The sequence below is a fragment of the Budorcas taxicolor genome, chromosome 6 (assembly GCF_023091745.1).
Source record: "Budorcas taxicolor isolate Tak-1 chromosome 6, Takin1.1, whole genome shotgun sequence".
Lineage (NCBI taxonomy): Eukaryota > Metazoa > Chordata > Mammalia > Artiodactyla > Bovidae > Budorcas > Budorcas taxicolor.
In genome coordinates, this window is record NC_068915.1 from 97,879,314 (window position 1) to 97,951,402 (window position 72,089).

General features: G+C 42.9%; 1 protein-coding gene across 1 annotated transcript; it reads right to left on the reverse strand.

The window, feature by feature from the left end:
* Positions 1 to 23,631: 23,631 nt before the first annotated feature.
* Positions 23,632 to 57,185, reverse strand: LOC128049952 (placenta-specific gene 8 protein-like). The gene is made up of 5 exons (XM_052642266.1): positions 57,148 to 57,185; positions 35,925 to 36,053; positions 33,318 to 33,442; positions 25,899 to 26,013; positions 23,632 to 23,743 (listed from the first exon to the last, which is right to left on the reverse strand). Exons 2-4 carry the CDS (start codon positions 36,022 to 36,024, stop codon positions 25,909 to 25,911), a joined length of 330 nt encoding a protein of 109 aa, XP_052498226.1. The 5' UTR covers positions 36,025 to 36,053; positions 57,148 to 57,185; the 3' UTR covers positions 23,632 to 23,743; positions 25,899 to 25,908.
* Between the last annotated feature and the right edge of the window lie 14,904 nt (positions 57,186 to 72,089).

Consider the following 72,089-nt stretch of genomic DNA (forward strand, 5'->3'; position numbering starts at 1 on the left):
CCAGCCCCAAGCATCCTGTATCCTGTATCAAACATAGACTGGTGATTCGTTTCTTACGTGATAGTATACATGTTTCAATGCCATTCTCCCAAATCATCCCACCCTCTATATATTTCACACAGACATTCTTTACTTCTGATCAGTGTGCCCTTTTCTATACTAATTAAAACAGATGTAAGTTGGTGTATCCTTGATAGGCCACAAACAGGATATCTTAGCATAAAATTCAAGTTAACTCATGCATAGCCAGAATGACTTCCTTCTATCTCAACAGGTGAAAATGTCTTTTATCACAGGCTTGCCTGGCACTTGGCAGAAGCACACTGAAGAGGAGGTGCAACTGCCCCAGTGTGTCCTTGGTCCCTGTGATGGCTCAGTAGGAACCCAGGAACTGAGCCGTGTCCTTGGTTTCACTGGCGTCCCTTTGCGCTCAGATATGCAAAGACCCAGCTTTGTTACTGAGTCCAAGGACCCTTGCAAGATCTTGAACCTCCTTCCCAGTATCAAGGAAACCTTGATTCTTTGATTCGTCTTAACTTCCTCCCCATCTCAAACAAGAAAGAAAACTGATGTGTATAAGAGAAATGACAGCTGTGTTGGAAGTTTCTAGAGGGTTTAGAAAGCTTTAATTTTTGTGCAAATCTGCCAGCTCTTGAACAAGAGACCAAAGGAATAAATAATTAAAATGGAGAGACTGCAGCTTGAGAACTCACTGGGAAAGCTAGTAATTTGTACCCCTTCAAACTTATCAATATTTGTTCGACATCAAAACCTCCTTCCAGCATCAGAGAGAAATTTAATCTTCAAGGAGTCATAAAAAAAAGCAAAAAACAACCAAAAAAAAAAAAAAAAAGCCTCCCAAAACTGGAACTGTATTGAAAACAAAGAAGAAAGACTATCTTCTGGGTTATAACCCTCAGGTTGGCTTGAATAAAATTCTCTATCTTTTTTGCTTTTGATCTTTTTATTTTGTATTGGGATATAGCCAATTAACAATGTGATAGTGTCACGTGAATAGTAAAAGGACTCAGCCATACATATACATATACATCTTTCCAAAGGAAAAAAAGAAGGAATTTGAGAACAGTTTCAGATGCTAATGATAGCAAATTATAGTAACCACTTAAGAACCTGACAACTGCAAAATTGTTACAAGAAAAATTATAAATATATATTTTCAAAAACATTTTCATTTTTTTTCAAAGTGAACTTTTTTTGTTCAGTGGCTAAGTAGTGTCCAAATCTTTTGTGACTCCATGAACTGTAGCCTGCCAGGTTCCTCTGTCCATGGAATTTTCCACGCAGGAATATTGGAGTGGGGTGCCATTTCCTTCTCCAGGGCATCTTCCTGACCCAGGGATTAAGCCTGCATCTCCTGCATTGGCAGGTGGATTCTTTACCACTGAGCCACTAGTGAAGATCATACAAATAACTGAACTTTTCCAAATGATACAGAAGGTTTTTATAACCAGAGAAGTAGCAGCTTTCGGTTCCACCCTTCAGTTGATGCAATCTTGTTCCATAGAGCAAAATCATGTTAACTCAATCATTTTTGTTTCTGTTTTTAGTTTTTTGGGGTTTATCTTCATATCTCTCATAAATATACTACTCTTTCTTGGTTAATAATTTTAGACATTATCTCTGGCTTGCTGCATAATGGAGGATTACACATTCCCAGTTTCCTTCTTCTCTCCACTCTCAATATAGCATCAGGACTATTTTAAATTTCTGCATTCATTCCTTCATAACTTTATTTAAAAATTTTTTATTAATGGCTGTGGTTGAACTGTGGTGTTGGAGAAGACTCTTGAGAGTCCTTTGGACTGCAAGGAGATCCAACCAATCCATCCTAAAGGAGATCACCGGTCCTGATTATTCACTGGAAGGACTGATGTTGAAGCTGAAACTCCAATACTTTGGCCACCTGATGCAGCGAACTGACTCATTTGAAAAGACCCTGATGCTCGGAAAGATTGAGGGCGGGAGGAGAAGAGGGTGACAGAGGATGAGATGGTTGGATGGCAACACCAACTCAATGGACATGAGTTTGGGTAAGCTCCGGGAGTTGGTGATGGACAGGGAGGCCTGGCATGCTGCGGTTCATGGGGTCACAAAGAGTCAGACACGACTGAGTGACTGAACTGATGATGAGGAGGAGGATGCGGTGGGTCTTCTTTGCTGAAAGTGGGTTTTTCCTAGTTACAGCACGTGGGGGCCATTCTCCTGTGGTGCGTGGGCGTTGTGGTGGCTTCTCTGTGGAGCACGGGCTCTAGGGCGCATGGACTTCAGCAGCTGTGGCACACGGGCTCAGTAGTTGTGGCACACAGGCTTAGCTGCCCCTTGGCATGTGAAATCTTCCTGGACCAGGGATTGAACCTCTGACCCCTGCACCGGCAGGCAGATTCTCAACCTCTGGGCCACCAGGGAAGTCCTTCCTTCGTGAATTTAAATGCTGTATGTAGACCTTTGTTTTTGGTTTTCTCTACTTGTGACTGTATTTCCCAATTTTGCCTTTTGTGAGAAGAGTCTTGTCATGACCATACCCTCCTGCCTTCCTTCCCATTTCTGCTTCCCAGCTTCTGTCCTTTCTGCTTTTACTTTTCCATTTTTGAAACTGATACAACTTACATCCTGTTATGTGCCCATAATTGAGAAATGTGTATATTGCCCAATTGTTGTATCTAAATAGTTTTTTAAAGCAATATTAACATTATTATGACTATATGACTTTTTAAGGGCAGAGCCAAACTTCATTTTTCTTTATGCATTTAATGCACCCTTATTAACTGCTGGGCTCTTTTGTAGTTACTGTGCAGTTACTAACTTAGTTCTCATGACAGCTCTATAAAGACGGACTATAATTAACCTCGTATTATGAGTTTTGAAACTGCCAGGTAGAAAAGTTAAGCAACTAGCAAAAAGTCACAGAGTTAGTTAACTGAAGAGTCAGGATTTTTTTCCTCTGAAGTTTCTATTCCTGTATTTCTTATGCACTTTAATCACCTTCTCAATGCCAGTTTCAAATCTTAGGAATTCTGTTGTACCTGGAGGGCTCCTTCCTAAAACCTTCCATCTTCTTGTTCCAATTTGGACCAGTTGTTCTTGTTTGATCTTGTAGTTTAATTTCTAAGTCAGGCTGACTCTTTGCGACCTCGTGGACTACAGCTTGCCAGGCATCCCTGTCTTTCACCATCTCCCAGAGTTTGTTCAAACTCATGTCCATTGAGTCAGTGATGCCATCAAACCATCTCATCCTCTGTTGCCCCCTTCTCCTCCTGCTTTCAATCTTTCCCAGCATCAGGGTCTTTTCTAGTGAGTCGGCTTTTTGGGTAAAGTGGCCGAAGTATTGGAGCTTCAGCTTCAGCATCAGTCCCCTCAATGAACAGTCCGGGTTGATCTCCTTTAGAATTGATTAGTTCAATCTCCTTGCAGTCCAAGGGACTCTCAAGAGCCTTCTCCAGCCCCACAGTTCGAAAGCATCAGTTCTCTGGAGCTCAGCCAACCCAGTTGTTTTCTAGACCTGCTGTGTTTCTATTCACTTGAATCTTTCCTTTAGTTCTTCTCAGGAGGTTTCAGAGTCTAAGTCATCCTTTTTCGTGGTTCACGCTCTCATTTAGCTCGATCACACTGAATGGGACTTCCTAAGACAAGAAGTCTGGCAAGTTCATTTTTTGAGTCTTTCTACATCTGAAAAAAAATTTTTTTCCTTCCTTCATACCTCATAGTTCAGTTAGACTTATAACTACATTTAAAATAAATTCCCCTTAGAAATTGAAGCTGCAGGAACTCTGAGGATAAAAGATGAAGAAAAGTCCCCTTGAAGGTGCAAGTCAATGAGTAGGTGAGCCAGGAGAGGACACCCTCCTATAACCTCAGCCCACTAATACACAGCTCCATCTCTCCCCCCACCCCACCAACCCCCAGCGCACGGAGATGACAACATCTGCTCCAGCACTTCATTAGTGTGTCTTCTGGGCTGTTTTCCATTTGCTCTATGCGTCTTACTCTTCTCTTCCTAAGCTAAATAATAAGCCCCTCAAGGGGAGGGACCAGATCCTCTATTTCTTTATATTTCTCTCCTTACTTAAAACAATATGGATACATCTGAGCTATATGTGCCTTGTCATGGTGAGTTGAGGAAGGAGCCAGGGATGGAGCAAAAGAGAAAACACCTCCTCTAATGGGAACAAGTCACAAATGAAAAATAGAAACTGCAGCTTTGCCCTGTATGGTACGAGCTGCCCCAGATGGAACTGTTAAATACACGAAGAATGTAATTGAGCTATTTATGGGAAAAAGTGAGGTGAAAGTGAAAGTCGCTCAGTCATGTCCGACTCGTTTTGACCCCATGGACTATACAGTCCGTGGAATTCTCTAGGCCAGAATACTGGAAAAGACATGTAATAAATTATCACGTTATAAATTAAAAGAAAAGTCCTAAATGGGAAGGAGGAATGAGATGCAAGGAGAGACAGAAGCCAAAAGAAGACAAGAAGGAAGGAAAAGAAAGAGAGAGAAATAGAAAGCAGAAAATAAGATGGCAGATTCCCCCCTCCCTCAGACGTATTACTCACTTTAAATACCTCAATTATAACACAAAAAAGATCAGATCAGACATTTAAAATAAATCAATAAATCTAACCACATGTTCTCATCAAGATTTGCAGGAACATAATACACAGAGACTTTAAAAGTCAAGGGATAGATAAAAATCTACCAGGCAACGAGCCAAAAGCAAGATAGTATCATTTAAGTACTATGAGACAAATATATTATAATGCAGTGAAGGTAGGTAAACCTCAGAGGTCAACACCCACACGGGTGAGCTCAAAAACACATGGAAAAAGCACGTCAAAAGAGTACACATGATAAGAAGATATTTATAGAAATTTCACATAATGAATGTATGTTTTATAGTAATATTTCCAAACCAAAATTTATATCGGTCAGCAAAATACACATCAGTTCAATTCAGTCGCTCAGTTGTGTCCGACTCTTTGTGATCCCACGGGCTGCAGCACACCAGGCTTCCCTGTCCATCACCAACTCCTGGAGCTTGCTCAAACTCATGTCCACTGAGTTGATGATGCCAACCAACCATCTCATCCTCTGTTGTCCCCTTCTCCTCCTGCCTTCAACCTTTCCCAGCATCAAGGTCTTTTCCAATGAGTCAGTTCTTCTCATCAGATGGCTCATCTTCACATCAGCACCAAAGTATTGGAGCTTCTTCAGCTTCAACATCAGTCCTTCCGTGCTTACAAGGACTGATTTCTAAGGGGCTCTCACGTCTTTTCCAGCATCACAGTTCAAAAGCATCAGTTCTTCGGTGCAGTTTTCTTAATGGTCCAACTCACATATGTGGTGAAATTATAATAGAAATAAAGAAAATGATTAGTGCAAAACTCAGATTACCTCTGGTGGGGAAAGAAAGAGCAGGACCGTGGTGGGGCTGGCAGGTGTGTCACAGGGCCTGGTTTATAGTGTCTTCAGTGAAGTGGAAGATTCATGAGTGTTCATTTACTATTATTTTAAAGCCAAGTTTGTATGTTATATGCACTCTTGTTTACAAATATCCTTTGGAATTTTGAAGGCATTGCTCCATGGTCTTCTACTATTTGATGTGACTGAGATGTCAACCTAGTACTTATGCCTTGGAAGCAATGTGTCTTTGGAAGCTTTTAGAATTTTCTTTTTTATGCTTACGTTTCTGAAGTTTTGTAACCTCAGGTGTCTAGCCGTAGCTATTCCCCCCTTCGTTGTGCTGGGTCCTGCGTGGTTCCTTTCACTCTAAAAACTCATTCCTTCAGCACTAGGAAAATCTCATGTTATTTCATTCAGCTATTGCTTCTGATGACAGTGCATGTCTTAATCCCATCTCCCATTGTTTTCAATATTTCTGAAACAGTCTTCAGGATTCTACAGGAAAGAGCATCTCCCACCACTCTTTAGCTTCGTAGAAGACAAGCATTCTAGAATATAGCCTCCCCTAGTTTTTCTTCAACTACCGCTTTCTCATCTACTCTACATCTAGAAATTCATTGAACTCTCTTCTTTTTTATGATGACCCTTTTCCCAGTTTCTTGATTTTAACTATAAGTCTCCAGGAATATTTTTTAAATTAATTAATTTATTTTAATTGGAGGCTAATTACTTTACAATATTGTAGTGGTTTCTGCCATACATTGATATGAATCAGCCAAGGGCGTACATGTGTTCCCCATCCTGAACCCCCTTCCCACTTCCCTCCCCATCCCATCCCTCAAGGTCATCCCAGTGCACCAGCCCTGAGCACTCTGTCTCATGCATCAGGCCTCCAGGGATATCTTTTAAATGCTTGTTTGTTGACTCTTCAGCACAAAACTCTGTCAGTTTTTCTGAGATACAGAGAGAAAACCGAACCAATGGGAGAGGATTGACTAGAGCTAAAGGAATTGAAGTCTGTGCCTGGATGAAATCATACCTGTACACCTGAATGAGTGCCCCCAAATACCCTTTACTCACTAACTGCATAATCTAGGACAGAGAAGTTGATTCTCTTATCTGTGCTTTAGTTTCAAATGGAGGTAATAATACTAGATATGTTGTTGTTCAGTCACTAAGTCGTCTCCAACTCTTTGCAACCCCATGGACTGCAGCACGCCAGGCTTCCCTGTCTCTCAATATCTCCCAGAGTTCACCCAAGTTCATGTCCATTGAATCGGTGATGCTATCAAACCGTCTCATCCTCTGCCACCCTCTTCTCCTTCTCTCTCCTATGCTAGATATACCAGTGAGCAAATAGAGAAAATCATAGGCGTCATGCAATGTGGAAGATCCAGGTTCAGTCCCTGGGTCAGGAAGATCCCCTGGAGAAGGAAATGGCAACCCACTCCAGTATTCTTGCCTGGAGAATCCCATGGACAGAGGAGCCTGGCAGGCTGCTGTCCATGGGGTCACAAACAGCTGGACGTGGCTGAGTGACTATCACTCACACAATTTATATCAGATGTCCTCCCCTGATACATAATTGGTGCCAGCTCCCCACCACAGTTTAGCTCTGTGGAGGAGGGTTTCTCTTGGGCAGAGGGAGGAGGTGAACATTCTGATTGCTAAATCTGAATTCCCTGGTGGCAGCGGGTGTGTGGGCTCTGAGTGTGAACTGCGTCTGTGCTCTCTGCACATGTTGCCTTTGCACATGCTCTTTTACTCACTGTCTGCACTGCCCTTCCCATCCCTCTTGGCTGGTTGATTCTTAATCATCTTCTAGATTTCAGTTCAATTGTCAGCTTCCTTGAGAAGCTTTTCCGGACCTGCTACCTTCAGCGCTCCGTGCTGTGTATTTCTTTCTGTTAATACGACATACGCCCGCCACCCCCGCCCCGCAACCTCGGGGCTGGACCGTCTCCCTTACATGGTTTCGTTCTATGACTTCTGCACAGTGAAGTGAAGTTGCTCAGTCATGTCTGACTCCTTGCGACCCCATGGACTGTAGCCCACCAGGCTCCTCAGTCCATGGGATTTTCCAGGCATGAATACTGGAGTGGGTTGCCATTTCTCTGCACAGCTTCCTCCTAAATCCTCCCCCAACCCCGGCCTTCCGTCTTGCCGCTCATCTCAAGAATGTCAAATTGTCCAGTATTTCCTCTGTGTCTTGTTGACCCAGGCACTATTTTCTTGCTGACAAGCCTTGTTTGGTTGGTTCTGCTGATTAAGTGAATTCTGTTTCTCTTCAGTTACTGTCCCTTTCGGTTATTTTTCTTTCTAAATATTGTGTCATTTACTTGGAAAGATAATATACAAAATTCAAAAGCAATAGAAGAGTGCATTGTGAAAAGTAAGTCTCCTTTCCCTCTCTGGACCCCCAGTTATACTGTCTCCCTGTATAAAGACACAATGGCTTATATACGATGGCTGTATGCTCCTCCTGGCTTTGTTTTTTGTTTGCATTTTTGTCAATCTATCTTGAAGATTTTTGTTTCTGACAAAATCTAAAGTACAAAATAAATCCCAGTAGGTACAACCTCTACTTTTTTAAAAAAGTATTTTATGTGTCTTGGTTTATAAATTTATACACGTTTTAATTATTTCTTTTTTCTCCCTGTCCATTAAATTCAATAATTCCTTGCAATAGCTGCCAGTGTTTTAGAAAAGCATAATCCAGCCAGAAGGCCTTGTGCGTGTGATGGTAGGAGGGATTAAAGGAATGGAGCAGTGATGAGAATGCCATCCCCTCCACAGCATCTCACCTGTAGGGATGGATGGGGGGGGAAGTAACCACACCATAGTGAAGAAAAGGAGCTGCAGATGGAATCTTGCAAGGTCTTGAGCCCTGAAAAGATCATGGTTTCTCTGTCTTACCAAATCTAGTTCAAAATAAATGTTTACTTTTCGAAATGACCCAGCATTTATATGTGCAGAAATTCAAATGCATTTTTAATTTGCCAAATCTTAGACAAATGATGAGAAATACCTTGTTCCCTTTCTTTTCTCTGTGTGTGTCCCTGATTTGCTTGGTCCCTGGGTATGTGCTTGGGCTGGTGACTCAGAGGATAAAGAATCTGACTGTAATTCAGGAGACTTGAGACTTTGATCCCTGGGTCTGGAAGATCCCTCGGAGAAGGGAATGGCTACCCACTCCAGTATTCTTGCCTGGAGAATTCCGTGGACAGAGGAGCCTGGGGGGCTACTGTTCATGGGGTCAGAAAGAGTCGGACACAACTGAGCAACTAACACTTTCACTTCTTTTTTCACTTGGGACGTGCTTGGTCAGCTTTTTGGGTCAGCCAGCACTGGTGGGATGATCAACGCCAGGCATGTAGCTGGCATCACAGAGCTCTGAGAATGCAGAAGTGAGCAAGACAGAATTCCTGAGTCTAGGTCATTTTCTCAGGGAAGACTGACAGAAGGGCAATTCTAGTTTCATGTGGTACGTGCAAGCAGGATGCTCTAGTATCACACTGGAAGAGTTTTAACCTCTGTGGGGTCTAACCTCAGAAGAGGGGGACGACAGAGGATGAGATGGTTGGATGGCATCACCGACTTAATGGACATGAGTTTGAACAAGCTCCGGGAGATGGTGAAGGACAGGGAATCCTGGTGTGCTGCAGTCCATGGGGTCGCAAAGAGCCGGACATGACTGAGTGACTGAATACCAACAAACCTTGTTAATTATGCGTCAGTGCTCAAGGATAAGTTTATTGACACAAGGTGAAAGGATCTTATCACAAGTTCCTGTTACCAAGTACATGCACATAGCAGATCACATTTCCCAAAGATAAAAATCCACAGGCTTGTCATAATCTTCTCACACTATGTGACTGATAATCTCATCTCACATGTAGGGGTCTATGTCCCTCTCTTTGAATCTGGATAGAGGCTTGTGGCTGCTCAACCTGTGGAGCAGCAGTGGAAGCGATGCCACGTGTCTTCCAAGCTCAGTCAAATAAACGATTGTCTCACCCTCCGTGCTTATCCCTGCAAAAGTGAAATTATTGGTCACTCAGGCATGTCTGACTCTTTGCTATCCCATGGCTTGTAGCCCGCCAGGCTCCTTGGTCCATGGGATTCTCCCAGAAAGAATACTGCAGTGGGTAGCCATTCCCTTCTCCAGGGAATCTTCCCAACCCAGGGATCAAACCCAGGTCTCCTGCATTGAAGGAGGATTCTTTATCATCTGAGCCATCAGTAAAGCCCCACCATATTTTGATGAAGACCAAGCTATATGGACAGGCTGCATGTGGGTGCTCTGGCCAACAGTCACAAAGCCCTCAGTCAACAAGCCAGCATCAACCACCAGACACGTGAATGAATGAACTTCACATTGTCCCAAATCCTGGCCTTAGAGTCTTTCAATTAGATATCAGATATGATGGAGCAAAGATAAGCTGTTCACATTGATGCTGCCTGAATTCCTGACTCGTAGAAACCATGAGGTAGAATACATGATGACTGTTATTTTAAACCAGTAAGTATGGGAAAATTTTGTTGCGCATGAATAAGGAACTAATAGAATGCACAAAGCTATTCATGAGGATTTTTTCATTTTTGTAGAAAGATGTGAGAAGTTGGAATGACGGTGAATACAGTCATCTTTATGATCTGCAAAAAAATGAAATCTTAATACTTTTCTTTGGATGTTGATGAATGAAGTGACATTTTAAAATTATCATCTGGTAAGGTGCTTTGAAAAACCAAAAGCAGGGTAGCTGTCATAAACAAAACTAACATTCACGAACAGCAAGGAGATCCAACCAATCCATCCTAAAGGAAATTGGTCCTAAATATTCATTGGAAGGACTGATGTTGATGTTGAAACTCCAATACTTTGGCCAGCTGATGCAAAGAATTGACTCATTTGAAAAGACCCTGATGCTGGGAAAGATTGAGGGAGGGAGGAGAAGAGGACGACAGAGGATGCGATGGTTAGATGGCATCACCGATGCAATGGACATGGGTTTGAGTAAGCTCTGGGAGTTGGTGATGGACAGGGAAGCCTGGCTTGATGCAGTCCATGGGGTCGCAAAGAGGTGGACATGACTGAGCGACTGAACTGAACTGAACTGAACTGAACACTCATGTAATTCACCCAAGACTTGAGAGCTCAGAAATTGAAGTAACCTGGGATTAAGCATACAGAATGGCTTCACAGGTAACGCTAGTGGTAAAGAACTTGCCTGCCAATGCAGGAGGTGTAAAAGACTTGGGTTCAATTCCTGGGTCGTGAAGATCCCCTGAGGGGGGCATGGCACCCACTCCAATATTCTTGCCTGGAGAATCTCATGAACAGAGGAGGCTGGCGAGCTAGAGTCCATGGGGTCACAAAGAGTCAGACATGGCTAAAGGGACTTAGCATGCAAAGCCTACAGTTAATGAGACTAACCACAGAGCAGAGTCAAACTTCCACTAACCCAATAAGCAGCAATACTGACACTTCGGCGTGTCTCCGAATCACCAGTAACTGCGCTGAAAGTGCAGCTTCCCTCTCCCCTCCCCACCCACCCTGCTTACGCCTCTGAGTATTTTCTTGCAAGGCGGGGTTTGGGAAATCAGGATTTCAGCAGTCTTCATGCAGGTTGACTACAGACGGCGCAAGTTCATCCTATATTGGAAAACCTGTTTGAATTCTGGCAGGGCAGACAGCTTAGGCCGAGGCAGTGGTGACCAGGCTGGGCTCCTGTCTGAGCCTTTGAGAGCAGATGCCATGTCCCCTGTCCACAGAATACACTCAGGGCACATTGGCTGAGCGGAGGGGAGCCCATCACTGTGGGTGCTCCTAGAGTGGGGCATTCCCTCCAGTTTCATACAGTGACTGGCCCCTTGCCATGCCGCCAAAACAAATCCCTCCGTTCCAGAGAAATCACACATTTGAGAGTCTCACAGGAAATTTCTGCTTTGTTTTCTTCTGTTTTTTAATGAGTAGAGATGGGAGAACTTGTACGGAGTGAGCAGTGTGCGTGTGTTAGTTGCTCGGTCATGTCTGACTTTTTGTGACCCCGTGGACTGTAGCTTGCCAGGCTCCTTCGTCCGTGGGATTTTCCAGGCAGAAATACTGGAGTAGACTGCAATTTCTGTCTTCAGAGGGTCTTCCCTACCCAGGGATTGAACCTGAGTCTCCAGCATTGCAGGCAGACTCTTTACTATCTGAACCACAGGGAACTTGGAGGGAGTGAGCAGGGATCTAGAGAAAGTACAAAGGGAAGCATTCCTGTACAGAAATTGTTGTAAAGGTTATTTGCTCATTCTACAACAGCAGATTTGAGTTTAAGCTCCATGATAATAGAGCCTTTTCTTTTTTTTAACCTACTGTGTCCCCAGAGCTTCAAATAATGCTTGGCAAATGACAAGAATGATAACAAAGGCAACTAACTTTTCTTGGGCATCAGGAAATCAACCCTGAATATTCACTGGAAGGACTGATGCTGGAAAAGGTCAGTTTTCATTCCAATTCCAAAGAAAGGCAATGCCAAAGAATGCTCAAACTACCGCACAGTTGCACTCATCTCACACGCTAGCAAAGTAATGCTCAAAATTCTCCAAGCCAGGCTTCAGCAATATGTGAACGGTGAACTCCCTGATGTTCAAGCTGGTTTTAGAAGAGGCAGAGGAACCAGAGATCAAATTGCCAACATCCGCTGGATCATCGAAAAAGCAAGAGAGTTCCAGAAAAACATCTATTTCTGCTTTATTGACGATGCCAAAGCCTTTGACTGTGTGGATCACAATAAACTGTGGAAAATTCTGAAAGAGATGGGAATACCAGACCACCTGACCTGCCTCTTGAGAAATCTGTATGCAGGTCAGGAAGCAACAGTTAGAACTGGACATGGAACAACAGACTGGTTCCAAATAGGAAAAGGAGTACGTCAAGGCTGTATATTGTCACCCTGCTTATTTAACTTGTATGCAGAGTACATCATGAGAAACGCTGGACTGGAAGAAACACAAGCTAGAATCAAGATTGCCGGGAGAAATATCAATAGCCTCAGATATGCAGATGACACCACCCTTATGGCAGAAAGTGAAGAGGAACTAAAAAGCCTCTTGATGAAAGTGAAAGAGAAGAGTGAAAAAGTTGGCTTAAAGCTCAACATTCAGAAAACGAAGATCATGGCATGTGGTCCCATCACTTCATGGGAAATAGATGGGGAAAGAGTGGAAATGGTGTCAGAAATCACTGCAGATGGTGACTGCAGCCATGAAATTAAAAGATGCTTACTCCTTGGAAGAAAAGTTATGACCAACCTAGATAGTATATTTAAAAGCAGAGACATTACTTTGCCAACTAAGATCCGTCTAGTCATGGCTATGGTTTTTCCTGTGGTCGTGTATGGATGTGAGAGTTGGACTGTGAAGAAGGCTGAGTGCCGAAGAATTGATGCTTTTGAACTGTGGTGCTGGAGAAGACTCTTGAGAGTCCCTTGGACTGCAAGGAGATCCAACCAGTCCATTCTGAAAGAGATCAACCCTGGGATTTCTTTGGAAGGAATGATGCTAAAGCTGAAACTCCAGTACTTTGGCCACCTCATGCGAAGAGTTGACTCATTGGAAAAGACTGTGATGCTGGGAGGGATTGGGGGCAGGAGGAGAAGGGGATGATTGAGGATGAGATGGGTGGATGGCATCATGGACTCGATGGACGTGAATCTGAGTGAACTCAGGGAGATGGTGATGGTGATGGAGGGCTGACGTGCTGCGATTCATGAGGTCACAAAGAGTCGGACATGACTGAGTGACTGAACCGAATTGGACTGATGCTGAAGCTGAAGCTCCAGTACTTTTGCCACTTGATGCCAAGAGCTGACTCATTGTAAAACACCCTGATGCTGGGAAAGATTGAAGGCAGGAGGAGAAGGGGGCAACAGAAGATGAGATGGTTGGATGGCATTACCACTGAACATGAATTGGAGCAAGCTCCAGGAGATAATAAAGGACAGGGTAGCCTGGTGTGCTGCGGTCCACGGGATTGCAGTCGGACATGACTTAGGAACTGAAGAGCCATGTGTTCGATTCTCTTCTAAGCACTTTATATATATATTTTCATTATATCTTTACATCAGCCCTGTGAAGTAGGTACTAATATTATCCTCATTTTGTGAGCTCAAAAACTGAGGCACAGAGAGGCACATCATAGGCACTCTGTAAATACTTGCTGAATGAATTATTTGTGGAGTGCTTCCTGCATGTCAAGCTATCTGTGAAGCTCCAAAGAGGGTAAAGAAATGAAGAAGACAGGATCCTTTCTGTGAGATTCCCGATCACACTGCCGGGAAGGTGGACAGAGCCTGCCTTCGTCCATCCCCCGCCTCCCATCCTGCCATGGATGATATTCTTGGCTGAAGCTCTGAGAAAGCAATGCAGGTCAGCATGTCTTTAAAAAATGACCCAAGGTTGAGACGACAGCCATATCCTGTAAAATGCCAGAATGATGATAGTTTATTTCTAAAGCAATGCAGATAACTGAGCAATCAGTCTTTTGCAAGTGATTATTCGGTAGAGTGGGCCCTTGGGGCTTGACAGTGAGCCACGCCAACAAAGCTGAATTCATTTGAGGGACCCAAGGGACGTTTTCTTCAGTTTAGTCCTCTCATAGTCTGCCTCCTACCTCCTCCCCTTGCCCCATTCATTGTTCTGGGCTTTATCACCCTCAACATGTACAAAGGAAAGATCCAGCACGTTCACTCCCCCAAGATGTTTACCCTTCCATAGCCAGCTCCAGGGAAAATCATTTTCTGTTCTTTCCCAGGCTCCTGCAAAATGAGAGAAGCTCTCCAAAAGGTCTCTGTGTGAGTGCTATGTTGCTTCAGTGGTGTCCGACTCTTCGCAACCCTAGGATTGTAGCCCTCCAGGCTCCTCTGCCCAACGGATTTTCCAGGCAAGAATACCTGAGTAGGTTGCCATTTCCTTTGCCAGGGGATCTTCCTGACCCAGGGATTGAACCCGTGTCTCTTTATGTCTTCTGTGTTGGCAGGAGTGTTCTTTACCACTGGCACCACCTGCTCAAACTGAGTGTCTGCATATTATTTGGTTTCTCACTTTTGAAACACTCTCCTTTTTTATCTTCCTTGGTTTTACTCTCTCTTTACACAAGCTGTTCCTTCTGAGTTTTGCTAACCTTTCCTTTTGTTTTTAGATTTTTTTTTTTGATGTGGACCATTTTAAAAGTCTTTATTGAATTTATTACATATTGCTTCTGTTTTATATTTTGGCTTTGTGGCCTCAAGGTATATGGGATCCTAGCTCCCTGATAGGGATCAAGCCCACACCCCCTACATTGGAAGGTGAAGTCTTAACCAAGGACTGCCAGGGAGTCCCTATCCTTTCCTTTTCCAGCTGATTTCCCAATCTTGGAGTTCTTCAGTGCTGGCCCTCAACCCTCCTCTTCTCTTTTTCCCTCTTTCTTGCTGATCTCATTCATTCCCATGGATTCAAGTGTCATGGAATCCTAAATTTGTGTTTCTCCCCTGAGTCTCTCCTTTGACTGACAAACTCTTGACATCTGCTCTCTTGACTCCCCTTGGATGCTTCACCTCAAACTTAACAAGTCCCAAAGAGCTTGCAGTGTTCCTGTTCTTGAAACTCTTTTCTCACCCTACTCCAATCTCTGTTTTGCTTAGTGGCTCTCCCTTCCAGCTGGCTGCTTATGCTGGAAAACAAATTATCCTGAATTTCTTCCCTTTTTTCACATCCCTCAGTTAAATCCATTAGTGTTTAGCTTTTCTTGGTTGTGCCTTTCAGAGTATGGACCTACATGCTTTTGAAAGCTGGAAACCTTGAAAAATGGCTGATTTTAGTCACCAGAAATTTCTATTTTTGTTGTCAGTAAAAATTGCAAATTCATAGGGAAGAGTCCTCTTTTGTCCTGGAAGAAATACTTCTGTTTTCAGATTTAGGGGAAAGAAAGTCATTTCTTGGTTTGAACAAATCATCAGAGGTTTTAAAAGTATTACTGTATCTTCATCAGACACATCTAGAGGAATGAGAAGAAGATAAGTGGTGTGGTTTTAAATGTAAGTAACCAAACAGTTGATCAAACAAGTCAATCTTTAGAGAAATCAACCCTGAATACTCATTGGAAGGACTGATGCTGAAGCTCCAGTTCTTCGACCACCTGATGAGAAGAGCCAACTCGTTGGAAGAGACCCTGATGCTGGGAAAGATTGAGGGCAGAAGGAGAAGAGGGTGTCAGAGGATGAGATGGCTGGATGGTGTCACCGATGCGATGGACCTGAACTTGGGCAAACTTTAGGTGATGGTGAGGGACAGGGACGCCTGGCATGCTGCAGTCCATGGGGCCCCAAAGCATCTCACATGACTGGGCGACTGAACAACAACAACCAAACAGTATTATCTGAAATTGAACATGCCAAATAGGAAGTGGCTGCTGCTGCTGCTAAGTCGCTTCAGTCGTGTCTGACTCTGTGCGACCCCAGAGACAGCAGCCCACCAGGCACCCCTGTCCCTGGGATTCTCCAGGCAAGAACACTGGAGTGGGTTGCCATTTCCTTCTCCAATGCATGAAAATGAAAAGTGAAAGTGAAGTCGCTCAGTCGTGTCCGACTCTTAGCGACCCCATGGACTGCAGCCCACCAGGCTCCTCCATCCATGGGATTCTCTAGGCAAGAGTACTGGAGTGGGGTGCCATTGCCTTCTCCGAATAGGAAGTGGCCCACCCACCAAATAGGGAGTGCTACCACACCCGTCATTCCTGGGTTGTTCTAGGCCAGACTGAAAGATTCCGAACTCATTGTATCTGGAAGGAAAAAAACAACTCAGTTAAACAAATGGGCAGAGAACTTGAACAGACTTTTTTTTTCAAAGCAGGCACACAGATGGCCAACGCGAGAAGGTGCTCCACAACACTAATCATCAGGGACATCCCGATCAAAGCCACAACGAGACATCGCCTCACACCCCTCAGAACAGTCAGAAAGAGAGGAAACAATAAGCTTCGGTGAGGATGGGGAGAAAAGAAGACCCTCGGTCACAGTCGGCGGGAATGTAACTTGGGTACAGAGTTTCAGTTTTACAGGATGGAGAGAGTTCTGGAGGTGGGCGATGTGATGGCTGTACCACAGTGTGAATGCACTTAATACTGCTGAACAGTGCACTTTAAAGTGGTGAATTTTATGTTGTGTATTTTACCTCAATAAGAAATATTGGAAAAAATTAGTGGTAACAGTTTTAGAACCTGCTGCCACATGGAAATTTGTGGCGGAATGGAACTTAACTTCTAGATCTGAAGCAGAGGTTCTGTGAAAGCTTGAGACAGAAGAAAGTGAGTAAGAACAAAGCTTGGGGGTTGCCTTCATCAGGTGGTAAGATGATCTGGACCGGGCTCCAGCTCAGAAGTCTTTAGGGACATTCTTTACTAGAGTACTGCAAAAATACCTCCCCCAGGAGAAGCCCCCCAGCAATTCGGAGCAGAAAGCAGCCGCTCTAGAATGAAAACCTCGACATTCTGTAGAGGGTGGAGAAAATTAGACTGATTAATGGGAGGATGAGATTGTGGGAAATGCAAAAAATGACTTGTTATAGAGGGACAGGGAAGCCTGACGTGCTGCAGTCCATGGGACTGCAAGTGGCTAACACGACTCAGCCACTGAGCAACGACAATACTGTGTTCTGCCCTGTTCCCAAGATAGGATAGGATAGGATAGAATAGGAGTAGAATAGAATAGAATAGAGGTTTTGTCCCTACAGAGAGAACCAGATTGCCAGGACATAGGACTCAGAGCAGAAATGGAAAAGAAAACTAAAGTGGAGAGGACTGAGAAAGGAAGCGGAGGGTAAAACAGGGTACCCCAGCTCAGAACTTCAACCCCAGTGCTGTAAGCATGGTCTGTACCGGAGTTACCACATCTGGGCTCCTTCAGTGACTGTCGACTGGGAAGGGTACTGGTCTCACAGCAGAGGGACAATCTGCATAAGGAAAACCTGTGGTCATTTTTCCTAGAGACCGTCATACAGAGTGAGGTAAGTCAGAAAGAGAAAAACCAATATTGCATGTTAACACATATATCTGGAATCTAGAAAAAGGGTACAGATGAGCCTCTTGGCAAAGGATAGAGACACAGATGTAGAAAACAAATGTATGGACACCAAGGGGAAAGGGGGTGGGTGGGAGAAATTGGGAGATTGGGTTTGACATATACACTTATCATGCACGAAGCAGATAACTATAAGAACCTATTGTACAGCAGAGGGAACTGTCCTTAATGCTCTGTGGGACCAGAATGGAAAAGAAATCCAAAAGGGAAGGGATATATATATACACACACATGTGGCTGACTCATTTTGGTGTAGTGTAGAAACTAACTGTAAAGCAACTATATTCCAATAAAAATTAAAGAAAGAAAAACTTGCTGTCCTTTAAAAAATGCAGATTCCTGGATCCCACTGTAGATCTGAATGAGAATCTCTGGAAGAATAGGCCATTGTTGTAAGCTTCAACCACATTTATGCTCTGAAGTCTTTTCAATGTCACCAGGAAGACTTAGCTGGTACTCTGGAATTTATGCCATTATAACTGACAACCTGGGCTGGGTGGCGTGCCATTGCTTTGCCTCAGCCCTCCAAGAGGAACTTTACTGAGAACAGATGGCCTGCAGCTCTGACCCAAGACACACGACACGGAGCACTTTGAAGTGTCTGTGGCAGATTGCATTTTCCAAAATGGCTACAACAGTAGCTGTCTCTTACATTCTTCAAGCACTTGGCCACACTCCATTAAGAGTTAGAGGAGGAGTCCCCAACCTCCAGGATCGAATGCCTGATAGTATGAGGTGGAACTGATGTAATAATAGAAATAAAGGGCACACTAACTAATGCACTTGAATCATCCCAAAACCATCCCCCCAACCTCCATCCATAGAAAAATTAATGTTAGTCACTCAGTCGTGTCCAACTCTTTGCCACCCCATGGTCTGTAGACCACCAGGCTCCTCCATCCATGGGATTTTCCAGGCAAGAGTACTAGAGTGGGTAGCCATTCCCTTCTCCAGGGGATCTTCCTGACCCAGGGGTTGAACCCACATTTCTTTATGTCTTCTCCACTGGCAGGCAGGTTCTTGACCAAGTGAGCCACCAGGGAAACCCCTATTGTCTCTCACAAAATCAGTCCCTGGTGCCAAAAAGCTTGGGGACTGCCGAGTTAGAGTCTGGAGTTCTTTAAATAAGAAGCTGTTCTTGTTCTCCCCGGATGCAGTAAACTTTCTTTCTTCCTTTTTTTTTTTGTTTTTAAAAAGTAAGAGTCTGTGTCCACTCTTTCTTGAAACCAGGCAAACCTTTGCCACTTCCTCAATAAAGACAGTTCAGCAGAAGTGAAGCTGTGTGGCTCCTAAAACTAGATCATAAAAATATCACTCACTTCCTTATGGTTTTCTCAAGATGCTTGCCCTGGACACCCAACAACCCCATGGTGAGATAGTCCGAGCAGCTGGTGGCATGGCTAATGTGGAGAGGAACCCAACCCCTTAGGCTCGGGCCTGGGTGAACCACAGCCAAGAGGTAGCACTGTTTCCCAGTCCTGGCTGAGCTTCCCCAGTTCACACGTCATGAACAGAGGCAGAGTATCCTACCCAAAGTATGAAAGTCACTCAGTCGTGGCTGACTCTTTTCGACTCCCTGGACTGTAGCCCACCAGGCGCCTCTGTCTACAGAATTCTCTAGGCAAGAATACCGGAGTGAGTAGCCATTTCCTTCTCCAGGGGATCTTCCCGACCCAGGGATCGAACCCAAGTCTCCTGCATTGGCAGGTGGATTCTTTACAATCTGAGCCACCAGGGAAGTGCCAAAATATAAACTCTTTTTTTTTTTAAGTAATTAATTTATTTTTGGCTGCACTGGGTCCTTGTTGGTGCATATGGGCTTTCTCTAGACGTGGCTAGCAAGGACTACTCTCTAGTTGCTTCTCATTGTGGTGGCTTCTTTCGTTGTGGAGCACGGGCTCAGTAGTTTGGTGCACAGGCTTAGTTGCCTTGCGGCATGTGGGATCCTCCTAGACCAAGGATTGAACCTGTGTCCTCTGCATTGGCAGGTGAATTCCTATCCACTGTACCACCAGGGAAGTCCCACAAATTATTGACTCTTGAGTAGAAGAAATGGCTGTTGTTTAAGCCACTAAGCAGCAACAGCTGACTCTGATAGAGCAACCACGGCAGATAGAATGTGTGGATAATCATTGCTGCTGTTGCTGCTGCTGCTAAGTCACCTCAGTCGTGTCTGACTCTGTGCGACCCCATAGACGGCAGCCCACCAGGCTCCCCTGTCCTTGGGATTCTCCAGGCAAGAACACTGGAGTGGGTTGCCATTTCCTTTTTCAATGCAAGAAAGTGAAAAGTGAAAGTGAAGTCACTTAGTCATGTCCAACTCTTAGTGACCCCATGGACTGCAGCCCACCAGGCTCCTCCGTCCATGGGATTTTCCAGGCAAGAGTACTGGAGTGGGGTGCCATTGCCTGCTCCGTGGATAATCATTACACACCCTGGAAAAGTGAAATGAATTCTCTTCTGCTGTCTTTGGCTTTGTCAATTTGTAAATCTATTGATACTTGTCTTCTCCCCAACCTCAGCCTCCTCTGAAGAGTTGCTCCTTCTTGTCTCTGGCAATTTGCTTCTAGCATGAAGTAGCATGTAAGGAGGTTTTGATTTCAGGAGGTTTCCCTGGGGACTCAGATGGCAATCTGCTTGCAATGCAGAAGACCAGGGTTTGATCCCTGGGTTGGGAAGATTCTTTGGAGAAGTCAATGGCTACCCACTCTAGTATTCTAGTCCCTGGGAAATCCCAGGGACAGAGGAGCTTGGTGGTGCTCACAAAGAGTCAGACATGACTGAGCAACGAACACACAAGGGAACTGGCCTGGTGTGAGGGAAACTTAGCCACTGGGAATATATTGGATACAGCATAATATCAAGAGTGGGAAACTGAGACTACTAAAAACTGTCAACAGCTACAGCAAAGATTAAAAAAAAATTTTTTTAATTTATCATAACTTTAAAGTAATTTTAAAATAAGCTACATAGGAAGCACATGATTTTGCTTAATAGCAGAGTTCCACACCCATTCCAATCAACCCTGAGTATTATTGGAAGGACTAATGCTGAAGCTCCAATACTTTGGCCACCTGATGCAAAGAGTCAGCTCTTTGGAAAATATTCTGATGCTGGGAAAGATTGAAGGCAGGAGGAGAAGGGGGCAACAGAGGATGAGATGGTTGGGTGGCATCACTGACTCAATGGACATGAGTTTGAGAAAGCTCCAGGAAGATAGTGAAGGACAGGGAAGCCTGGTGTGCTGCAGTCCATGGGGTTGCAAAGAATCGGACACAGCTTAGAGACGAACAACAAGGAGACCCATTCAGCATCTCTGGGACTATGGTTTCCGGGACTAGAAAGCTGAGATGGAACTAAATTGCTCTGCATGAGAAAGGTACGTGGGCTTCACCCCCACGCTCACTGCAGCGTTGTTTACAGTAGCCAATACATGGAAACAACCAAGACAGATGAATGGATAAAGAAAACCGTGTGTGTGTGTGTGTGTAAACATATCCACTTAAAGGCATTATGCTTAGTGAAATAAGTCAGACAGAGAAAGACAAATATCATATGATTTCACATACATGTGGAATCTAAAAAACCAAACCAAATCAAAACCGAAAACACCCAGATTCACAGATACGGAGAACAGATTGTTGGTTGCCAGAGGTGGGAGGTGGGCAAATGAGGGTGGTCCAAAGATACAAACTTCTAGTGAACAAGTCATGGGGGTACAAAGTACAACATGCTGACTATAGTCAGTAACATTGTATTGCTTATTTTTGATATTTACTCATATGAGAAATCTTTCATAATTTGTGGTTAAGCCATAAAACAAGACAATTTATAAACTAGCATGCACATCACCCCATATTTTCATAAGGAAAATGACTTGGAAAAAACTCCAAATAGTTTCATTTTGCACAAATGTCTTATCTGATTACAATTCTTGCCACCTTTTATACCTTTGAACCTAATCTAGTGACTTCTTGACACAATATTTTCCGTGTGCTGGGTGAGTAAGAAAGAAATTAGGACAAATATGGTCTGTCTCTGTTTTCATGATGCTTATCAATTACCATCGGTGCAGGTGTTAAACCAAAACACAGAAAGATGAAGACTGCTAGGAAGGCAAAAGACAGGGTATTCTATAAGTTTATAATAGCAATCCTTGGAAGCCTGAGCACTGGGGCCAGTTTTTTAAATTTTATTTATTAATTTTTGGCTGCACTGGGTCCTTGTTTCTGCATGCGGGTTTTCTCTAGCTATGGCGAGCGGGGGCTACTCTCTAGCTGTGATGCGTGGGCTTCTCACTGCAGAGGCTTCTCTTGTTGCAGAATACAGGGTCCGTTTCCCGCAGGCTCAGTAGCTGTGGAGCATGAGCTTAGTTGCCCCGTGGCCTGTGGAATCTTAGTTCCCTGACCAGGTATAGAACCTGTATTTCCTGCATTGCAGGCGGATTCTTAACCACTGGACCACCAGGGAAGTCGTAGGGTTAATTTTTATAAGAAAAAAAAAAAACCTTTAGTGTACTGTCATGAACAACAAAATAGGACTCAAAGCCCTGCTCTCTGGACCCAGCACTGCCATTCTGTATATACTGGTGACCTTGTAAATGCCATTTCACTTTTCTTTATTGCATATTTGAAAGTTGCTGAGAGAGTAGATTTTGAAAGTTCTCATCACAAGAAAAAATCTTGTAACTGTGCCGTGATGGATGTGAACTAAAATGATTGTGGTGACCATTTTGCAATATACACATGTATCAGATTGTTTTGTTGTATACCCGTGGACAGAGGAGCCTGGAGGGCTACACAGTCCATGGGTCACAAGGAGTTGGACATGACTGAGCAACTAAGTGCACACACACACACACACACACCCCTAATGCAATGTTATATGTCAACTATATCTCAATTACAAAATGAAATAAAATGCCAAGTTAACCTGGGGAAAAAAATAAAAGAAAAATAAAGTGGAGTCCCTGTGGCTGGCTTGCTACCAGAGACGACTTGGGAGAGGACAGAGATGTGCAATGGGAATTTTAATTAGGTGGTTTGCTGTGGGGTTTATGGCACAAATCCTCCCTGTGTATATAAAATCTACAGTAAACTCTGCATTGTTAGGCAATTAATTCCTGGAAATGATTTACTGTGAAGACCTGCCAAGGCCGATGAAACTCCCTGGGAGAGGAAACCACACTTTCCTGGGGTGAGGAGCCTTGCAGGGTAACATCTGGTCTCCGGGTGCAAGGAAAATCCAAAATAACAAAAGCATTTTGACAACACTTAAGATACTTTTTGTACTGGACATTTTCAAACTTGTGTAAAGATAGAAAAGTAGAATGAAGCATCTGTACATACTCATCATTCAACTTTGACATTTTGACAAACGGCTCATTTTTTAAAAGAAACCTATTGTATGCTACGTGGCAGCCTGGATGACAGGGCAGTCTGGGGGAGAATAGTTACATGTACATGTGTGGGTAAGTCCTTTCGCTGTTCACTTGGTACCATCACAACATTGTTAATCAGCTATGACACGCTCAGTTGCTCAGTCATGTCTGACCTTGGAGACCCGTGGACTATAGCCCACCAGGCTACACTGTCCATGGGATTATCACAGCAAGAATACTGGAGTGAGTTGCCATTTCCTCCTCCAGAGAATCTTCCCATTCCAGGGATCAAACCTGTGTCTCTTGTATCTCCTAAATTGGCAGGTGGATTCTTTACCATTGAGTCACCTGGGTGCATGCTAAGTCACTTCAGTTGTGTCTGATTCTTTGCAACTCTATGGACTGTAGCCTGCCAGTCTCCTCTGTCCATGGGATTCTCTAGGCAAAAGAACAGGAGTGGGTTGCTGTGCCCTCCTCCAGGGGACCTTCCCAATCCAGGGATCAAACTCATGTCACCTGGGAAGCCTCTAATTGGCTATACCCTAATACAAACAACAACAATAACAACAAAAACAGAAGCATAAGGGAATGTTAATTCCATGATGAAGTACTTAAAGACACAAGAATTGTTGAAGAAATTAATTTTTAATGGCAGTCATCTTAGAGAAGAGCACTAGAAATATATTTCTTTCAAAGCAAATCAAAAATTAAAAATGTTTTGAAGCCATTTGAAGCTATATGATTAGCTGAATTAGTTTCTAAGATTTAAGGTGAGATAGCACTGAATAGATGCAGTATTTCATTGCAGCATTTTCTTTCACTACCATGTGAATTTGACCTGTAGAAATCAGAAAAAGAAAGACCAAATCAATGAAAGAATTCCATTTTACATTATCCTTGTTCCAAGTATCAAAACTTTCATCCCACTGCTATCTTACTGCCAAATTGCTACATATTTATTTATTTTAAATATTTATTTATTTGGCCATATGGCATATGGACTCTTGGTTCTTTCACCAGGGATTGAACCCACACCCTCTGCAATGAAAGTACAGAGTCTTAACCACTGGACTTCCAGGGAAGCCCCCAAATCACTACATATTTAAAATCTATATCAAATCATGACCCCTGGTTCAGTACAATTTACTCAGTTGGTCAAGAAGTTCATTCAGGTTTTTCCATAAAATTTTATGAACATTTTGGTCAACCCAATATTTGAACAAGTCACAACCACTGGCTAAGATTCAATGAGTCATCTAGGAAGCTTACTATGCTTCCTTGCTTGAAAGTTGCATCTATTTATTCATCCACAATAGTTATTAAGTGACTGCTATGTCAGGTACTGTTGCTACGTTGTTAGGTAAACCAACAGAATGCCAGAGATAATTTCTCTTATCAAATGTCAGTGAATCATCATTCACACTAAGGTAAGAGACTCTAAAAGGCAGAGACCCCAGAACAATCTTTTTCATTAATTGGATGACTGGACCAGTAAATTACCACATTCTATGTAGGGGACTACATACATATGCATTGGAAGGACTGATGCTGAAGCTGAAGCTCTAATAATTTGGCCACCTGCTGCGAAGAACTGACTCACTAGAAAAGACCCTGATGCTGGGCAAGATTGAAGGCAGGAGGAGAAGGGGACGACAGAGGATGACACGGTGGGATGGCATCACCGACTTGATGGACATGGGTATGAGCAGGCTCTGGGAGTTGGTGATGGACAGGAAGCCTGGCATGCTGCAGTCCATGGGGTCACAGAGTCAGACACGACTGAGCAACTGAACTGAACTGATGTAGGGGACTAGGGTTACTTTGGCAAAATTCTGAATTGCATTGGTAACAAATGGCTTTAAAGAAACATCACTGCTTGGGAAGAGAAACAACAGTTGTGTCTCAGGAGGCAGGGGTACAAGGGAGAAAAAGAATAAGAAAACTCACCTTCTTGACTCTGCTTGTAAATGGGTTAAGCACATCAGTCATTGAGGAAAGCAGTCAGAAGACAGATACTAAAATGGCACTAAAAGAAATGAGCTAAAACGTTCACAAAGAGGACACAATTTTGTGCTGCATGTGGCAAAAGAGCTGAGAGAGAGACAGATTGTGCCCATGCCAACCGTTCACACAGCTGAATGCAGTATCCTGATCAAATGCTCTCAAAGACCTCTCGGGAGATAGGACTTTTCGAGAATAGTCTTTTCCAGGTGAAAATAAAACTTGGATGATAAATTCCATGGGATTGGCAGTAAGAGATGGAAAGACAGGACTGAGTAAGCCATCGTCCTCTTGCCTAAGAAAAATAGGAAGAACTAAGAAGGTTAAAAATGTGACCAGGAGAGCTTAGGAAACTAGGCATATGAGCAGCTGGCCGGCTTTGATGATATCACCACCAAAAGGCAGTGCTCTTCTTCCTAAACGGGAGCTTTGGGCATATTAGATAACTGGTTGAATTGTCCGCACTTCATTCATAGAGACTAAGGTAGCTTTCTACCACTTTGGAGAAAGAATTACTCTTTTAATATTGTGGTGGTGACAAGAACATGTCACTAGATACATTACACAGTCACGGTTAGTGTGACGTCTCAGTGGGTTACTGTTGACAGCAGTGGGCCTGAGCTGTAGGCTTTGGGAAATGAATGTTCGGTTGTACACATATCTCTGGTACCTTCAGTCATGATGCTGTGAAGATACACATGGAGGATATGTGGCATGTTTATCTGGTACATCATATGGCCACTCCACCTATGGCAGACATCCTAAGAAATCCCAGAATTCTTTCCCATCCAATCAGGGCTAGCCCTCTCTTCCCAGGCTCTCTGGGAAGCTGAGTCCCAACTGATTGGTGCAGGCTAGCCATTGAAAGTCATTTGCCCTCCCTTTGTCAAGGGCCATCTCATGGATCTGTGAGATAGAGAACCAAAGAAATCAAAGATACCTTTGAGACTTTCTTTTGCTACTCACAAATCAAAGAAGTCCCGCCAACTTACCAAGCATCTTTTATAAAGCATTCATTGCTTTTCTCTTTTCAATATCTCGCTTGAGTTGACAAAGGGCACAGTGCGGTAAAAATGCCAGACACAGGAAATCCTTGCAAATGGATCCCTGTTAAAAAACAAACAAATGGATCAACAGGTAGCCTGTGAATAGTCACACAATTCCCTGCACTTGTTTCACTTTTCAAACCTCTTTAAAACATACATTTTATGTCACTTGTTTATCACGTTATCTCTATATTTCTTTTAATAAAAAATCATTTATTTATTCATTCATTTATTTTTGGCTGTGCTGGGCCTTTGTCATTGCCTTTGTCATTTTCTTTAGTTGTGGTGAGCGGCAGCTACTCTAGCTGTGGCGTACAGGCTTTTCATTTCAGTGGCTTCTCTTGTTGCAGAGCCTGGGCTCTAGGTATGTGTGCTCCAGTAGTTTTGGCTCCTGGGCTCTAGAGCACAGGCTGAATAGTTGTGACGCACGGGCTTAGTTGCTCCATGGCCTGTGGGATCTTCCAGGATCAGGGATAGAACCCATGTCTCCTGCGTTGGCGTGTGGATTCTTCACCACTGAGCCATCAGGGAAGCACATCCCTATTTTTTTTATGACCAAGTGAAGTTAACTGACTTGCTAACTAAATCACGTAGACTGGTGACAGCGACTGGTCCTTTTCCTCTCAAGTCAGTACCCTTTTCATAATAACATGTTTCAAATGATCTGCAGGTTACAATCATAGCCACAGTCCTCTGTTATCTGTTCTAGAAGAGTTCTCTATTTTTTTTTCCTTTTAAAAAATCTTTTGATTTACTTACTATTTTTTACTGATGTGGAATGGTTCCCTTTAAAGCCAGTTGTGTAATGCACCAATTTTTCCAATTGATTGTGAGTGGAGTGCTAGATCACATGCCACCCTATATCCCTCTAATCTTTTTCATTGACATCCCTCATGTTCTGCAAGGGAGGCAACCCATAGTTAAAGAGGACATAAACCTTATGGGCAAAAGAAGAAATCAGAGAATGAAGAGTGGCTAGAAAACCTGTAGAATGAGCTGCTTTGCAGAGTTTTGAAGGCCTTCTTCATGGGAGGTCCAGTTGAGTCTTTGATGGCCTATGGGTAGAGATGCCCTAGAAGGGACTCCTGTTCTGTATAGTCAGCACTGGCTGATCTGAGGGGTCTAATCTGATGAGCAGGTTATGTGACTGTGTGTCTTGACCGACTGAAATATTTTGCACTCCATTTTTGGATGTCACTTATTTTTTAAAATTTAAAAATTAAAAATTTTTTTTAAAATTTAGTACAATTCCCAATTTCCAGTGTGAACAGAAAGACCCAGAGAGAGAGCAGGAAAGAGAAAGAGAGTAGATTTAGCCTATAAAGTTTGGGAGTTCCTAAGGGGTGAGAAAAGTGATTTACTTTTCATAACTTTTTTTCCTTGCTGTAGTGATTTTGATTTGAACGGAGAAAGTGTGTGGGACAAAGACTGGACAATGAGATAACCATGTTAGAAATCTAAAGTCTTGACCCTCATCAGACAGAGGAACGGGATACTCAGTTTGAAGACAATTTGGTCCCTTGGCCATTTCTTTTTCCCTGAAAAATAATCCAAATCCTTTAATCCTTCCTCAAAGTGCTTGATTTTTTTCCATGCTTCAATTCATTATTTATATTTATTCATCTTTTAAGCCTCCATTAAGCCAACATTTATTGAATATACATAATACGTTATTAATACAAAGAATAAAATATTCATCAAGGATGTAACTAGTTTTCTGTTCCAGCATGTCTATGCCTGTCTTTATCTCAGGAAGTTTGTAGGAGAAAAAGTCCCACTATTATTTGCTGAGAAACGTAGGGAAACCTTTAGAAAACACACCCTAATTCTAAGTCTGTTTCATAATACAGATATAAAGAATATTGAGAAGAAAAAAATTCCTCTTTCAAATGAGAGGACATGAACTATGGGTTTAAACCATGCTGAAGTTAGCAAGGGACATAAATGCCTTGCCCAGAATAGCTTCTTGGGAAATGGTACCAGAAACAAAGATTTTTGCTTTCATCACTCTGTTTGGCAAAGGGAACTGGTGCTTCGCTCGTTTGGAAGCTGTTTAAAAAAAAAAAAGAAATCTGGTCATGAGGACTGGTTACAGAATCGCTGAGCAAATGAATGAGTTGTGGTACGTGACTCAATACACATGGACTTGAGAAGACAAGATGATCCAGTGGGAAGAACCAGGCCTGACTGTAAGTCAGAATAAACATGAGCCCATGGGGTGGGGTGGATTGAGAGAGTGGCATAGACATATATACACTACCATGTATAAAATAGCTAGTGGGAAACTGCTGTACAGCACTGGGAGGTCAGCTCAGTGCCCTGTGATGACCTAGAGGCGTGGGATGAAGCATGGTGGGTGGGAGGTCCAAGAGGGAGGGATTTTTATATATATACATAGAACTGATTCATGTTGCTATATGGAAATGAACACAACATTGTAAATTTTGTTTACATTTCCATTTAAAAAAATTAAGTAATAATTAAAAAAAAACAAACTTGAGCCCAAATTTCAGCACTTCCATGTTCTATGACCTTAAGGCTTTCTCATTCCTGCTTTTCATGTCCATGAAGTGCAGATACCACTGCCTGTACCGCAGAGCGTTTGAAGCAGTATATGAGCAAATATATGTCCAGGCAGTATTCCAGCACATAGGAGTTCAATTGGTTGTGTCTTCTCTTTTTCCTCTGCTGTGCAGGTTGCGGCCCTGGCCAAGGGGATGCTCTCTTGCCTGTCTGTGTCCATGAAGGGAGGGGGAGGTCAGAGAGGCTGTGCTGGGGCAGCCTTATAAATGTTTGCATAGATGTAAAGGGGGAACAAAGCAGAGAACCTGAACTATGCAAATCAGTCCTGGGGTTTATTAGCCATTTTAGAGTTCTGTTCTAAGAAAGAAGCTAGAGATACACTGTCTATAAATACACTTATATAATAGACACCAAGAAAACTTATTATAGAATCCTAGACCCTAGGAAGACCCTAGAAATCACCTTGCACGAATTTCTCATGAAAGATAAGAAAATTGATGCTAACAAATGACTTGTCAGAGAGCCCCAAAGTGAGCTATTTGCTGAGCTGTTTCCAGAAGCTTGTCTCCAGAATTCAGCTAAGCTCTCCTTCCTCTACTCCCTTAGGGACCACTTTGAGAATCTCACTCCCATACTCACTAATACATCCATGTACACAACTATGTACACAAGTACATACACCTGACACTTAGCGTATGGTTTTGGGAAGTTTATGGAACGGTCACGAAGTTAAGAACCCTCGTGTTAAGTTCTGCTGCCTTTTGAGGGATGTAAATGAGAGCACAGGGAGTGCTGAGGCAGCTGAGCAAGCCCACGGGAGGAATGCAGGCTGCTTGAAGACAGCTGAGCTAAGACAAAAATTATAATAGTTAGTCACTGAGTACTTATTACTTGCCAGACGCTGTGCGAAGTCCTTTCCCTGCATTATCTGCTGTGATTCTTACTGTACCACCTTAGGGGAGGTATCATGGGTACCATTTTATCAGAGAGCCAAGGCTTAGGGAGATGAATTGTTATTGGTTACAGTGAGTAAGAGGCTAAGTTTTCAGGTCACTTCTGTGTTTAAAAGCATTTTAAACGCTTTCCAGATCACTTAAAATGAAAGCTGCTACTGCTAAGTTGCGTCAGTCGTGTCCGACTCTGTGCGACCCCAGAGACGGCAGCCCACCAGGCTTCCCCGTCCCTGGGATTCTCCAGGCAAGAACACTGGAGTGGGTTGCCATTTCCTTCTCCAATGCATGAAAGTGAAAAGGGAAAGTGAAGTCATTAGTTGTGTCCGACTCCTAGCGACCTCATGGACTGCAGCCCACCAGGCTCCTCCATCCATGGGATTTGCCAGGCAAGAGTACTGGAGTGGGGTGCCATTGCCTTCTCCGAAAATGAAAGCTAGATTTCTTAAAATGGTCTGCAAGGTCTTGCTGTGATATCATCTTCTTCTATTACTGCTCCCCATCTCCCACCCCACCTCCAGCCTTTCCATCTCTCTGGCTGCTTGCTATGTCTTGGACCTTCCAGGTAAGCTCTACTTCTGGACTTTGGCTCTAGCTCATTCCTCTGCCTGGACCTTTCACAGATGAGTCATCCTCCCATCCTTTTAGGTCTTTACTTTCTCCCCCATCCAAGCACTAACCAGGCCCGACACTGTTTAGATACTGAGCATATTTAGGGTGGTATAGGCGGAAACAGTGGCTGACTTTATTTTTTGGGGCTCCAAAATTGCTGCAGATGGTGACTGCAGCCATGAAATTAAAAGATGCTTACTCCTTGGAAGGAAAGTTATGACCAACCTAGATAGCATATTCAAAAGCGGAGACATTACTTTCCCAACAAAGGTACGTCTGGTCAAGGCTATGATTTTTCCTGTGGTCATGTATGGATGTGAGAGTTGAACTGGGAAGAAGGCTGAGCGCCGAAGAATTGATGCTTTCGAACTGTGGTGTTGGAGAAGACTCTTGAGAGTCCCTTGGACTGAAAGGAGATCCAACCAGTCCATTCTAAAGGAGATCAGTCCTGGGTGTTCTTTGGAAGGACTGATGCTAAAGCTGAAACTCCAGTACTTTGGCCACCTCATGCGAAGAGTTGACTCATTGGAAAAGACTCTGATTCTGGGAGGGATTGGGGGCAGGAGGAGAAGGGGATGACAGAGGATAAGATGGTTGGATGGCATCACTGACTCGATGGACGTGAATTTGAGTGAACTACGGGAGTTGATGATGGACAGGGAGGCCTGATATGCTGCAATTTATGGGGTCGCAAAGAGTTGGACATGACTGAGCGACTGAACTGAGGCATAGACTAAGTCTTTACCTTCTTACTGAGTCTTTCCTGATAACGCTATTTAAAATCACAACCTTTCAATACTAAATTCCTCTTCCTTGCTTCATTTTTCTCTGTTGTATGTATCACCAACCTATACATTATATTCTTACTTATTCTCAGTTATCAGAGAAGGCAATGGCAACCCACTCCAGTACTCTTGCCTGGAAAATCCCATGGACGGAGGAGCCTGGTAGGCTGCACTCCATGGGGTCGCTAGGAGCCGGACATGACTGAATGACTTCACTTTCCCTTTTCACTTTCATGCATTGGAGAAGGAAATGGCAACCCACTCCAGTGTTCTTGCCTGGAGAATCCCAGGGACGGGGGAGCCTGGTGGGCTGCCGTCTCTGGGGTCGCACAGAGTCGGACACGACTGAAGTGACATAGCAGCAGCAGCAGCAGCATTCTTAGTTATATTGTAACTGTTTTCTTCCATTGGTGTCTAAGCTCTCCCATTGACAACCATCACAGTAATAACTGATGGAGGCAAGAATCTATCACAGATGTTAGAACTAGTGGGTGAAAGTTTGATTTACATCTCTCTACAAGATCCTTATCCATTATAAAGGGGAAAATAGCAACTTTGTGGTGGAGAATCTTGACAGACACTATCTTAATTAAGGAATCAAAGTGAACATTACACACAATGAGATAACTTGATGTCATGTGGTGTAAGATGACCATAGCATCACTTTTGTAGAGTTGATACCAAAAGTATATAACCAAAGTCTTATCATGAGGAAACATTTGACAAACCAAACTGAGTCTACGAAATAACTGATCTGTATTCATTAAAAAAAAAAAGAAAAAGACAAAGACTGAGAAAATCTTCCATATTATAGAAGACAAACAGTTGTCATTCAGTTCCAGTGGCCCCAGTTCATCTTAACCCTCCCAGCCCCTGCGTGATTGCAACTTTCCATTGACAGAATCACTTGCCAGGCTCTGCCTGCTTCCATCATTAGAGCTGCCTTCAGATTATTCCCCACCCACACCCTGTAATACTGTCCACAGGCGCTCTGTGCCTCAAGTGATATGGGGACACACACCCATATTACCCTATCTTCTTCAAGAGAGGGCAATCAGCTGGCTTAACTCCTCAACATCTCCATCTCATCTCTGCAGCTTTGCCACCACTCCCTTGAGGCAGTTCTAGGGACAGACAGATGCCACAGACATCTCCATTCAACCCCCAGGGGCCCTTATTCAGCTCAGCTGAGGGCAGAATTTCACATTTTTGTTGCCCTGGATAGTCAAGAAAGAAAGTAAAGGCCAGGGGCTGGCAGAAGCTGGTCCAGACAACTGATTTTTTTTCTTCATCTAAAGAAAGTTATTGGGATAATTGGTAAAGTTTAATAATACCCACGGATTAGCTAATAGTACTGTATCAATGTTAAATTCCTTTTGATAATCACATTGTGATAAAATAAGAGAATGTCCTTCTTTTTAGGAAATACACACTGAAATAGAGATAATAGGGTATCAAGTATATAATTTACTCTCAAATGATTCAGAAAAAAAAATTAGAATAGATAAATAGAGACAAGAAAGAGAGAAAATCAATCAAATCTGGTACGTTTTTAAATATTGGGGGAATCTGGGTGAAGAGTGTTTAGGAAGTCTTTGTACCATTTCTGTGACTTTAAGTCTGAAATTATGTTAAAACAAAAATCTCAAAAAAATTGAAGTGAGCTCCATGAAGACAGGAATTTTTATTTCCTTTGTTCGCTGGTGTGTCTTTAGCATCTGTAATAGTCCTTGGTATGTTCTGCATATTCAGTAAATCCCCATTGAATGAGTGAACACTAGCTTATGACTTAATAAGGTTCTAGGTGCTCAATAATATCTTTTGAGTGAATGAACACTGTTTTACGAGTTATCAGTGAGGTAACTGGCTCCCAAAATTTTCCAGCTCTGGGGGGATCTATATACACCCATTTTTCACCTAAGACTTTCTAAGCAACAGCCACCCACTCTGCAGAGTTCACTGTCTGACTCTGAGTAAAGCCAGGAGAGACTCTGTGCTGACTTGCTCATCTCCAGCAGCTTTTTCAGAGACACATCTATTGGATCAATAAAAAGTTTTATTGTGAATATATCCTAAGGGATAGATAGATAGTCTCTATAAATCATTTAAAAAGTTTAAGATGCAGGGGTAAGGTATAGTTAGGGAGTTCAAGAAAGTCATGTACACACTGCTAACTGTGCAGCACATGGGATTCTGCTCAATGTTATGTTGCAACCTGGATAGGAGCAGGGTTTGGGAAAGAATGGATACTTTTATATGTATGACTGAGTCCATTCGCTGGACACCTGAAACTGTCACAATATTGTTTATCACCTATACCCCGATACAAAATAAAAAGTTTAAAGTTTAAAGGGAAAATGTTTAGGATGGCAGTGGAGAAAAGGCTAGGGTCAAGTCATGATGGTGAGGAGGGCAATCATGGAGACGCGCTCAGACTGAAGGAAGGCCTTTGGGCTGTCTGGGTGATTACTTCCTGGTGGACATGGGGGACTCACCGGGATGCCGTATCGGGTCCGATACATTGTCCTCATGGCGACACTTGATCCGCACAGGCAGAATTCGTTCATGTCAGAGGCAATCTGACACGAAAGGCACAGGGGAAAGAAAGCCCCACAGAGACCTGAGAGCAGGGTGAAATCACAGAAATCAGTCAAGACTGTAAGGAGGTTGACTTAATCATACCTCTTCCACAGGCTTCCCGGCGGGGTCAGTGGTGAAGAACCCACCTGCCAATGCAGGAGACATAAGAGATATGGGTTCAGTCCCTGGGTTGGGAAGATCCCCTGGAGGAGGTCATGGCAACCCACTCCAGTATTTTTGCTGGAGAATCCCATGGACGGAGGAGCCTGGTGGGCTACAGTCAATGGAGTTGCAGGGTTGAACACAACTGAACCCGCAAACACACACACCGCTTTCAAGAAAATACACACTCAGGAAATGGCCCTAATGGACACTTGGTGAAAACAATGGGGTCACCTGGCTCTTTATGCCTTGCTTCTAGAGCCTACACACACTGGGGAAACTTGCTCGTCATATGCCAGGCCAGGTTTAATGGCAAAAATGCCTGCCTTGCCAGGATGGGAGGGGAGTCTGGGCGAGAATGGATACATGTATACATATGGCTGAGTCCCCTCGCTGTTCATCTGAAAACTATCACAACATTGTTTGTCAATTGGCTATACCCCAATACAAAATAAAAAGTTTAGAAAAAAATTGCTTTAAAAATAATTGCTAACTTCTCCCCTGACAACCTTAACTCATTAAATCATCAAAATAGTCATCCAAAAAATAAAAGTTCCTGCCTTGTTGATCTGAGCCTGTCCAAAGTATCTTTCTTCCTTATCTTTGTTTACATATGGAGCATACTGGCATAGGAAGTTCGTGGCGTCGGAATGTCTGAGCGACCCTCTGGAAACTGTGGGAGAATGCTTAGGATCAGAAAGCACTGAGTAAAGAAATAATTGGAAAAACGAGGAAAGCGGTAGGAAACAGATTCTAGATGCTCATTCTGGCAAAGAGGAAAGTTTTATTATTGTTGTGAGGATCGAAGCAAGTAAAAGTTAAGGGATATTGACATAAAAACTTAAAAAACATACTGAAATTTCACTTTTAAGAGTCTGTGTGAGACAAAAAAGGACCGAAGAAAATAGTGACAAACAGGAAACTGTTCTCAAACGTGCTGAGCTCAAGCTTATTTTGAGAAACTCTAGGGTGGAGTTTTGTCATGGCTCTACCCTAGATGAGATAAGAAAACTCTTATTTTTTGATTGATGGTTTTCAGCAAAAGGCTATCTGCACAGAACTTTGAACTTCCATCATATACACACACACACAAAAGAGGCTCTTTCTCAAGACAGTGGAAAGACTAGCCACACAGAGAATGCCTACATTCCCTTGGGCAATAGACTCTGAAACAGGAAATTCTTACACCAAGGTGTGTTTGGTGCTGTGAAAGAATTTAAGGTTAGGAAAGCTAAAAACCTGAAAGCTTCCTGAGATGGACCGACCACAAGAGTCACAGGAATAGTGAAATCTGGAAGCACAGACTCAGCCCTGTAGGGAGAAGAGGAAGTAAAGAGAAGAGTGGAGAAACACATCAAGAACACGGGGAGCTAATGAGGTGGGGTCGATCTGGATAAGGATAATAAATTCAAGGCAGGCAGGTAAAACAAATGAATAAAACTGGTTGAAAAAAAAACAAACACAAACTAGCCAACAGTGGATGATGGACATGAATATGGCAAAGTGTAGAGTGAAGGTCCCTTTGAATAGGGTTAACTAAGCGGGTTAGAAGACTCCAGAGTCCCCTGGACCGCAAGATCAAACCACTCAGTCCTAAAGGAAATCACTCCTGAATATTCATTGGAAGGACTGATGCTGAAGCTGAAGCTCCAGAACTTTGGCCACCTGATGTGAAGAGCTGACTCCTTGTAAACGACCCTGAGGCTGGGAAAGATTGAAGGCAAAAGAAGGGGGTTGCAGAGACTGAGATGATTGCATAGCATCACAAACTCAACGGACATGAGTTTGAGCAAACTCCGGGAGATAGTGAAGGACAGGGAAGCCTGGTGTGCTGCAGTTCATGGAGTCCCAAAGAGTCGGAAACGACTTTGCGACTGAACAACAAGAAGTCAGCTTGGCAGCAGCTACTTCTGCCAGTAAAGAATGAGGACTCCTCTTTCCAGATTTTCCAAATTTTCAAGAGAAGCTGGAAATCTAGATTAGAAAGCTACAGTTTTGTGTGGAATCTGATCTGAGAGGGGAGGGCACCATGTCCTGTGGCATGCAGGATCTTAGTTCCCTGACCGGGGTCCCCTGTACTGGGAGCGAAGAGCCCTAACCAGTGACTGCCAAGGAGGTGCCCGGAATCTGACTTTCATATGGTTTCTACTGTTTTAAAGTTAATACAGCAAGAGGGGTCTTTACGTACAGGACAAACAAAACACACCCCAGTAGTAAAGTCTGCCCAGGTGTTCCACCTTGTGACTGCTGATCTCTAGAATAACACAAGGATCTCAGTGAGAGGATAAGCAAGCGATTTTTGTTATGGCAGTGACTGCGTGATTGTAGCCCAGGAGAAAGCAACAGCTACGTTTACTTACAGATCCCTATGTCATCAAAGCAGTCAAAGGTGCCGGTTTGCCAGTCACTAGACCCCGAGACCGCCGAGCCATATCCTGGCTGCGAAACAACTGGGTTCATTTTCAAGACTGAGTTCAAAAGGGTACTGCCTGTGAAAACAAAACCAAAAAATTATTTAACACTTAACTGTTTTGGTTGAATATAACATTCAATTCAGAAAGCATTTCCCTCCTCCTTTGGTTGGAGTCAGTCACATTCAACTAACTTAGCATAACATTTCCAGACTATTGCTGATATTTGAGAATTAAAAATATAAAAGATAGAAAAGCAGCATAAAGGAGAAGGGATGAGGATTCCATCCTCAGGTTGTCTGGTTGTGTATGTGTGTGTGTGTGTGTGTGTGTGTGTTTCCCATTCACCAATTCCTCTTTTATCAGCAAGATGATTTTTGTGTGTGTGTGCTATTTCCAAGACAACTATTTTGCATTTGAAGTATTTTCATTTAATGGTCATTATAATCAGTTTTTACAAAGCAAGTTCACAGGCATTCTCTCAGTTGCTCTGTAGGAGAACTCTGTGAGATGAAGTTGTTTACTTCTCCATAAAATTGGTGTTATGAAAGCAGATATTTCTGGCTAATGTCAGCATTAACCAACTAATACTAGTGGTATCCTGACAGCTAAAGTTTACTTGGAAAAAGATGAACTTCTCTTTCTGAATGTTTCTCCAAAAAAAGAGGCTTTAAGTCTCGCAGAAAAACCCAGTGGTTGCAAAACCACTAGGATAGGGTGTCCCCCCATACTTTTCACATTTAATCCAGTGATCAAGTTAAGTCTTATGAGCTGTTACCCAGTAAGAGCTCTCAAGAGAGAAAATGTCCTTGATTTCATTAATGACTAATGCTAAAAAACTTTCTCTTTTCTTGTATTGAATCTAACTATGCCGTGCTCTATAGTTTTAATTTTATTTTTTTAGTATTTATTTATTTATTTGGCTGTGTTGGGTTTAGTTGAGGCACACGGGATCTTTGACCTTTGTTGCAGCATACAGAATTTTTAGATGCACGTGTGGGATCTGGTTCCCTGACCAGGGATCGAACCTGGGACCCCTGCCTTTGGAGGGAGGAGTTTTAGCCACTGGACCGCCAGGGAAGCCTGCGTACTCTGTGGTTTGGTCCCGGGTCACTGTCAATACTTCCCTTGACTAGTTGGAGGGCAGCCTCTACCCGCATTTCCCGCTGCTTTGATCCCTTCAGTCTTCCTCCCCTATGTTGCTAAGGAAGTCTCCAGTCAAAGATTCTACTGCTGTGCTTCCCAGTCCTGACTGTGCACCACGTTCATCCTCATGCTCGGTTACAGATAGATACAGTAGATATGCAATAGGATATTGCTGAACTAATTAGCAGAGCGGTGATGGTTAAAAGTCATGAGAATAATATTCCCTTGTCTAACTTAGTGAATTTAAATTCATGAAGGGTAAGACACAACTTTTCAGTTTTTATGTAGAAGTGTTTTGTATTTCTCATTATAAAGGAGTCTTATTAATTAAAATGGGAGAAGGAAATGGCAACCCACTCCAGTATTCTTGCCTAGAAAGTCTCTTGGACAGAGGAGCCTGGTGGGCTGCTGTCCATAGGGTCGCACAAAGTTGGACACGATATTCTACATAGAAGTTATTTTCCACTGGTTTGTTTACAGATATCCTGTCTTAGAAAATCACTGTCACCTTGTTAGCTAACATTTGTGATATAACTTACTTAAATACAATAGAAAACTTGCTTATAATCGACAAAGTTTTCTTTTACATTTTAAAAATTTAGTGTGGGTAAGAACCAGTTGAGGGGGTTTTAAAATCATACATCCCTAGAAATTTGGATTTAACTTAAAAAGTCTAGAAAGGGATTGAGGAATCTATGTATTCAATAGGTACCAAAGTGCTTCTTAAGGGAGAGGGGCTGATAAAAAAAAATGTAAGAGTGATGAAGGGGACCAGCTGTTTTATTGCCTAATCTGACTGCTTTTAAATCGACATCATATTTGTTAGACTGCTTTCCCAATCACTGATTTTTCTGAGAACCAAATCAAAAGAGTATAAAAAAAGAAAAGAATAATTCATTCAAAATCTTTTTATCCAGCAAGTCTGGCCTTGTTTTGGTATTGGGTGTAGGTACAAAGCCAGACGGGAGGTATCAGAACTTTGAATAAGGAGGAGAAACGAAGAAGAGAACTCATCAGGTAGGACTCTCCAGCAGTGAAATAAAAGATCTGAAACTGCAGAGACACTTGCATAGCCCCCGAAGGGCAGGTATAATAGTTCACAGAGGAAGTGGTGGCATTTATCGTCAATCAAAACAAGTCTGTTCTAGAAAGAGATTCACAGAATTAGAGAACGAGCGGGTGGTTGCCCAGGGGGTGGGGGTGGGGGGAGGAGGGAAGGTGGGGGAAAGGACAGTCAGGGAGTTGGGATGGACATGTACACACTGTGATATTTAAAATGGGTACAAGTAAGGTCCTACTATATAGCACAGGGAACTCTGCTCAATGTTATGTGGCAACCTGGACAGAGGGGAGTTTGGGGGAGAATGGATACATGTATATGTATGGCTGAGTCCCTTCGCTGTTAGCCTGAAACTATTATAACAAATAAGAGTGTTAAAAAAAAAAAAAAGGCAAAGAAACAAGTCTATTCTGTGAATCTCTTTGATCCCATGGCGGGTGTAAGATAAACATCTGACTCAGGGACCTGAGCTGAAGTCTGAACAGTCTGATTTGGGAACAGGTTTCTTGGTTTTTTTTTTTTTTATCATTTGTACTGGAGAAACTTGGGAAGGCTGACTGGAGAGTATGTGATTCTTGTGTAGGCAAGATAATAGACATTCTAGACAGTGAAAATAACATGAGGAAATGCCTAGGGGGCAAAAAGAGTGTGGAAGGCATGAGGAACAGTAAAGACATTTGCTTTTTGGAGTAGGAAAACAGGGTCAGAGTACATAACAAGGGTACTTCAGGTTTTGTTTCTTATACTCGCAGCAGACATTGCTAATCAATCCTAGAATGTTCCTGCTGGATGTATCTTCACAAGACAGGGTATCAGATGCTCCTACTGTTTGATCAGAGTTGGCACACGATACGTAAGACATAGTTAACAAATAAGAGTAAGTTGTATAGGTAATGTGTGGTTCAGCTCTGAATGTTACAGATATACCCCTGGCCTCACAAAAGAATTATCCATTACTTTAAAAATTATTTACTGGGAAAATCAGTATAGTTAACATATACAGAAAGCTGCTTCTGCTACTGGGTGTGTGTATACTATTAAAGAAAGAGCAATGTGCAAGTAAGACTATGTTCTTGACAGAGAATTGCTTTATAATAAAAAACCAATGTTTTGGTTATCAGTATAGGTAACCAAAATCAGTTTAGCCAATATATCAAAAAGGAAAACTGTCCTTAAGTACTTCCCTAGAGACCCCAAAGCTAAAAATTACTCCAGGGCAAAAATTGTATCTTAAATATTCTTCTAGTGCTTCATATATTTGTTGTGTTGAGTCGTTTAGGGTAAGGATAAAATTTTCTGTGTTTGCTTAAAAAAAAAGTGAATAATTTCCTGAATAAGAAGTATTGATAAAAAAAACCCCAAAACCTGGAATGGGCAAATGCTGCCATTGCTATATATGAAAACATCTGTCCTGGTATGTATTAAGTATCTATTAATTCAATTCCCAGTCTAACACAGGGACTCATGCCACTTGCTTTAAAATCCCTAAATTCCCTTTCTTAAAGTAAAATTTTTTAAAAAAGTGAAAGTGTTAGCTCCTTAGTCATGTCCAACTCTTTGCGACCCCATGGGCTGTAGCCCACCAGACTCCTCTGTCCATAGAATTCTCTAGGCAAGAATACTGGAGTGGGTTGCCATACCCTTCTCCAGGGGATTTTCCCAACCCAGAAATTGAACCTGGGTCTCCTGCATTGGAGGCAGATTCTTTACAGTCTGAGCTACCAGGGAAGAGGTGTATTTTAAAAACACCCTACAATATATGTGTGTATGGATGTGTATGTGTGCATATATGTGCTTATTTACAGATTTTGCATTTCTGAATATCAGAGATAGACCTTCACCGAGGGGCAATAGAGATCAGTGATTCTTAAATTATGATGTGCACAGGACTCACCAAGGAGTCCTTTTAGAAAGCAGATCCTTATTCAGTAGATCCAGAGTGAGACCCAAGATTCGCCTTTTTAACAAGCTCGTGGGTGGTGTCAATGCTATTGGCATCTGGCCCACACTCTGACTTGCTAGGGCCTCGATCATGGTTAGGAACCAGTGGAGACAAATGAAACTGGATTCAAATCTATTTTCCACCTGCGCTGTGTTCTCAGACAATTAAAATAAATTCTCTGAGCATCAGTTTTAGCATCTTTAAAATGAGTATAATCTGACTTTCTTCTTTGTCGTGTTAATGTGATGAGACTATATCTGTTAAACCCCATGTTCCCTGTGTGTCAGTGACCTGACATTGTTTTAAACTAAATGCTGCCAAGTAGCAGTGTCCATGCATGACTTATTGATACAGAAAAGCACCTGGGATCAATGGGTTAGAAGTCAGAAAGCTTGGATTTTAGTCATTGCTAGTGTTTGGGAAGCTCAAATAAGAATACATACATGAAGACATTTTGAAAGCTGCAAAACCATACACGTGGGAGAGCAACTAAGCGCCAGTGGACGTTGATGGAAAAAATCTGAACGTGGTGTGTTGTAGATACGACCATGCTACTGCTACTGCTAAGTCACGTCAGTCATAGCTGATGCTTATATAGAGTGCTATGCTTCTCATGTCTGGCTCCTACTTCACATTGATCTCTATTTAATATTCACATCAGGCCAGAGCACTCAGGGGATTAGGCTGTTAAGACTCTTTTCACTGCAGACAAGAAAACTGAAGCAAGGAGAGTAAGTGCCAAGGCCAAGGAAAAATCATGATCGCTAGTTGAACTTCTTTAATTTATAGACAAGAAAACGTAGCTTGTCTCAAAGATTGCATGTTGGCTTCACATGCTCTTCTTAGTCTCTTTAGGGAAAAGATATGGGGAGCATCTTATGGGAAATATTATAGGAACCAAAAGATGAGAAAGTGGACCGAGAAGCGTGATCAAGCGGTTAAGGTCGTGGACTCTGGCCCCAGGCTCCAGCTCTCCCAGTGACTAGCTACATGACCTTGGGTGAGTTACTTCGCCTCTCTGTGCCTCAGTTTCCTCATCTGTGAAATGGGGGATATCAATAGCACCCAGGTTACAAAGTTGTCATGAAGATTAAATGAGTTCATGTTTGAAAAGTCCTTCGAAGGAATTTTGGCAGAGTAAATACTTCATGAATGTTAGTTAAATAAAAACAGTGGTACTTGGCCCTGGAGGAGACAATACTTCCCCCGTCCCATGCTTCTTTTATACTTGTAGGAATTGTAAAGTGTGTGTAGTTTTCCCACAAGGCTGCAGAAGAAAGAGCACTGATAGAGGAAACAGAAAATAAGCCACACAGAAAATAAGCCCTGGTGGTCCAGTGGCCAAAAGCACATGCTCCCAAAGTAAGGGGCCCAGGTTCGATCCCCAGTCAGGGAACTAGATCCCACACGCTGCAACTAAGAAGATCTCATGAGCCTCAACTAAGACCCAACACAGCCAAATGAATAAATAAATATTTTTAAAAATTGGTCTTAAAAAGGGAAAGAAGCCACATGTCCAAAGTGACAGACTGGCAGGGCTGTGATTTGAATTTAGTTCTAAGGGATTCCAGAAACTTCATTCTTCTTCCCACTGACCTCTATCAATCACTTGAAATGAGCAAACCCTGTTCAGTATTTTCCTAGAGGGTCCTTTCTCAGGTGAATTTTGGGGTCTCAGGAAGCTAGACAGTTTATGACTAACTGCTTTTTTACTTTTTAATGTATGCATGTATATATGTATGTATTTTTAATATCTTGAAATCAGTCAATGAAAACTTGACCAGGAGTTTACAATACATGTGTACAGAACTGGTTCTCAACCAGAGATGATTTCAACTCCTGGGGGACATTGGGCAACGTCTGGAGACATTTTGGGTTGTCCCAACTGGGGGACAAGTGTATAGAGGCCAAGGATATTTCTAAACATCCTGAAAGCACATTTTGTTTTAAGAAAAATGGGGCGGAAACATGAGCCTGAAGCCTGTTGAATGCAGTCTCCTAGCAGACAATGACCAGCAGTCCTCGTTAGGAATGAAACCTTGCTCCTTGCTTCTGAGTTCAGAAATGTCCAAAGTGGGGACTCCCCTGGTGGTTGGTCCAGTGCTCCCGTGCAGGGGGCCTTGGTTCCATCCCTGGTCTGGGAGCTAGGTCCCATAAGCCGCAACTAAGGCCCTGTGCAGCCAAATAAATAAATATTTTTAAAAAATGCATGTGCTGGAACTCAAGGATCAGGACAGGATCTTGGTCCCCTCACAGGTGTGTTTACATCCTATTCAGTAATGCTTCTCCTGTGTGGCAAGTCCTGTTGGGACTTGTCCCCAAACCTGCCTCTTGTCTCTTCCTTCTGCTTATTGCTCCTAGTTGACAGTTTAACCTCTCCAGTTATACTGTTTTCTTTAAATAGCCCTTTAATTGAAATGTAATATGAAGTTGCTCAGTCATGTCCTAATCTTTGTGACCATATGGATTGTAGCCTGCAAGCCTCCTCTGTCCATGAAATTCTCCAGGCCGGAATACTGGAGTGGGTAGCTGTTCCCTTCTCCAGGGCATATATATACAGTAAAGGATAGAAATTGTAAACATGACTGATGAATTTTCATCAAGTGAATTCTTGAAACCACAGCCTGAATTGAGAACTAGGATATTATGGAACCCCAGAAGCCCTCCTTACTCTTACAGGGAGTCTAGCCCTCCACCCAGAGGCAACCTCTCTCCTTTCTTCTAACATCAGAAGCTCATTCTGCCTGTGTCTGAGCCTTATATTTATTGAATTGTAAACATTATTTATTCTTCTATTTCTTGCTTCTTTTGCTCATTGCTGTATAATATCCCATTTTATAGACATACCACAATTTCTTGACCCATGCTACCACTGTATTGTTTCCAGTCTGGACTGTTACTGATAATGCAGTACTACTACGAACATTCTGTACATAGCTTTAGGGGGACTATGTATGCATCTCTGTTATATCGATATCTAGGAGTGCAATTGTTGGGTCCCAAGGTTTGTAAATAGTGCCAAACAGTATTCCAAAGTAGTGGCACTACCTCCATCAGTAATGAGTTCTAGTATGAGAACTGATTACTCCTCAGTAATGAGTAATCAATATGAGAGTTCCAGTTGCTCCACATCCTAGCCCATATCTGGAAATGCCACTATCTTTCTTTTTACTCATAGGCTTCTAAAGAATCTGGGAACCAGACACCTAGGTTTAAAATTGAGAAAAACAGAAACTAGGGTTAAATGATTAAACAGAGTCATCACATTTATGAAAACAAAAATACAGATTATTCGGTTAAATTTGAAAATTATGTCCCAAGCAACACTGAACTGTGGTGTTGGAGAAGACTCTTGAGAGTCCCTTGGACTGCAAGGAGATCCAGTCAGTCCATTCTAAAGGAGATGAATTCTGGGTGTTCATTGGAAGGACTGATGCTAAAGCTGAAACTCCAATACTTTGGCCACCTCATGAGAAGAGTTGACTCATTGGAAAAGACTCTGATGCTGGGAGGGATTGGGGGCAGGAAGAGAAGGGGACGACAGAGGATGAGATGGCTAGATGGCATCACCAACTCAATGGGCATGAGTTTGAGTGAACTCCGGGAGTTGGTGATGGACAGGGAAGCCTGGTGTGCTGCGATTCACGGGGTCACAGAGTTGGACACGACTAGGCGACTGAACTGAACTGAACTGAAAAAAAATTATTTGTTATTTGAAATTCAAATTTAACTGGGCATCCTATATTTTATCTGGAGGGTTGGAGAAGGATTTTGGTATGAGGTAATATCGAAAAGACCCTAATGCTGGGAAGGATTTGGGGCAGGAGGAGAAGGGGACGACAGAGGATGAGATGGCTGGATGGCATCACTAACTCAATGGACATGGGTTTGGGTAGACTCTGGGAGTTGGTGATGGACAGGGAGGCCTGGCATGTTGTGAATTCATGGTGTCACAAAGAGTCGGACATGACCGAGTGACTGAACTGAACTGAATACCAGTGTAGGGGCAGTTACTGCTCCCCATACTTACAGGAATGGGAAGTGATGGTGAGGAGGTGAAAACAGTGGGCTTTTCTAGGTTGTGCAGTAGGCCCTTTTCTCCACTACCACCTGCCCCACCCCTGCCGCCCCTGCCATAATGCCCCAAAGGACAATGGTTTATTTGATTTCTAGCTTAATTATTTAAGAGCATTTCCTCTGGGAACGTATAATTGTTTATTCATGGATAGAGGAAGGAAAACTGAAATTTATTGAGCAGTTTCTATTGTCAGTTTCCATGTTTGGCAATCTGATGTGTGATATTGGCCTTGCAACAATCTTGCTTCCTGTGTTGAAATCTGATACTTCGAGAAGAAAAGTGGCTCAGCCTGGTTCAATGCCAGGCCAGCTAAAGCCCTCTGTCTCGTGGAAGGAGTTTCATTGACTTGCCTGGGTCTCACATGGGCTCTATTTCTCTCAGCCAGTCTGATTTGTCTTGATGGGGTTGGGTGATTGTTGCCTATCATTCATTCACTAGGGCTTCCCAGGGCCCTTCATTTCCTTGGTTTCCCCCTCTTTTCTCCTCTGTCCACCTCCTTCTGGCTTTCAGCTTCCTGCCAGATCATTCCATGGGTTCTATGCCACCCATTTCCGGATCAAGGAAGTTACATAAACGCAGCTGAGAAGGCCTTGCTTTTGATCACTTTGAGATTCCGCAGCACTTAGCAACCCACAGCAGGCCTGTCTTCTAGTCCCTGGTCTAAGTCTGCATCCCACACCGCTCCCCCAGCTCCAATGTGTCTTTAGCAGAATTCTGCAGCCTCCACATCACACTGGACCAGTTATAGTGTTAACCAGAAAATGGCATCCCCAAATGCCATTTTGGCCTTGTTAGGATTGCAGGAGTATGTGTGTGTGTCTGTGTGTGTGTCTGTTGCTCTGTCATGACTGTGAATTCATGGGGTCACAAAGAGTTGGTCACAAGGAGTCTTTTTGTGACCCTATGGACTGTAGCCCACCAGGCTCCTCTGTCCATGGGATTCTCCAGGCAAGAATACTGGGGTGGGTTGCCAGTTCTTTCTCCAGGGGATCTTCCCTGACCCAGGGCTTGAACCTGGGTCTCCCAAACTGCAGGCAGATTACTGAGCCACCAGGGAAGTTATTTTGAGCTGATTATTTTAAGAAACAGCAGACTCGGGAGAAGATAGGAAAGAGTAGAAGTCATGCTTTAAGGGAAATGTATATTTAGAAAGAAGATTACCATTTGTAAGGTGGTCTCCCTGCCCTACCAAGAAAAGAAGAATGACTCTAATAAGGTATAAATCATAAGAAACTCTTGGACGGACCAGGCCCTTTTCTGCATAACAAACCTGATTCTTGTTGACCTAGCCTCCTCCCCATAACTGGTCCATTCCCAGATTCTCTTTTGCTTTTAGCAGAAGATGATATTTAAGCCTGAAGTCTAAGCCACTGCTGAGAGTTACAGTTTTCCTTCTTTTCTCCCATGTATATGAGATATAGGTGTTAATCAACTTCTGCTTTTGTCTTTATCTTCTGTTACAGGGCTCCAGCTGAGGAGATAGATGGAAAATTATTTTTCTTCCCCTACAGTGTCATTTCTTTTCTTTAAACTTTTTTTTTTTTTTTGGCTGTGCTTCAGGGCATGTGGAATTCTAGTTCCCTGAGCAAGGATTGAACCTATGCCCCCTGCATCAGAAGCAGAGTCTTAACCACTGGACTGTGATGTTAGGAGACAGAGGAGGAAATGGTCCCTTTTGGTTTATAGACTGGGAGTGAAGAGAGATGATTAGTCTCACATCGCTATCTGACCTCCAACCCCCTGTAGCCAGCCCCTAAGACTGTCAGCCCCTGCACCTAGGAAGACATCTCCTTTCTTGATCTTTTCCAGCACCCAGCCCCCCATGGCAGGCCCGAATCTGCATCTGGAGCCAATTATCTGGATCTCATAAGAATCCCTGTTGTCTGTATCCTAGAAGGATGCTGCCTAATGTCCCCCCAATTATGTCTTTTCTGAAATCTTAGCCAGAACAATGAGAACTCTCAGTCATAAGGTAATTTTAAAATGATTATGTGCAATTGATGGTATGGCATTTTCTAATGGAAGCTAAATCTTTTTATTTTTAAAAGGTCACTCGAAAACATTTCTCCTCATGGTTAAAATGGTGCTCATGCCTGCTAACGCTTAAATGGGGAGCCCTCTTGTATTTTTTTGTTAATTGGAGGACAACTGCTCTACAATGTTGTGCTGGTTTCTGCCATACAACAACGTAGGTCAGCCCTTCCTCTGGAGCCTCCCTCCACTCCTCTCTCTGTCCCACCCACCTCTTGCGTTTTTGATAGTGCAAGACTGGGAAATTTTCGGACACCAGGAAAGTTCAGTTACCCTCCTTTCATCAAGATGGTGAAGGGGACTTGGCTCACTAAAGCCTTTAATTTGGGGACAGGGTAGAGAATAATGATCACTTGATAAACTGGATCCCTCCAGGCTCACACTATCATTGTACCATCAGTAATCTCTTTGGTGACCTAATTCATTAAGCTTCTTCTCTACTTTTATCTAGGTTATGAAGGGCTGTCAGGCATACATGGTTCTAGGGAACGACTGCCTTTTCACAGCCAAACCCCATAAGCCTGCCCTCAGAAGCTCTTTACAGCACAACACACTCTGTTTTCCTAGTCCTTCCCCGACCCTTTCCTTTCCGTATCTGCAAACTTTCCATCTATGCCATTCCTGCTATGAGTTTATACCTCCACTTTCTCTATTGACCAGTCAACAAACATCTCATCTCCTCCAGGAAGCCACTCCAAATCTTCCAAGTTGGGGTTGCCTCTCTCCCTCTTTTGAACTTGCTCAACAACACTTGGGTGGTGTGGTGAAGAGCCCCCTGGACCTGGGGGTCAGGTTGCTGGGCTCTAACCATAGCTCTAACCATCGATACTTGGCTACCTCTGTGCCTTTTCTCTAAATGACAATGATAGTACCTTCACTTCCTTCTCCCCAGAGTCATTAGGAGAGCTACAGTAGCTATAATAACTTCAGATATAAGCCAAATCTAATTATGCATACTCTGAGAACTTCCATTTTCTTTTCTTTTTTTTTTTGGCTTATTTTTGGCTTTGCTGAGTGTGGTCAGTGGGTTTCAGTGATCCTTGTGTCCCTCAGAGACAGTGGCCTCCACATAGCTTAGAAATTACTAAGTTCTTGGTGGGGTTCAGGACCCAGTACCCTAAAATATGACACCTTGGCATACTGAAGCTGAAGGAGTTTGCAGGCATGTTAAGTTGCCTCAGTCTCGTCTGACTCTTTGCGACCCCATGGACCGTAGCCCACCAGACTCCTCTGTCCATGGGATTCTCCAGGCAAGAATACTAGAGTGGGTAGCTATTTCCTTCTCCAGGGCATCTTCCCGACCCAGGGATCGAACCTGGGTCTCCTGAGTCTCCTGCATTGGCAGGCGGGTTCTTTACCACTAGTGCCACCTTCGGGGAAGCTCCTGAAGGGGTTTGAGAAAATAGCAAAAGCAGGAAGGTCTCTCCCTTCACATGTCTTCCCAGAAAGCAAGAGGTAAGTAAGAGAAAGGTACCCTCTCTGAACCAGAAGGAAGGCAGACATCCTTAGCACCAGAGATGGAATTTAGGGCTAAGAATAAGCAAACCTTGTTACTTTTTCACCATTTAGTACCCCTCGGGCAAACCCTCTTATCTTGTCAACTCCAAAAATTTATGGTTTCTTTGTCTAAAAGTATAAAAATTTCCTGCTCTGGTCACTTCTTTGAGTCTAATTTTCTTGCAAAAGTTCCCATGAACCTGTTAAAATTTAATAACATTTGCCTGGATTTCCCCTGTCAAACTTAGTTTAATTTTCAGACCCAGCCAGGGACCCTAAGAGGGTCGAGGAAAGCTTTTCTTCCCCTACATATTCAGTACTAAGTTTATTGATTCATTTATACCAGTGAGTTTCAATCAGGGGTGATTTTGCCCACAGGGGACATTTGGCAATGTCTGGTGTTATTTTGGTTGTCACCGCTCAGGGTGACGACGGCTTATTGGCACCTGGTAGGTAGAGGCCAGGGAGGCACTTCCTCTCTCTCTGTCCCTTCCCTTCTCTTCCACTTGGTACCCATTCCCACAAACAAGAAATTCTTTCACTCACTAGCATGAAGGCTGAGAAATTTTGATTCATAGTCTTGCCCTGTTTTTAAAAAGATTTGAACCATCTACTAAATTACGTATAAAACTAGACACAAGAATAAAGAGATCAGGGAAAATAAAGCCAGAAGTAAATTTGGCACTTATTCTAAGGTTCCTGTACAGTGCTTGGTATGGGCTGAAAACTAGTCTCTGAGCTTCCCACTAGGCAAAGCAAAGAGGGAATACAAACATTTAGGAGATTGATCACGCCCATAAAATAAAAAGAGATTGAGACCTAGACAGATTTTTCAGTTTCCTCAACAAGGAGATGATACATAAAATGCAGTGGCCATAGCCTATCTCAATAACTCTACAAAAGAAAGAGCAGTGACTTTCCCGAACCTATTCCCTAATACACAGTTATAGCACAATTCTGGGGTAGAATCAGTGAAAGCAAGAAGCTAAAATGATCCCATCCGAGTATCTACCTCTCCGATAATTTGCGATGATTCAAGATTAAAAATCAGATTTTTTAGATTGTTCAGTGAAAAACATGGATGGATATTCTTGAATATTCCTCCATGAATAGTATTTTTACCACCTGGGGTTTGTTAAGATTTGTGCAGCACTGAGGCTAAATTAGAAGTCTTTGCCAAGAGTCTGAGTTCAGATACCCATCAAGGGCTGCCTATTACACATAGGAACAGGTATGCAGAAGAAAAGGCATATAAAGCAAATGTAGTGTTATAAAAATTAAAAGATGCAAACAGGACATGCACCTGAATAGAAGTGTGGAGGTGAGTTGATGGCCATCCTGATTCAACATGGAGATAAGCTAAAGGCATACCTGCAGGAAAGAATGTGTTTTCCTTATAAATCCATTCTATTAATAAAACTGCTTTAGCAAGTGACCAGTGGGGAAGCTTAGAAAGGAGACTTGGCCAACATGGGCTACGACTGGCATTTAAACATCCATTTAAAACAAGCTGGTGTTTTATTGAGCAGTGCATCTTTCACACACACCAATGAATCACATCTGACTGTACAACTGATCAAAGTCCAAGTTCTACACCAGAGAGCTGGAAAACTTTTACACCGGGTGTTACCAAAACCCACCCATTGTGATGATAGAAGAAAGCAGTAAAATGCTCATGGACTCTCATCTTACGTAATATGACTTCCTGGCTGGGCTTCCCTGATGACTCAGCGGTAAAGAATCCACCGGCCAATGCAGGAGACACAGGTTCGATCCCTGGTTTGGGAAGATTACTTGGAGAAGGAAATGACAACCCACCCCAGTATACTTGCTCGAGAAATCCCACAGACAGAGAAGCCTGGCAAGTTACAGTCTATGGGGTCCCAAAAGAGTCAATATGACTTAGCAACTAGGCAACAACAATAAACTTCCTGGTCAATGCTATGAAAACAAAAATTACAACATGGACCCTTAGATTATATAATAAGTTGGCCACTTGGCTTCATTCTGATTCTGGCCCCATTGGTCTAAGTGAAGGAGGCTTTGGAATTGATATTTTTAAAGCTTCCTAGGTGATTCCAGTGTACAGGGAGGGCTGAGAATTAAGTTATCATAATTATTATAGGACGTCTATCCAAAATGATGATTTGAGTACTGAAGTAATGGTGCATATGTCTTTTACACAAAGATAAAACACACATTTCCTCTCTAATTTCAAATTCCCCTCCTACTTAATTTTTCACCCCAAACATGTATAATTTTTAAAACTTAGTTCAAATAGTACAATCAATGAACATAAATCTAAATATCACAAAAATGTCAAAAGAAAATGTTTCTTTTAAATCCAGCATACAAGGCTAACCACTATTTTTTTTAGGGGGGCACATGGCATGTGGGATCTTTAGTTCCCTGACCAGGGATCAAACCTGTATCCTGTCAGTGAAAGCACGGAGTCTTAACCACTGGATTGCCAGGGAAGTCCAAAGATTAACTATTGTTGACATCTGTGATGTATGTCCTTCCATTTAATCCAATAAAAATTTGTTTTGTGTGTGTAGGAACACATTTTAATGAGTTTACTCCCAACTGTGGCAATAAAACATTTTTCCTACAGGGAAAAGAAGGCTGTTTTCTTTTTTGTTGTAACTGGAGAGTGAGCATTTATCTCTTTTAGAATTGGGATCCAATCATTGGGCTCTAGCTCAGAATTATTAGTTAAAACTTCTACCGTGACTCTTGAGTTGGTGTAAGGGAAAAGAAAGTCTTTCTAAGAAAGAGTTTGTGTTCTTCCAGCTCATCCCCCAATTTGTTTCTGTCTGCAGAATAAAAGGCTGAAATATTATTGGTTGAGTGAATGAATCCTTGAGTTAGAAGTTTTAAGTCATATACAGCTATGAAAACTCTCAACTAAAATCAGATTCCTTCCTTAGGCTAATATTTTCTCAGACTCATGTCTTGCCTTTCTTCTATCTGTTGTCTCTTCACTTCTTTCTTGGAAATCTTTGTCTCCAATAGGAACTCAGCAGGGGAGAATCCCAGGAAGAGAAGAGGGGATCACCAGTTCCTGGACTTGCAGAGGGCTTGTCTCCACCCATGTTTGGAATATCTATTTTCTAGTCTTATCAGCATAGCAAACCTGTAACTGTCTCAGATTTAATATCTTGGCTAAAAGAACCAGAAGACCTAAGAAGTACAGGACTGTAATTTAAAACTTGCTGCAACTTAAATTAGAACTGGAATCATCAGTCCTTTGAGTCCTGTGGGTTGAAGATCACTTACAGCTAATAGCTCCATTCACTTCAGCACAAACATCTTGAAGGGACTTAGCTGACTTTTTAAAAAGTCTTTTTTTGGTCAACAATCAACTTTGCTAAATAATTTTAGATTTTGTGCTATTAGCATGGGATGGGGTTGTGGGGGGAGGCAGCAGGAAGAGCCGTCCTCCCCCACTCAATGCCCACAAATTGCATTGGTGATGGAAGAAAAGAGGGTTAAGATAGTGCTGGTCATTAGCCATAAAATCAAAGGTCAAAAGTTACAGAATGGTGAATTTGGGTGGTGTCCGTAATCCAGGGGCTTCCGTGGTGGCTCAGTGGTAAAGAATCTACCTGCCAATGCAGGGGACACAGGTTCGATCCCTGGGTTGGGAAGATCCCCTAGAGAAGGAAATGGCAACCCACTCCAGTATTCTTGCCTGGAAAATTCCATGGACAGAGGAGTCTGATGGGCTACAATGGGTTTTCCAAAGAGTTGGACACGACTTAGCAGCTAAACAACAGCAGCAACAGCTGGAATCCAAAACTTGAGCAAGTCCTATCCAATACTTTCTACGATGATAACTAAAACCATTTCTGGGTGCTGTAGTCAGTATAAATGGATCTCAAAACTTCAGTGAAAATATGATTAGCTGGTGGCCACAAAACACTTAAATGCTGACAAATTTAACTCAGGAAAAAAAGCAGGAGCCAATACACTTAATTACCAAACTTTTGTTCTCCTAAAAGCCTCTGGATGTGCTCTTCCAGAAGATGATCTATGCGCTAGGAGGAGCAGCCATTAAACGGACCCACACATTTTTCTGCGTGCACACATTTATCTCTGTTCTTACCTCCCTACATATCTGCACTAAGAGGGGCAGATGCTAAAAACACACATGTACGTTTATCTCCATTCTCACTGCCTCCCACCCCACCCCCATAAAACCCAAATGAGTTTAAAAGTAGTGTTAAGTGTTAATTTCTCAATAAAGCTGATGGCTGAACAATGATGCTTGCTCAGTACTCTTGGCTCCTCTGCATTTTGCTAATACATGGAAGTGCAGTTCCGATGGATTGCTTTGGATGGCTTCGAAAGAGCTAAACTAAGCATGTCCTCAGGGCTGCAGTAAAGTTTGGGCAATAAAGTGAACTAAAATAAAGGAAAAATATTTATTCTCCTTCCTCAAATAAAGGTAATCTTTGAGGGAAATAATCACAATTACACTGGACTTCTTTACATATGGAGGAATGTAGATGAATAGCATACCACACGTTTTTCAGTGTGTTTAAGACCTCATCACTGACTCAGTGGACATGAGTCTGAGCAAACTCCGGGAGATGAAGAAGGACATGGAAGCCTTCAGTTTGGGTGTGCTGTGGTCCATGGGGTCGCAGAGTCGGACATTACTGAGCGGCTGAATGACAACAAAAGGCCTCTCAGAGGGCTTCCCTGGTGGCTCAGACAGTAAAGTATCTGCCCACAGTGCAGGAGAACTGGGCTCAGTCCCTGGGTGGGGAAGATCCCCTGGAGAAGGGAATGGCAACCCACTTCTGTATTCTTGCCTGGAGAATTCAATTTTTAGAGGAGCCTGGCGGGTTATAGTCCATGAGGTCGCAAACAGTTAGACATGACTGTGTGACACACATACACACAAGGCCTCTCAAGGCTTCCCAGGTGGCTCAAATGGTAAAGAATCTGCCTGCAAATGCAGGAGAAGCAGGAGATGCAGTTTCGATCCCTGGGTTGGGAAGATGCCCTGAAAAAGGAATGGCAACCTGCTCCAGTGTTCTTGCCTGGAGAATCCCATGGACAGAGGAGCCTGGCAGGCTGCAGTCCATGGGGCCACAAAGAGTCAGACACGACTGTGTGGCTGTGTGTGAGCGTCTGACCTGATATTTTTAAGATCAGCTGTTTTCAGGTCCCTTGCCTCTACTGGAGTCTGAGCTCTATGGATTCTGGCCACTCATCTTTTTATCCTAACATGATGCCTGGGACAGAGTAGAGGCTCAGTGAACAAATGTACGGATACAGAAACAGTAAGTCTCATACGCACAATTTCAAAGTCTCGAGACCAGACATCCATCTAGATGTCATGCCTTTTATCAACCATCTTTAAGAAATAAAAAAAAAACCTTTTTCCCTGACCCCTTTCTTTAAATCATACACGTGAGAAGAATGAATCATTCCCTCAACAGTGAAAATACTAAGATTTGCCTGGGTAATATTGCCCATAAAAACAACAGTGCAAATCAGGAAAGGTGACAAATGGCCAGACTGTGATGATCTCAAAAATTTGTTTTTGTTACATAAAAACAGACAGAATTAACGTCAGACAGTAAAGTAATAATAAACTGCAAACTCTAGCAATGGTAACTTCCACAGCAAATCTTGAAACTAATTATAAAATAACAAAGTTTCTAGAAGGAATTTAGAATAATCTGCCTAAACACACCAGTCTTAATTTCTTCTTTATAACTAAGAATATTTTTTCACTTAAAAAATATCTCTTCATCTTTAGGAAACAGTCTATACACAGGATCTTATGAATCGCCCCTGTCAAATTTAATTTAAAAGACAATTACATGTTGCAGACATGTGGGTTTTAACAAAAATTCACTTATTATTCAATTCTACCTTATCTTATATTAGTTATATGATAAGAATTTACTGGTTCAATAATTTATTAAAATAATTTTCTTTTGAAAGAGGATGAAAGAGAAAGACAAGAAGTTTGCAACACTAAATTTATTGCAAAAATACTCACCACACGCAGGCTGACTACAGAGGACAGCAGCTCAGATCAGCAGGAAAAACCTTTGGAACACGACTGTTTTGTTGTGCAGCCCAGGGCTGTCATCAGTTAAGGCGGGGTTGGGTGGGAGGGAGGTGTGGAAAGTTAGGAGGTGGGACTGGAGGAAAGAAAGCAAGCCTGTCTTTACTGCTTGGGGTGGGGTGGGGTGGTCAGTGTTTCTCCGTTTAAGAAACTGGACACTCCGTTCATCTGATTCCATTAATTTTATGTGACATTTGCCTGATAATACTGCTTCCTTAGACAGCAAGATTTATCTATGGTTGGGCAAACAACACATCTTATGAAGGTCCAAGTTATATTTACTTAGAATTTTTAGAATTCATCTATTTCCTAAGGCATTTAAGGGTCTTGACACATGTTTAAAAGTGAGAATTGAGCAGCTGGCCTTACGATTCAAAAATGCTAAAGACATATTTGATTTGCTTCTTGTCGGATTGTTTTCTAAGCTAACGTGCTGTATGGCCAATGAGAGACAAGAGAAGATATTGAAGGTTAGGAGTGCAGAGAGGGACAGTGGCAATTTTGGAGTCACCCGTCTAGTGCTGGTGTGGAGCCTGGATTCTAGAAGGCAAGACTGTCATCATGGAGATCACTGCAGGGACAATTTCATAGAAAGAGAAGGTGCAGGGTTTCCCTGGTGGCTCAGCAGTAAAGACTGCCTGCAAAGCAGGAGACTCGGGTTCCATCCCTGGTCAGGAAGATCCCCTGGAGAACAGCATGGCTACCCACTCTGGTACTCTTGCCTGCGAAATCTCACGGACAGGGGAGCCTGGTGGGCTATAATCCATGGGGTCGCAAAGAGTTGGACACGACTTAGTGACTAAAGAACAACAATGAAGAATGCAGAGGACCTCAGCAAGGATGGCAAACAGAAGCGTAGCTTTAACGGAAGCCAGCATTCCTATTGTTTAATCACAACAGGAATGGGCAGTTCTTAGAGAACGGGCACAGCGATGAGGGAGCTGAATCACTTCATGAATCAGTAGATAGGTACACAGATACGCAATACTGAATATGAATATTTCAATTGTTTCCTGGTTGCTGATTTAAAATGTGTTCATTTAGCAGAGGTTAAAACATTATCCTTTTCGATGTGACTCTAAGTTGTAGAGATTTTCCCATGGTGTTTGAATATAAAACTTGAATGAGTTTTATCACTGAAACTACTTTATGTTCTCCTGGGTTAGTTGTATGTACAGAAGTTGTTCTTGGAGGTGGAAAATAAGGGGAAAGGAATACCTGGGCACTCACTGATTTTAGGGAGACCTTCATCGAGTCTACTGACATTCACACATACCACTGAGTAGAAAACCCAGGTATCAGCACAATCATACGACCTTATTGTAGAAGACTGGAGTGTGAGCCAAAACCATAGCACTCAGCCAAAATGGGTGGTGATATCATTCTCATCCTAGGAGAGTTTATGACCTGGGAGGTGAGACACACCGTATGGCCCATATAGAAAATATCCTTCCCTGGTGGCTCAGTGGTAAAGAATCTGCCTGCCAGTGTAGGAGACATAGGTCCCACCCCTGGATGAGGAAGACCCTGTGGAGGAGGAAATGGCAACCTACTCCAGTATTAAAAAAAGAAAGAAAGAAAGAAAGAAAGAAAATATCCTTTTGTTGTTCCTTCAGTTCAGTTCAGTTCAGACGATCAGTCATGTCTGACTCTTTGGGACCCCATGGACTGCAGCACACCAGGCTACCCTGTCCTTCACTATCTCTCAGTTTTCTCAAACTCATGTCCATTGAGTTGGTGATGCCATCCAACCATCTCATCCTCCATCACCCCCTTCTCCTCCTGCCTTCAATCTTTCCCAGCACCAGGGTCTTTCCCAATGAGTTGACTCTTCAAATCAGGTGGCCTAAGTAGTAGAATTTCAGCTTCAGCATCACTCCTTCCAATGAATATTCAGGGTTGATTTCCTTTAGAATTGACTAGTTTGATCTCCTTGCTGTCCAAGTGACTCCCAAGAGTCAAAGCAAGAGGTCATCAAGTTCTAGGCCACTTATTCTGTGGATCTTTGGCAAATCTCTTAACAAAAAAGGCTGTAATGTATTAAATCTCCAGCATGTGCTTAAAGCACAAAATCATTTCAACTAATGTGTCATATATCTTCCTCATTTGACATTCATAGCAACTGTCATTGTTACTACTACTACTACTACTACCACTAATAAGGAAACTAAGTCCAGAGAAGTCAAATAGTTTCCAAGGGCCCTACAGCAGCTAATCTGAAAGAGCGGAATGTGAATCCAGGCTTATCTGACATAAAAGTCTGTGTTTTTCCACTATGACTCTCAACTACAAAACAGTGGTGAAAACATCCACATCTCAGGACCCTGGTGAGGATTAAATAAGATAATATGGGAGAGCCTGGATACATGAATGATATGCAATAGAGTTGCGTTTCCCTCCCCTCTTACCCCTACCCTTTCCCAAGATGAGGCCCCTTTTTAAGGTTCTTTCAAAGCCATCTGTGTACCCCTCTCCTCCACAGTAGGACATCTCACCTGCCCCATTCTCCAGCTGGACACTGAGCCCTTTGAAGGACAGGGGAAGGCCTCTGTCACTGGCATGAGTGAAATTCAGGGACCCTTGGGATCACATTGAAATGTCTTTAGAGTTATGGTCCAAGCCAGCCACAGGTGTCACAGTAGTAGAGAATCCACCTGCCAATTCAGGAGACATGGGTTCAATCCCTGGGTCAGGAAGATCCCCTAGTGGAGGAGATGGCAACCGACTCCATCATTCTTGCCTGGAAAATCCCAGGGACAGAGGAGCCTGGTGGGCTATAGTCCATGGGGTCACAGAGGTGGACATGACTGAGCACTGACTCACTCACTCACTGAGCCAGTCACACAGAAATAGGAAAAGAACCACCCAGGGATTAATTGAATTCCATCAAGTGGGGAAGGATCCAGGATTTGGGAACTTCATGCGTTCTGCCCAGTTATACCAATTGAACACTTTAAAAAGGGACCTACCAGGTCATCTGTGATTGGAGTTAAATCAGGCCCCCCAGGTTCTATATTCTAGTCTCTGATTCTTTTTTATTCATTCATTCAACAAACATATACATATATACTGAGTCCTTGCTATACAACAGGACTGTGTGAGGTACCAGCGATATAAGAGCAACAAACAGGGTTCCTGCTCTCAAGATGCCCCTTTGGTTTTATCCTAGTAAGGGAGGAAGAGGAAAGAAAAACACACGCAAACACAAACAAACCCCAAGCCAACATCCAAGTGAATAAAACGGTTGCGTATTGTTCTAAGGGTTGTAAAGACAGTCATCAAGGGGCTGTGGTTCTGAAAGAGGGAGTCGGGGAAGGCAGGACCTACCTCAGACAGGATGGGCAGGGGAGGCCTCCCTGGAGCAGACACCCGAAGAGGATCGGGGGGTGGCTGTGTGGATGGGTGGGAGGAGCATTCCAAGAGAGGGCAAAAGTCCCGGCGTGAGCTCAGTGGATTTGAGGAAGTGAAAGGAGCATCTGTAGAAGTAGGAAGTGTTCAGATGGTCTACGTGAGGAGTCCTGGAATGGCAGCAGGGAGAGGTTTATAGGACTATTCAGGAAAGGCTCCATGGGAACTTCTGTGGTGGTCCAGTGGTTAAGACGCCGAGTTTCCACTGCAGGGGGTGTGGGTTCGATCCCTGGTCAGGGATCCTACGTGCTGTGTGGCCAAACACTAAAAAGATTACAAACAGAAAAGACTCCATGAAGAACTATATATATATTAAAACTTGTTTATTTATGGCTGTGTTGGGTCTTCATTACCGTGTAGGCTTTCTCTAGTTGCAACAAGCGGGGGCTACTCCCTAGCTGTGGTGCACGGCTTCTCATTGCACTGGCTTCTCTTGTTGCACAGCATGGGATCTAGGGTGCTTGGGCTTCAGTATTTGCAATGTACAGGCTTAGTTGACCTGCAGCATGTGGAATCTTCCCGGACCAGGACTTGAACCCATGTCCCCTGCACTGACAGAAAGCTTCTTAAGCACTGGACAACCAGGGAAGTCCAAGAACTATATTTTCAAGGAGACAGACTTGTGAACAGGTGTGTGTGTGTGTGTGTGTGTGTGTGTGTGTGTGTGTGTGTGTGTGAACTCCTGCTGAGAAAATCACCAGGCCATTTTTTTTTTTTTTTTTTGGTCTTTCTTTGATCAAAAGATGTGGCACGGCCACAACCTGGCTGGTGTTACTCTTTTCTTTGCAAACAGGTTCCACAGGCTCTGGGGCTGAGAATGTGGAGATTTAGTGGTTGATAACAAATTCTCTGAGAAAAGTGATCAGGTTGGGTATTGACTAGACTGCTTTGGAGAGTCATTGCCGTTTTCAAAAAGGACTAAGTAGCCGCTGGCCTGTGTCATATGGGCACTGCCTGGGGTGGAGTTCTATAACTATTGCTTCTGGGGTTAGTCACTGAGTAAATGTTTATCAAGACAGTCTGGCATAGGGGTGCCCAGTATGGCTTCTGGAGTTAGAATCACTGCTGGCTCACTGTGTGGCCTCGGCCTAGCTAGTCACCATTTCTGCTTCAAATTCTTCAAATTCTTCATAGGGTTACTGTTGGGATTAAACAGTGAACGTGTCCTAGCAGTCTGAGCTTCCCTGGTGGCTCAGTGGTAAAGAATCCGCTTGCCAATGCAGGAGACTTGGGTTCAATCCTTGAGTCAGATCCCTGGAGAAGGAAATGGCAACCCACTCCAGTATTCTTGCTGGGAAATCCTATGGACAGAGGAGCCTGGTGGGCTACAGTCTGAAGGGTCACAAGGGTCAGACTTGACTTTGTGACTGAAGTCTTGTAGTCATACCGCCACTACCTAGCAATCTATAAATATGTCTATAGTTCAGTTCAGTTCAGTCGCTCAGTCGTGTATGACTCTTTGCGACCCCATGAATTGCAGCACGCCAGGCCTCCCTGTTCATCACCATCTCCCGAAGTTCACTCAGACTCACGTCCATCGAGTCCGTGATGCCATCCAACCATCTCATCCTCGGTCGTCCCCTTCTCCTCCTGCCCCCAATCCCTCCCAGCATCACAGTCTTTTCCAATGAGTCAACTCTTCGCATGAAGTGGCCAAAGTACTGGAGCTTCAGCTTTAGCATCATTCCTTCCAAACAAATCCCAGGGTTGATCTCCTTCAGAATGGACTGGTTGGATCTCCTTGCAGTCCAAGGGACTCTCAAGAGTCTTCTCCAACACCACAGTTCAAAAGCATCCATTCTTTGGCGCTCAGCCTTCTTCACAGTCCAACTCTCACATCCATACATGACCACAGGAAAAACCATAGCCTTGACTAGACGGACCTTAGTCGGCAAAGTAATGTCTCTGCTTTTGAATATACTATCTAGGTTGGTCATAACTTTTCTTCCAAGGAGTAAGCGTCTTTTAATTTCATGGCTGCAGTCACCATCTGCAGTGATTTTGGAGCCCAAAAAAATAAAGTCTGACATTGTTTCTACTGTTTCCCCATCTATTCCATGAAGTGATGGAACCAGATGCCATGATCTTCATTTTCTGAATGTTGAGCTTTAAGCCAACTTTTTCACTCTCCTCTTTCACTTTCATCAAGAGGCTTTTTAGCTCCTCTTCACTTTCTGCCATAAGGGTGGTGTCATCTGCATATCTGAGGTTATTGATATTTCTCCTGACAATCTTGATTCCAGCTTGTGTTTCTTCCAGTCCAGCGTTTCTTCCAGTCCAGCGTTTCTCATGATGTACTCTGCATATAAGTTAAATAAGCAGGGTGACAATATACAGTCTTGACGTACTCCTTTTCCTATTTGGAACCAGTCTGTTGTTCCAAGTCCAGTTCGAACTATTGCTTCCTGACCTGCATACATATTTCTCAAGAGGCAGGTTAGTATTCAGCAAATACTGCGTTTTTCCCCCTCTCCGTTGAATTAAGGAAGTGGGGAAAAGGAATCATAATGAAAAGAAATTTAAGAAGTAGAATCCGCAGACTTGCTATATGGAATGTGGACAGTGAGACAGCAAAATTGAAATGGATCTCAAGTTTCTATCCTGGGACACTGCTTGGCAGTTGTATTGTTTAAGACTCTTTCTGACTCCAGTCACAGAATATTAACTGTAAATATTAAGTGTCAGTCATGGGCTTCCCTCATAGCTCAGTTGGTAAAGAATCTGCTTGCAATGCAGGAGACCCAGGGTTGATTTCTGGGTCAGGAAGATCCCCTGGAGAAGGAAATTGCAACCCACTCCAGTATTCTTGCCTGGAGAATCCCATGGACAGAGAAGCCTGGCAGACTACAGTTCATGGAGTCACAAAAGTCCAACATGAGGTGGATTCTTTACTGTCTGAGCCACCAGGAGCCCAAGAATCCTGGAGTGGGTAGCCTGTCCCTTCTCCAGGGGATCTTCCTGACCCTGGGATTGAACTGGGGTCTCCTGAATTGCAGGTAGATTCTTTATGCCCGAGCTACCAGAGAAGACCATATTAAGCAAAAAAGGAAATTTATTGCCTCATATCTGAAAAATCTTGGGTGCAACCAGTTTTGGGACCAACTTGCTCCAGGTCCAACCGTGTGATCAAGGCCCAATGGTGTTAGTTCTGCTCTGCTTCATGCCAACTTCATTCCTTCTCAAACTTCACATGGATGTACAGGGGCCACCAACAGCTCCAGACTTGCCCTCTCAGATCGTCTATAATAAATCAGTAAATAATAACAGTAGTTAACACCCACATTTGCTTACACCAAAAAGAGCAGGGCAACTACTCTTTTTATATATATTGACACTTGTAATTTTCACAAGAATGATGTAGGTAGGAAAAACTCTCTAGAAACCAATGAAAAAGAATCCACTTTTATTGAGATTAATAGGACCCTGAAAACAGTAGTAAAAGGAACATTTAGAGCTCTAAAATGCCTTCATAAAGCCAAAAAAAAAAAAGGAACTAAATATTCATCTTAAAAAAGATAGAAAAAGAAAACACGAAACTGAAATCAATCAACAAAGGTAAAAGTTGAAATTGATGATATAGAAAAATAATAGATTAAAATAGTATTAGTAAGAAGGACGAATTAGAATCTGCTGGAACTAACTCCAAAAGTTAGTGAATAGACTAATAAACTATATATAAAACAGACTAAACAAATGCGCAAAGTTGACGAGGTCAAAAAAGAGAAGGAAATAAAAGAGGGTAGGAATGAGAAAAAAAGGCATGACCATAGGTATGTGAGAAATTTAAAAATTTGAGAGACTCATTATAGGCAACTCTACAGCAATGCTTATGAAAGCCTACAGAAATGTGTGATTTCCTGGCAAAACACAAGCTATTAAAACAGACCCAAGAAGACAGAAAAAACAAAAGCAGAACAACAATAATGTGCTTGGAGGTCAATACTGAAAAGATTCTAGGGCCCGATGGCCTCAGAGTTGTGCTTTAATCTACCTCTAAATGCCGACAATTCCAGTGCCAAGTAATTTAGACCCTTGCTCCTCAAAGTGTGTTCATGGACTGGTAGTATTAGTATCACCTGGGAGCTGGTTAGAAATGGAAATTCAGCCACTCCTCCAAGCCATAGAAAAGTCTTTTAAAATGATGTTTTGAAGCCAATGTAATTTTAACGCCAAAATTTAAGAAAGAAAAAAATGTATAGATTATTTTTAAGTACTAATTATAATTATAGATTAATATCACTGATGATTTAGAGAGGAAAATTATAGAAGACTTCTTTATACATTATATCAAAAGAATAAAAGCCAATAAATAAGCAAGGTTTATTCCACAACTGCATGAGTGGGTCAGTCTCTAAATCCATCACCATAATTTATTACACTGATAAACTAAGAGAAAACATCAGCAGATATTCTAACAACACTTGCTTAAATTCAACAACCATTCAATCTGAATAAAAATTTGAAGCAGGTAGGTATAAAAGAAAATGATTTAAACAGGCAAAAGACTATATTCCAAACCAATAACAAATATTATCTTAAGAGACTATGATAAAATGGATGGATACTAGATGAACATACAGAAATCAAAAGATCTTTTTCTGCTCTAATCGGTTCAGTTCAGTCACTCAGTCGTGTCCAACTCTTTGAGTCGCAGCAAGCCAGGCCTGCCTGTCCATCACCAACCCCCAGAGTTCACCCAAACTCATGTCCATTGAGTTGGTGATGCCATCCAGCCATCTCATCCTCTGTCGTCCCCTTCTTCTCCTGCCCCCAATCCCTCCCAGCATCAGGGTCTTTTCCAATGAGTCAACTCTTCGCATGAGGTGGCCAAAGTGTTGGAGTTTCAGCTTCGGCATCAGTCCTTCCAATGAACACCCAGGACTGATCTCCTTTAGGTTTCTGCTCTAACAAGAACCAGCAAAAAGTAAAAATGGGAACATATTTTTTCCATTTATAATAGTGATGAAAACTATAAACTACTTAGGAATAATTCTAGTAAGAATGTAAGAGAAAATATAGAGAACAAAATCTTACTGTCTTGTTAAAACAACAAAAAAAATCTGAACAGCTGGAAGATTTTCATGTTTTTGGATGAGAAATCTTATAACAAAGTCAATTCTTTTAAAATTGATTTCATGCAGTTCCATTAGAATGAAAGCAAGGGTTTTTTTTTCTTTCTTTGAATTAGATAAAATAATCATATAGTTCATTGGGGAAGATAAATGTCCAATATTAGGTTAAGAAAACTATGAAAAAGGGAAATAGTATCTAAAGCTGAAGCTCCAGTACTTTGGCTACCTGATGTGAAGAGCCAACTCATTGGAAAAGACCCTGATGCTAGGAAAGATTGAAGGCAGGAGGAGAAGGGGACGACAGGATGAGATGGTTGGATGGCATCACTGTCTCAATGGGCATGAGTTTGAGGAAATTCCAGGGGACCGTGAAGGACAGGGAAGCCTGGAATGCTGCAGCCCATGGAATCACAGAGTCAGACATGACTTAGTAACTGAACAACAACAAATAGTTTTTGATGTTTTATTTACGTGACATCTTTTGGGGGATGCCCATGTAGAAATATCCAGCTGCTAATGTGAGAAAATGCGATTTTCATTCTCTGGTAGGACCAGAGAAGTGAGTCTGAGAACTTTCTGTTGAGATCTTATGAATGGCTGAGGCACCAAGGAAGAGAAAATGATATTCCCAGGAGTTATGGTTGGGGACCTGAGGCCAGTCCAGTGGTTACTCCAGTGCTACCTCCAGACCATGTCATTCTGGGTACACCATTCAATGGCTTTAATGAACTTTGTATGTGTACTCAGTTACACGAAGAGCTATTAATATTAACATCTGCCCTCCACTCCACAGAACATAAGCGTGATGTCTGAGTGGTTGTGGTCGTGGTTGTAAACCAGCAAGCATGATGCAAATTAAGGATGTGGGTGAAGGTGGTGCTTCCTGACACTGAGCACTGGGGTTCTGGCCTCACCCTTTCACCTGGTCCACAGACACCTACCCATCCTTCAGATCTCAGACCCAGTGCCTTCCCTGATCTCCCCTTGGCCCAGTGCCCCATCATGAACTGCCATTGCAAGCCCACCTTTGTTCCTGTGTTGATTTGATTCACACCTGTCTCTCTGGTCTCAGGGGTACCCCCAAGGGAGCAGGCTGTACATCCATTTTGCTCCCTCTTGGGAGCACATTGCAGCCCCTCTGGAAATATTCACTGAGTGAATAGAGGAGAAAACCAAGTGAGAAAGATAACAGGAGGGATAGAGCCAGAGAAGGAGGAGTAAACCCCTTCCAGAAAAAACAATAACAACAACAAACCACAGCTGGAGACAAGTTGTAGAGAACATTTTTGTGAAGGAGGCAGGGCAATGATGCTGTATGCTTTAAGAAGCAAAACTCAGAGAGGAATGTGAGAAAGCCCTGGATTAACTGTAAATTGCCCTGGTTACAGTGTGGCTGCCACTGAAACAACTGTGTAACTATGAAAAGTGGCAAAGCTGATGGATGAAAGTCTTTGGGTTTCTAAAGAAGGGAAATGTAAACACTGAAACTTTTCCTATTTCTGTTAGCTCTAGGTAACCTTGCTCTGTGAAGCAAGAAGACAAAAGGCATGCAAATTCAGCAGAGTAACTTGAATGGAGATGTTGAATAGTAACGCTGGAAAACCAGGTGTGTATATTCTACCCCACAGGTCTGTAGTTGTTGCTAGAGAAGTTTCCAGTTAACCAACTTTTGTTCAAAACCCAAACACTGTTAATACTGTGTGACATACTTCAAAGCTGTTAAGAGAGTAGATCTTGCATGTTTTCAGCACAGAAAAGAAGCTGTAATTGTGTGACTTGATGGAAGTGTTAGCAGCAGGTGGTAATCTTTGCCAATAGGTAAGTGTATCAGCTCAACAGTTTGCACACCTTACACTCACTGAATATTGTTATATGTCAGTGATATGTCAATAAGGCTGGGGAAAATCCCTTAAGTGTTATTGAAGGAGGAAACAGACAGAACAGGTTCCATCTTGAAAGCAGGACTCCATCTTGGGCCGGACTGTGGACTTTGAGCTATATGCCCAGTATCTATGGGAACGAGATACTAACTGGAAAACCAGATCCCCCGATGAAGGAGCCTCAGGACTTGTACCTAGACTCTCCTTCGCCTAAAAGAATGTGCTAATTATCTCTGTAACAGAACAAAGTCGTAAATCCCATTATGCTTATGGGGTTTGACCACAGGCCTATTGATAAATGTCCACTATTTAACTATCTAGGCTTATGACACATGAATCATCGGTTAACTTTGATTGTATCTCTCTTTTACTTTGTCCAGACTAGTTTCAAGGAATTTGGGGAGGTGGGTCTGAGCACATACACTTAGGGTATATAAGGTTTTCACAAAAACTGGTCGGGGTCCTTGGTTAAGAGGAGACTCTGCCTTGGGCCCACTGGTGTAATAAATTGCACTCCACTATCTGCATTGTCCTTCTGAGTGAGTGTTTCTGGAACGCATGGCTATAACATTATAGCTAATTTGGGTCCATGTATTTTGTGCATTTAATAACTTTCACACGCTGTTTTATAGGGTGGACACTAATTTTCCTAAGCTCCATTTTTGTCTGGGAATGTGAAATATTTGTATGATGTTTTATTCCCGGTTGACCCTACAGATCGATGTTTCTCTGTAGCTAGAACAATTCCAGGAGGTGATAAGAACACCTAAGCTTTAAATATAATCTGTCATAAAATAAAATGTAGTATCCTTATACCTTGGAGGTCTCACCCTTTTTCTTGAGTGTATGGTGGAGACCTCCAATGATTACATTTTTAAATACTGTGGTAAAAATATGCATAACATAAAACTTACTGATTTTTCATGGTCCAGGCACTGGTTGGAAAAGAATTTCCAGACATGAGACAGAATGAGAGGGAAATAAAGTTTATTCAAGTGGGAGACACTGTTAGAACAGCGGGCCAGCTCAAGGGTGAGCTGACGTTGAACAGGGGTTCTTAGTAAACCCTTAGTGAACAGGGTCCACTTTTACAGCTGTGGTACAAGGAGTGGGATAGGGGTCTTGTGGGTCATTTGCTGATTGGATGAGGCATGTATCCTGGGTAGGGGGAAGAGTAAAACAAATACCTTCTCCCTATGGGATAGCAGGGGAGACAGGTTATACTGCTCAGGAGGACCTGAAATCCATTAATAGTTACAACATGGGGGAGGGAAGGATGATAAGGGTCTGGTTTTTCCATTCCTGCATTCCAAGACCCTCCTGGGTTTTATCTGCTCTTTTGTCCTTGGGTCACCACGCTGATCACCTATTTTTAAGGGCGCAATTCAGTAAAACTAAATATACTCACATTTTTGTTCCACCAATCTCCAGGATTTTTCATCTTGCAACACTGAAACTCTATATTCATTAAACAAAAACTCCCTATTTCCTTCCCCATCCCACCCCTAGCAACCACTCTGATGGTAACTTTTCCTTTTGGGTCGATTTCCTGGAAGTTCTGCCTGGGTGGGTGTCCTTATGACATCCCTGGGAAACCAGAATTGGTAGGTACCCATAGAAATTAGCGTGTCATTTGATTAATCCAGAGGATTAGTGATTAGGTACAATTCTACGCCAAGAGGAAACAAAATTCAGGGGTGGATTCATAGATACTAAAATCCGTGTGGGATCTTAGCTCCCTGACCAGGGATCAAACCCAAGTCCCCTGCATTGGGAGGCAGACTCTCCAGCACTGGGCTACCAGGGAAGTCTCTGTAATTTTTAAGTCACTCGTTTTCTACCATCTTTTATAGCATCCACACTGTTATATTCACCACTGAACTAAATTTGGCTGATGTACTTGGAATGTCTACTAAGTATTTACAAGTCCATCATCATATTAACTCCTTAGAAATGCCCCAGAGGAGGATGTTATTATTACCGTCTTTATTTTGCAGATGAAAAAATGAAGTTCAGGAAGCCTGGGTGAATTTTCCAGAGTCACAGAACTAGAAAAGGTAGAGTCAAGATGGCCTCAGTGGCTCTGAATAAAGGCGGGGCTCTCTTGATTTCCTCATATGTTAACCACAGTGAGAAAGTGGACGGTCAATGGGTCGTGCATCTGTGCTAAGTCACTCAGTTGTGTCTGACTCTTTTGCAGCCCCATGGACTGTAGCCTGCCAGACTCCTCTGTCCATGGGACTTTTCAGGCAAGAATACTGGAGTGGGTTGCCATTACCTCCTCCAGGGGATCTTCCCTGACCCAGGGATTGAACCTGCATCTCCTGAATTGGCAGGCAGATTCTTGATCATGGAGCCACCTGGGAAGACCCAGTCGATTGGTCATCAACACACATATTTGTTGAGCACTTACTCTGCCAGGCATCCAGGACCCTGTAGTAAATGAGATCCCAGTAAACCAGTCCTTTGTTAGTCAAGGTTGCACTGCAAGAAGATGGAAAATCACAGAAGACCACAAATGCATTGCAAAAGGGGGCTTTGGGAGAGTAAAACAAGGGAACCCCACCTGGGCTGAAGTGAGGTAGAGGGTGGAAGAATCATCGTAGGAAGGGAATCACAAACAAGTATTTTCCTTCTGAAAACAAAGCTTCAGGACCCAGCCCTTAATTTCTATTGCCTACACAGACAAACGCATTCATGCTTGTTTTGCCTTGCGGGATGATTCAGTTACTGCACAGGTGGGTTCAATCGAATTGTGGGTAGAAGGTTCAACCCCACCCAGACCAGTGAAGCTGGTTTGGGTTTTCACATCCTGTGAAACACACACTCTATGAAAAATTTTGTTTAAATACACTATTTTGGAGCAAAAACTAAAATTAGATCCTGGGTGAGAAAGTAGCACGTGGCTCATCACCTACTCTACTCTAAGCAAGGGAGGAGCCTCTCATCTTTGTGGGGATGAAAAGTGTTGTTTGACTTGATACAAATTTTGAAAAAGAGACTGCTGCATTGCTCTCTTCCTCCAAGTTGACACAATCATGGAAAAAGTTGACAGGAAAGTGCTTTCAAGACACAATTGCAAAAATTAACAGTAACATTTGAAAGAACTCACTTCTGCTTAAAAGAAAAAAAAAAGAACATGTTTCTTCAGTTACTTGCATTCTTGTAATTAACATTCATTTTAACACACTGTATGAACTTAACCACTGTTATTGGATGTTCCAGAGCTCTGAATACACTAGGCTCAACAAACTGAGTGGATCATTGCGTTGGTCCCTGGGTTATAAAGATGCACCAAAGACTTTATTCTTGCTGCTCTTCTGTAGATTATAGTCTAAGACTACAGGAATCTTGCTTTCCGGACTTTCTGGACCTGTCCCAGTTTCAGATTATTCAGTTCCTGGTCAAACCACAGCTCCTTGGAGACAAGGGACTCCCTTGTCTTATCTGTTATTGTGTATCTGTTTCCAATAGAGTGTTTGCATATTACACAAGATCAATGGATTACTTGTGTAGGAGAGGAAATATTTTCCTCTACCCTTCTAGGTTCTTGTGGCTGGTCTGTTAATGAAATTGACATAAGATAATTAACAGGAGAAAAACAAAGCTAGTTATGTTTGTACGGGAGCCCCACAAAGACAATGAGATCCAAGGACAAGTTAGGTAATTATGGCCAAGGAATGGGATGGCCCTGGGACTTCAAAAAGAGGTGGTGATTTATGGAATGGTAAGAAAAGCAGATATTCTTGTTATTAGGTGTCTGTCCTGCCACGCAGTTCAAATAAGAATTATCTCTTGGGCTTCCTGGTGGCTTAGTGGTAAAGAATCCACCTGCCAATGCAGGAGACATAAGTTTGATCCCTGGGTCAGGAAGATCTCCTGGAGAAGAAAATGGCAACGCACTCCAGTATTCTTGCTTGGGAAATCCCACGGACAGAGGAAGCTACAGTCCAGCAGGTCACAAAAGAGTCGGACATGACTTTACAACTAAACAACAAAAATTCTGAACACAGAAAACACAGCTGGGAATTTACAGCTGACAAGCAGTCTGAGGAGGTCAGTAGTAAATTGTGAGGTTGTAAGGGAAGACATTACGGGTAGGGGGATTGTTGCTAAACTGACTTAATAAGGTTCTTGCTAAATGACTTAATAAGATTCTTGCTGAAGACAGACCAGAGTGATGAGATAACTGTGGGGGAGGAGGGGGATGAGGAATTTGATCAGATATAAAGGTCAGGGAGGAATTCCCTGGTAGTCCAGTGGTTAAGATTCTGAGCCTCCACTGCAAGGGGCATGGGTTCAATCCCTGGTCAGAGAACTAAAATCTCACATGCCACACAGTGTAGTCAAAAGTCATATGGATATTAAGGGTGAGGAATTCTCTCTAAACGGACTTAGCAAGATTCTTGCTGCATTGGCCTCAGCAAGGACAGGTCAGGGACAAGGTTGAGACCTGGTGGGGAAGATGTCTCAGAGGAGCCTTACAGAACTGAGTCTTCATCAGGCTTCCCTGGTGGCTCAGAGGTTAAAGCGTCTGCCTGCAATGTGGGAGACCTGGGTTCAATCCCTGGGTTGGGAAGATCCCCTGGAGAGGGAAATGGCAACCCATCAGCTACTTGGGCTCTTGAACTAGAATAACTGGACTTGAATTCTCATTCTGTATCATCTTGAACAATTTGCTCTATCTCTCTGTGCCAGTTATACATTGATGATGGTAATAATACCTACCTCTTCAGGATACTGTGAGAAGCGATTAAATATACAAGGCGCTTAGAACTGGCACCAGGTAAGTGGTCAATAAATGTTAGCTGCTGATGCTGGTGTTGCTTCTTCTTACCACTCTGATTAACTCCTTTGACCATAGAACAAACATTCAGAAAGCACAGGAAGTGAAGTGTAGTCAAAGGCCTTGTTTGAGTCTCAGCAGGGCCATTCACCAAGGTTATCCAAGGGAACTTGCCTGACCTATATTGAGTCTTTTGTTTCCTCATTTTTCACTGAGATCAATGAGTCATGCACTCTCTCTGAAAGGTTCCTGCAAGAGTCAATGGAGATAACCGGTGTGAAGTTGTAAAGCTCTGTTCAGACGGAAGGAATTCTAAAACGCCCTACTCTTACCCTTGCTCCACTTCCGAGCCCGAGCTGTGTTTCACAGGCTTCTCAGAAACCTCTCATCAGCATTCCCCCCACCCACTTCCTTCAGCCTTTGGACTCTGCTGGAATCCACTTCATACTCACTTTACAAGGCTTCACTCTACTGTCCACCCACACCTACCTGCTGTTCACGTGTCCCCATCAGTCACAACCCAGTCTAGACATCACGTTATGCTGAGCCTGTCCTCTTACACTTCTTTCAAATTTTGAGGAACTCTGACTGAAGGAGCATTGCCAGGAGCACTGCCAGATAAAATACAGGGTCTCGGGACTTCCCTGGTGATCCAGTAGATAAGAATCTGCCCTTTAATGCATGGGACATGGATTTGATCCCCGGTCTGGGAACTAGGGGCTTCCCTGATAGCTCAGTTGGTAAAGAATCCACCTGCAATGCAGGAGACCCCGGTTTGATTCCTGGGTCAGGAAGATCTCCTGGAGAAAGGATAGGCTACCCATTCCAGGATTCTTGGGCCCTTGTGGCTTGGCTGGTGAAGAATCTGCCTGCAATGTGGGAGACCTGGGTACGATCCCTGGGTTGGGAAGATCCCCCTGAGAAGGGAAACACTACCCACTCCAGTATTCTGGCCTGGAGAATTCCATGGACTGTATAGTCCATGGGGTTGCTTGGACACGCCTGAGCAACTTGCACTTCACTTCACTGGGAACTAAGATCCCACATGAGGTGGGGTAACTAAGCCTATATGCTGCAACAAGAGAAACCCTTGTTCTGCAACTACTGAACCCGTGTGCTCTGGAGCCCGCCGTGTGCTCTGGAGCCCGCCGTGTGCCATAACTTGAGAAGCCCATGTACTGCAATGAAGACTCCCTGCAACAATGAAGACCCAGCATAGCCAAAAAAATAAAAACATAAAGTGAGAAGAATAAAACAAATACAGGGTCCCTAGTTAAGTCTGAATTTTGCATAAACAATGAATACACTTTTAGTAAAAGTGTGTCCCAAATATGCATGAGACATACTTACACTATCAATTATGTTTTGTATATCTGAAATTCAAATTTAACTAGGTGTCCTGTATTTTTATTTGCTAAATCTAGCAACTCTACACCCCTTCAAAAGGGAACAGGTAAAAATATACAGGAGGAAATGGGACCGGGAGGGCAAGTGAGAAGGGAGTGAGAGAACTGTGTGAAAACACCCTAAATACTACCCTCCTCATCTCACAAAATCCCAGGCCCTCAGGTCTGTGTTGTGCTTAGTCACTCAGTCACGTCAGACTCTTTGCAATTCCGACTCCATGGACGGTAGCCCATCAGGCTCCTCTGTGCATGGGATTCTCCAGGCCAGAATACTGGAGTGGGCTGCCATGTCCTCCTCCAGAAATCTTCCCAACCCAGGGATCGAACCCAGGTCTCCCACATTGCAGGCAGAGTCTTTACTGTCTGAGCCACCAGGGAAGTCCAAGAATACTGGAGTCAGTAGCCTATCCCTTCTCCAGGAGATCTTTCTGGCCCAGGAATCGAACTGGGGTCTCCTGCATTGCAGGCAGATTCTTTACCAGCTGAATTACCAGAGATGCCTCCTTTAGGTCAATCACGGTGCAAATTTTCCTGAACTACTCCAAGGAAAAAGATAATGACAACATGAACTTTTCCTTTTACCTTGCCCAGAGTGTTCTTTCTAGATCAAAGATTTGATCCTTTCCCTGCTTTAATCATTGATTTTGTAGGGATCTGCAAACTCTGACCCAGGCAAAATCCAGCTGCCTTCTTGTCTTTGTAAATTAGGTTTCTGGAATACAACCACGTTCATTCATTTTCATTTGGACTTTGTCTGCTTTCGTGCTGCTGTAGCAGAGTTCAGTAGCTGCAGCAGAAATTGTCTGGCCTGCAGAGCCTAAAATGTTTACTCTCTGGCATTTTATTAAATTAAAAAAAATTCTTCCTCCTCATTTTTCCCTTGTAAAACCCTGCCCTAATGTGAGATGTCTCTCTATTTACACCCTATAATCCCTGCTTCTCTGTGCTCCCATAGTATTTACCTATCGCAGCACTTTTTAAAAAAGCCTCTTGTAATTACAGGTTTGGCACCTATCTCTTCTACTGGCCATGGTTTTCTTGGGTTCCAGGAATCATATTTTGTTTTTCTTTGTAGCTTTCTGAGTGCCTAGTACAGGGAAACGCATACTAGGTATCTGTTGAATAAATAAGAGAGAGAAGAGTCTGGGTGTTAGACCCAAAAAGACCTATTTTCAGATCCAATCTCTTCCTCCTACTGTCTACTTATTCAGCATTGATTGAGCAAATTACTAAAGCTTTGTGAGCTTCAGTTCTCTCAGCTATAAAATGAGGATAATAATACTTAGTGAGATATCAGTGAGGTAATGCCTATAAAACACGTGGTGTATTATTCACTCTTTCTCTCATCCTGTTTGAATGAGAGGAGAGAGGAGAGAAGAAAGGTGAACAGTGATTTCTAAAGAAGAGGTGGATAGAGGAAGTGATAAGGATACCAGATGGATAATTTACCAGCATCAGAAACCACTGATGACTGTGACTTGTTTGATGTGCCTGTCTCCAGACCATCTCTCTGTCTATCGTTGATTCTCTCTGAGTGTGGGAACAAAATTAGGTACCAACACAGCTGTGTTGGGCTCTGGGAATAGCCACTGTACCACAAACCAAAGATTTGTCTGGACAGAGTCAGAAATACACACATAATGTCAAGATGCTCAACGAGCCACATGGTCTCCATGGCTGGTTCTAATGACCCTTTCCCCAGATTGTAGGCATCTCA

Bases quoted from the DNA above. Each gene is read 5' to 3' on its own strand.
- LOC128049952 (XM_052642266.1), bottom strand. From the start codon at position 36,024: ATGAACCCAGTTGTTTCGCAGCCAGGATATGGCTCGGCGGTCTCGGGG. The intron at 33,443-35,924 runs GTAAGTAAACGT...CCCTGCTCTCAG, and splicing joins CTTTGATGACATAGGGATCT to GTCTCTGTGGGGCTTTCTTT. The intron at 26,014-33,317 runs GTGAGTCCCCCA...GTTTTTTAACAG, and splicing joins GGACCCGATACGGCATCCCG to GGATCCATTTGCAAGGATTT.